At 41.0% G+C, this 72,089-nt stretch overlaps 1 protein-coding gene across 1 annotated transcript; it reads left to right on the top strand.

The window, feature by feature from the left end:
• The first annotated feature begins 45,021 nt into the window (after nt 1-45,021).
• LOC138888225 (uncharacterized mitochondrial protein AtMg00860-like) lies at nt 45,022-48,231 on the top strand. Its single transcript, XM_070170048.1, has 2 exons — nt 45,022-45,391; nt 48,095-48,231. Exons 1-2 carry the CDS (start codon nt 45,022-45,024, stop codon nt 48,229-48,231), a joined length of 507 nt encoding a protein of 168 aa, XP_070026149.1.
• The last annotated feature ends 23,858 nt before the right edge of the window (nt 48,232-72,089 follow it).

Genomic DNA, 72,089 nt, shown 5'->3' with positions numbered 1-72,089 from the left:
GTGTACACGTATGCGTGACACGATTTTTTACAAAGGGAATCTAATACGAATATACGTACGCGTGACTCGTTTACATAATTATAAACAATCTAAACAAAAGCGGTAATAAAATTGGGCAACAAATAAAAAATGTATTTAACAAATCAAGATAATTAAGCCAAATATAAAAATGGTTAAGCGACCGTGCTAAAACCACGGAATTCGGGAATGCCTAACACCTTCTCCCGAATTAACAGAATTCCTTACTCAGGATTTCTGGTTCGCAGAATAACAAACAGAGTCATATTCTCCTCAATTCAGGGATTAAAACCGGTGACTTGGGACGCCTTAAAATTCCCAGGTGGCGACTCTGAAACAAATAAACAAATCCCGTTTCGACTGTCCTTTAATTGGAGAAAACTCCCCACGCCCCCCCCCGGGCGCGGTAAAATGGAGGTGTGACAGCTCTGGCGACTCTGCTGGGGACTTAAGGTCAGAACCACTTGTTCAGGGTTCAAGAATTCGAGCTTAAAATAATTGTTATAGTTGGCTTTATTTATTATCTGATTTTTTTACATGATATATGCCCAATGTGCTAAATGACACTTTTACCGCTTTAATATTATTTGAATTATGAATATATACAACTGCTACGAAACCCCCTTCTTTCTGAGTCTTCTAAATTTATGGTGCACACGTGCGCGTGGCCCACCTTTCTGTTAAAGTCATACCAAATAAGACGAAGTTGGGACAAGTAACTAGGCCGGGTAGACTTTCGTGCTCCCGGTACGTTGCCCCCACTTCGGCTCAAACTGTCCGTTTGGGTAAGCCAGGTTTAGAACAATCAGCCTCAGGTTTTTCACTTAGAATAACTAAGCCATGTATCGGATCCCTAGTAGGAACGTATATTTGCATCATGTGCATTTGGCCTTGGAGACTCAACACAGGGGTTGGGTCTGTCTAGGACAGGTGAACCCGAAATGAAAAGGCTATCCTGATGCATCCTACTTGCTACATGTGCATTCATTTGCCTCGGATTTGCTTGTTGACCAACTTAATTGAAATCATTGTGAGAGCCGAGGAATAAAATGGGTTGTTTTAGAAAATTCCCAAAATAGTTTTAAATCTTGAAAAAAAGAAGTGTTAAATAAATAAAAAAATGATCTTTTTATTTATGAGTGTCATTTTTCAAAATGCGTCCTGATTATGTCTTTTGTTTGATTTGGGTTTGTGTCGAGTTTTAAACCATTTTTATAATGTTTTTCAAATGTAATGACTGTTCCATCTTTGTAAAATAAATAAAAGTATTGACAATTGCCTTATGTCCGAACTACGCAAGGTCTGATTCATGCGGGGGCATGATACGTAGGCAATCTCTATAAGATTCGACCACAATAAAAAAAATATATATAAGAAAATAAAATAAAATAAGAGTGAACAACAATAAAAGACCAAGAAAAGCTGGGATGACACAAGCAGCCAAGCAAATGCATAATAGAAATGGGTTATTTGTCTAGGAGCATTGCATCTCAACGTGTAATTATATATGTGTTAAACTCTCAAAACTAACAAGTTTGCTCATTTCCAGAATTCAAGCAGTTAGTTTCTCTAAAGAGTATACTGGCATATTATCATTATCACACGAGATCAAAAGGACCAATACCCGAAAGTATGTCTATCCCAGATGTTGACACAGGTATTGAGCTAGAGGAGATGGATGTCGGGAAAATGAAAGAAGAGATGTTTAAACTCAAGCAGCAAATGGCTGAGATGTACCAAGCCTGGTCTACAGGACAGTTACCCCCATCTTACCCAACTAACCCTGCTCCATCAATGACCCAAACTCAGGATAATATTACCACTGAATTATCCCCAAATTTCCCCATCTACCAACACTACCGAGGCACCACCTCTCATACACCGCAGTCTCCCCCTCCTAAACCAGTTCCATACTTTCCTCCACCGGTAACTCCTGTCTTTGTGACACCTCCCATAGCTACCCTCCACAAATCTCCTAGTGAGCCTATATTCCAGGCCCAGGACAACCAATATTAACCCCCGGAGCCCACCCTCAAAGCCTCCGAAATCCATTCAACTACTCCTCGTTTTGACCTCCCAACCGAAATTGACAGGCCAACCAAAAATGCTGAACAAGAAGAGATGTTCAGGAAGGTCAAAAGCCTAGAACAATCGTTCCGAGACATGCGAGGGTTAGGTGGGCAAGTCAGTGTAGCATACAAGGATTTGTGCTTGTTCCCAAATGTACAATTACCAGTTGGCTTCAAGATGCCTAAATTTGACCTATACAATGGGCACGGCGACCCAGTAGCCCACTTAAGGGGTTTCTGCAGCAAGATGCGAGGAGCTGGGGGAAAGGACGAATTATTGATGGCTTACTTCAGTCAAAGTTTAAGCGGATCAGCTTTGGAGTGGTATACACGCCAGGACCATGGGAGATGGTACACCTGGGATGACCTGGCACATGCATTTGCATACCATTTCCAATACAATCTGGAAATCATCCCAGATCGACTATCTTTGACAAAACTGGAGAAAAAACACAATGAAAGTTTCAGAGAGTATGGCTTCCGGTGGAGAGAACAGGCAGCAAGAGTGGATCCTCCTATGAAGGAGAGTGAAATGGTAGACTACTTCCTTCAAGCCTTGGAACCAACTTACTATGCCCATTTGGTTTCAGCGGTAGGAAAATCATTCAACGAAGTAGTGAAGATGGGAGGTATGGTGGAAGAAGGCCTCAAGACAAATAAAATCATGAGTTATTCGGCTATTAAGGCGACTACTCAAGCTATTTAAGGCGGGGTAGGAGGAATCGGAAGAAAGAAGAGGAAGGAAGCAGTGGTAATTGATTCAGGAACTTGGCCGGGATCCAGAGGTTCACCTCCTTACTATAATCAACATCGACCTCACCAATCAACTCAACACTACTATCACCCTTCGGAACCTCATTTTTCCATCAACCATGCACAAGCATACAATCATCCACCTACTCACGCTAATTGGCGTGCTCCTGTCATACCAAGTACCTACCCTTATCCGCGAGCCCACTCCGGACCAGGTATCAGACCTAGTCCAGTATTCAGGGGTGAAAGGGGGCAGAAAAAGAAAACCTACACTCCATTGGGAGAATCCTACACTAGTCTGTTCCATAGGCTGAGACAGCTGGACATGCTAAGACCAATACAATCTAAGCTACCCAATCCTCCTCCAAAGAATCTGGACTACACCATTAGCTGTGAGTATTGTTCCGGTACACCAGGCCATGATACGGAAAAAAGCTGGCATTTAAAAAATGCAATACAAGAGCTGATTGATACTAATAAAATCGAGGTTCAAACCCCCGAAGCTCCCAATATCAACAGAAATGCAATGCCAGCCCATCAAGAGGCTAATATGATAGAAATAGTACAGGTTGATGGGGAGATAAAGAAGCCGTCACAAACCGTCATGATGATTAGGTCTCATGAAGCCAAGCCGGATAAGCAGTTAACAGAGGAGAAGTCCGTACCTAAGCAGAACAGAAATGGTGATGAACTATCTGTGGTAGTTGAGAAGGGATCTTCGAGCAAAGTAGCCACAAAGCAAGAAAGGTCGAAAGTGATAGTACCAGGGGTTGCCAACAAACCCATTGTATTCATGGAAGGAGCCCGTATAGATCGGGTTATTATCAAACATGTAACCCAGCTACCAGTGATCAACAACAAGGCCATTCCATGGAACTATGAACGGGTGACTGTAATGTACAAGGGAAAAGAAGTCAAGGAAGAAGTCTGTGAGGTGCAAGGCTTGACTCGTTCGGGAAGATGTTTTACTCCCGAAGAGTTAAGAAAAACTAAAAATAATCCAACACCAATAAAGAGAGCTGTGACGGAAGAAGAAGCGGAAGAGTTTTTAAGAAAAATGAAGCTCCATGACTATTCTGTTGTGGATCAACTGAAGAAGACGCCCGCTCAAATCTCATTATTGTCATTACTGATCCATTCAGAGGAGCACCGTCTGGCTTTGATGAAAATCCTGAATGAGGCTCACGTTCCCGATAAAATCTTTGTAAATCATTTGGGAAGAATAGCCAACAGAATCTTTGAGGCGAACAGAATTACATTTTCTGATGATGAATTGCCTGTGGAAGGGACTGAGCACAACAGAGCTCTTTACCTCACCGTGAAATGTGAAAACTCCGTAGTAACCCGGGTATTGGTTGACAACGGGTCAAGTGCAAACATCTGCGCTCTCTCCACTTTAAGGAAATTGAAAATCAAAGAGGAGAGGATCCAGAAGAATAGCATTTGCATACGGGGGTTTGACGGTGGAAGCAGAGATTCATTTGGTGACATAGTGTTGGAACTGACAATAGGGCCAGTTGAATTCACGATGGAGTTTCAAGTACTGGACATAACTGTTTCTTATAATCTGTTGTTGGGTCGACCATGGATTCATACTGCTAAAGCAGTCCCGTCAACACTACACCAGGCGGTCAAGTTTGAATGGGATCATCAAGAAATAGTTGTGCATGGGGAAGAAAGTTTAAATGCTCACAGCAGTGCCATTGTACCGGTCGAGGGAATAGAAAATGACCAGGGACCATGGGTTTACCAGGTGTCCGACACAGTGTCGGTAGAGAAAATTCCAGAGGGGAAGTACATTCCGAATCCAAAGATAACCTCTGCATCAGTCATGGTAGCCTATGAAATGTTAAAAAATGGTTTTATACCCGGCAAAGGTCTAGGCTCATCATTGCAAGGAATTATACAACCAGTATCTCTCCCCGAGAACTGGGGAACATTTGGTTTGGGATTCATACCCACTGTCACCGACGTGAGAAAGGCCAGAAAGCTAAAACAAAAGGCATGGGTTCTTCCAAAACCAGTCCCACATCTATCAAAGTCTTTTGTCAAGACCGGTGCTAAAAATCACCCGATAACAACAATTCCTAAATCCCTGGTCAATCCTGAGGAGGAATTAATTGAAAGATTCGAGAAATTGTTTAACGATGTGAATATGGTGGAAAGCGGGGAAGGTTGTAGCAACGCAGAAGTTCAATTCGTTGGGCCAGAAACAAAGCTTAATAATTGGAAAGCCACTCCTCTCCTGAGTGATACCGAAGACATCAACATAGGGGACACGAGTAATATCCGGGAAACTAAAATAAGTGTCCATCTCGAACCAAAGATCCGAGAAGAGTTAATTAAAGCACTCATAGAATTCAAAGATGTTTTTGCATGGTCATATGACGACATGCCGGGCCTGAGCACTGATTTAGTGGTTCACAAATTGCCCACCGATCCAACGGTGCCTCCTGTCAAGCAGAGGCTGAGAAAATTCAAGCCTGATATGAGTGTGAGAATTAAGGAAGAAATCACCAAACAGTTGGAAGCAAAGGTCATTCGAGTCACTCGATATCCTGTTTGGTTAGCTAATATCGTTCCTGTACCAAAGAAAGACGGCAAAATTAGAGTATGCGTCGACTACCGCAATCTCAACAAAGCAAGTCCAAAGGATAATTTCCCATTACCCAATATCCATATTTTGATCGATAATTGCGCCAAGCATGAGATAGGATCTTTCGTGGATTGTTATGCCGGGTATCATCAAATTCTAATGGATGAAGAAGATGCAGAAAAGACGGCATTCATCACACCATGGGGAACTTATTGCTACCGGGTAATGCCATTCGGTTTGAAGAACGTCGGGGCAACTTACATGAGAGCAATGACCACGGTGTTTCATGATATGATACACAAGGAGATTGAGGTATACGTGGACGATGTGATCATAAAATCAAAGCATCAGGCCGACCACGTTGGGGATTTGAGGAAATTCTTCTTAAGACTTCGCAGGTACAACCTCAAGCTTAACCCTGCCAAATGCGCATTTGGAGTTCCATCTGGAAAGTTGCTGGGATTCATAGTCAGTCGGAGAGGCATCGAGCTAGACCCATCAAAAATCAAAGCCATCCAAGAATTGCCACCTCCAAGGAACAAAATTGAAGTAATGAGTTTGTTGGGAAGGTTGAATTACATCAACAGGTTTATTGCTCAGCTTACGACAACCTGTGAGCCTATTTTCAAATTTTTTAAAAAGGATGCTGCGGTCAAATAGACCGATGAGTGTCAAGAGGCGTTTGATAATATAAAAGGATACCTGTCGAACCCACCTGTGCTGGTCCCGCCGGAGCCAGGAAGACCTCTGATTCTTTACTTAACGGTCTTGGAAAATTCATTTGGTTGTGTATTGGGGTAACATGACCTCACCGGTAGAAAAGAACAGGCCATCTATTACCTTAGCAAGAAATTCACAGCTTATGAGGTTAAGTATACTCATCTGGAGAAGACATGTTGCGTCCTAACGTGGGTAGCTCAGAAGTTGAAACACTATTTGTCGTCCTACACTACTTACCTCATTTCGTGTTTGGATCCGTTGAAATATATTTTTCAAAAGCCTATGCCAACGGGAAGACTTGCAAGGTGGCAGATATTACTCACAGAATTTGACATCATCTATGTGACTCGGACTACAATAAAAGCCCAAGCACTGGCCGATCATTTAGCCGAAAACCCGGTCGATGAGGAGTACGAGCCATTGAAAACCTATTTTCCCGATGAAGAAATAATGCATATCGATGAGATGGAGCAAATTGAAAAATCTGGCTGGAAACTTTTCTTTGATGGGGCCGCTAACATGAAAGGAGTCGGGATGGGAGCTGTAATCATTTTTGAAACAGGGTATCACTATCCTGTTACGGCTCAACTATGATTTTATTGCACCAATAATATGGCTGAATATGAAGCTTGTATTTTGGGGTTAAGGCTAGCCGCAGACATGGGTATCCAAGAAATCTTAGTCATGGGAGATTCGGATCTTCTGGTACATCAAATTCAAGGAGAATGGGTAACCCGAGACTTGAAGCTCATACCATACCGACAATGTCTACATGATCTTTCTCAGTGGTTTCAATCAGTGGAGTTTCGACATATTCCAAGGATCCACAATGAGGTTGCCGATGCATTGGCTACCCTGGCATCAATGTTACACCATCCATACAAAGCTTATGTGGATCCAGTGCATATTTAAGTCCACGATCAGCATGCCTACTGCAATATGGTTGAGGAGGAATTTGACGGTGAACCATGGTTCCAAGACATCAAGGAATATATCAGAATGGGGATATATCCAGCACAAGCCACAGGGGATCAAAAGAGAACCATTAGGCGATTGGCAAATGGATTCTTCTTGAGCGGAGGAGTTTTGTATAAAAGAACACCGAACCTTGGATTGTTAAGATGCATAGATGCCAGACAAGCTACGGCCGTCATGTCTGAAGTGCATGCGGGAGTTTGCAGACCCCACATGAGTGGATATGTATTGGCAAAGAAAATTCTCCGAGCTGGTTACTATTGTCTTACCATGGAGCGAGATTGTATCAGTTTTGTGCGCAAGTGTCATCAATGCCAGATACACGGGGATTTAATTCATTCTCCACCATCCGAGTTACACACAATGTCAGCACCATGGCCCTTCGTCGCTTGGGGCATGGATGTGATTGGACCAATTGAGCCGGCAGCATCCAATGGGCACAGGTTCATTCTGGTAGCCATTGATTATTTTACCAAATGGGTTGAGGCCAAAACATTCAAATCAGTGACCAAGAAAGCTGTGGTCGATTTTGTCCACTCAAATATCATATGTCGATTCGGAATCCCAAAGGTGATCATCACAGATAACGGTGCTAATCTTAACAGTAACTTAATGAAGGAAGTATGTCAACAGTTTAAGATTACACATCGCAACTCTACTCCATATCGGCCCAAGGCGAATGGAGCAGTCGAGGCAGCCAACAAAAACATAAAGAAGATACTTCGGAAAATGGTAGAAGGTTCAAGACAATGGCACGAAAAACTACCATTTGCGTTATTGGGATATCGCACTACTGTTCGCACTTCAGTAGGAGCAACTCCTTATTTGTTGGTATATGGCACTGAGGCAGTAATTCCTGCAGAAGTTGAAATTCCTTCCCTTCGGATCATCGCCGAAGCTAAGATTGATGATGATGAATGGGTCAAAACCCGTCTGGAACAGTTAAACTTGATTGATGAAAAACGATTGGCCGCAGTATGTCATGGCCAATTGTATCAACGAAGAATAGCAAGAGCATACAACAAAAAGGTGCGTCCCCGGAAGTTTGAAGTGGGTCAACATGTGCTGAAACGTATTCTTCCACATCAGGTTGAGGCAAAAGGCAAATTTGCCCCGAATTGGCAAGGACCATTCATCGTGACCAGAGTATTATCCAATGGTGCATTATGTTTAACAGATATTGAAGGCAAATGCATAGACATGGCTATCAATTCTGATGCGGTAAAGAGATATTATGCATGATTTTTGGTATAATTATTAAATGTTTGTATTCGGCATTATTTCGAAGATTGGGATGACAAAGGCAATTTATTCTGCTATCGAAACACTGTACCCTTTGTTTTCCCCTTTGAACCACATTCGTTTCTTTCTTGCCCTCTCTTGGAATCGATGAAAGAACAATAAAAATATATATATAAATATATATATATAAAAAAATAAAAATAAAAAAAAATAAAAAAAAATAGAAAATCACTATTATAGTAGTGAACTACGTTTGACCTGATTCCTCAAAGAGGATACGTAGGCGCCTCACGGTTCGGTCATAGGGTGCACAATATGCATAATATGCATAATGTGCACAAAAAGGGAACATCGAGAGACCCCAAGTCAAGAAAACTGGGGCAGAGATTATACGTGCAATAAGGAAAAGATTCCAAGAGCTGTAATTTTAAACCCATATCAAAATTTTTTGATACCCTTTCATCCCAACCACATACCAAAAGACCTTTTGACCAATCTTAGAAAAATGTTGAGTCAAGAAAATGGAGATGGTTCACAACACTCTGGTACAAACAAAAAGAGGTAATAAAAATGAGAGAGTTTCATAGGTGAAAACCCTCACGGGCACCATGAGGCGACGAAAGCTGAGAGAAGGAAAATGAGAGAGTCTTATTGGCGAAAACCTTCGCAGGCACCATAAGGCGAAAAGGAAGTAAGAAATGAACAAATGAGGAAGGTTTGTCGGTGGAAAAACTCTTTAAGATATTGCAAGTCGAACAAGGTCTGTAAATTGGCAAAAGTAAAAGTGGGTTTTGGAAATGCTGAGAAAAGCAAAATGAAACAATTAGAAAGAAGAGATTGATTAAAAAGACTGGGTTGATTAATCCGAAATGCATACCTTGATCATTGGTGGCAGTGACTCCAATCAGATAAGTCCTTTATTCTTTCTCCAACAGTCATCCAAATTTGGATTTTTCTTTTCATTTTAGATTGTCGAAATCGTCATGTTTTCGTCACTAATAATCTTACTCTTCTAAAGCTTTTGAGATGAGCTTTTGTTCCAAACAAATAAGGAGGAATGTCAAGGTATACTACCAAGATTCAAGATTGCATAGGACAAAATACGGCCATGATGGACAGGAGGTAATAGGATAAAAAAATAAGATACGGGTGTAAGAAAAGTGGAATCAAATGTGGTTCAGCAATGTCAGGAGAAACATATGATTACAGTTGAAATGGTTTGAAGTGAAAACAACAGTTGGTGATCCTATAGTTAAGGATCAATTACAAGGACAAAACAGTCTTTTCAACCATTCCAAGGCCGCACCCGAGGGGCGCAGGGGGAGTTTTTTTCCAATTAAAGGACAATCGAAACGGGATTTGTTTGTTTATTTCAGAGTCGCCACTTGGGAGATTTAGGGTGTCCCAAGTCACCAATTTTAATCCCGAATCGAGGAAAATAATGACTCTATATTATAGTCTGCGTACCAGAAATCCGGATAAGGAATTCTGTTAACCCGGGAGAAGGTGTTAGGCATTCCCGAGTTCCGTGGTTCTAGCACGGTCGCTCAATTGTTATATTCGGCTTGATTATCTGATTTTATACAAGTATGAACTTATGTGCAAATTTTAACTTTTAACCGCTTTATTATTATTGTTTTTACAAGAATGTGAACATCGCTTAAAACACGTCTTTGGACTGCGTCACATGAAATGCACCCACAATCCGGAACGCATTTTATTTGATGTTTTGAGATTTGGATTTGGGTCGCATGAAATGCACACCCGAGCTTAAGAAAGTAAATTATTAAACACGCGCCTAAAGAGACTATCGCGTTATTATTTTGCGGAGGCCGTGAAATTCGCTAAACGACCCTCCTGAATTCTAAGTAATTTTAAACAAGTATTTACTGAGGGCCCCGCAATTTGTGTTGTTATTCGGCGAGGCTCATCTCATTCTTATTTTTTAAAAGGAATTTGCAACGTCATGGAAATGCATCTCATACCACGTCACAGTCAATGTACCCGCGATTAGAGACACATTTCGATTTCGTTGAGATTTGGATTTGGGTCACATAAATGTGCACCCGAGTTTAGGGAGATAACATTATTAAAGGCGCACCTAAAGCAACTAGCGCGTTATTATTTTGGGGTAGGGCCGTGAAATTTACTAAACGGCCCGTCCCGGAATCTAAGTATTTAATACATATATTTTGCAAGGGCTCCGCAATTTGTACATTTTTTATGTGGCGAAACTCGTCTCGTTTTTATTATTTGAGGGCAAACTTAAGGCAACTACGATTTTCTACCAATGAAATCATCCGGGGTTAAACAAAAAAACAACGATTCTAACAGGTAATAATATCCATGGTAAACATGAAAAATAGAATAACCTTGTTCATATGCTCACATTTACTTTAAGCATGCAGTAACTAAACATAAAATATACATTTTTAACACAACAACAAAAATTACATTGTTGACATTCATAAATATCGAATATTCTCATTTATTGCCTTGAACCATAATATGCAAAAATGAATGAAATGAAACAAAGGACGAAGAACACCAACCTTCGAACCTCGACAATGCTAGAACGACAAACAGTGCTTCCTATGGAACTCGAACCGGACCTCACTCGACGAGGAATAATGATGAAACCTCGGACAAACACCTCGACGTACCGGACCTCGACGACCCAAAGTCAACCTCGACGGAAAACAGAAAACTCGGCAAGGCGGGATCGCGGCAACCCACAACTGCTCGCGAAAGACGGAACGACGTCGACAGCAGTAAGGTCGACGCGGGGGGGGGGCTACTGACGGACCTGTTTGGTGGTGGGATTACTGGTTGACGGGGGTGGTGTTTAGTGGTGTTGTTTGGACGATAGGGAGTAGGAGCTCGTAGGGTTTTGGGTGGTTTGTTGGGGGTGACGACGGGATGCGACGAGGCTGGGTTCAATGGAGGGAGCTGGTGGAGGCAGCCATGGTGGGTTCACGGAGGAAGATGGCGATGTCGTTCGGACGTAAGGTGAGTGTCACGACTGGTTTGGTGGGTTACGCCGGGAAGGTGAGGACAGTGGCGAGGAGGCAGTGAAGGTGACGACGCTGCTGCTACTCGTCGGGCTGGTAGTTTGGACGACGCAGGCGAGACGCTGTTGGTCGTGGTGCTGGGGGAAGGTGATGGTATGGCGGTTGACGGGTGGTTGTCGATGAGGGAGGTGGTGTTGGTCTGGTTGCGACGAGGGGAGGGTTGTAAATAGGTTTTTGGACAGTGGGTTGGGGACGATGGCGGAGGGTCAGTGATGTTGTTGATGGAGGAGGAGGGTGGTCGTTTAGCTGGTGGAGGGGGAGCCCCTGCTAGGGTTGGTGCTTCTTCTTTTCAAAGAAGAAGAAGATGAACAGTGTTTTTCTTTTTTGCCAAAATTTTCAAAGTCCTCCCATGCTTTTTCCTTTCTCCGTGTTTTGTAGTGTTTTGCCCAAAAAAATGAGCCCCACGCGTGGTGGGGTTCAAGGCATATGTCCCCCACGCGTGGTGGGGTTCCCCACGTGTCCTGGACACGGTTTATTATGGGCTAGGTCCGAAAATTAGGCCTAAAACCGGGTAGTTTGAACCCGAATATTATTCTTTTGCCCAGACCCGAGAAATAGGAACACGTTGCTTAACTAGTCCTATGTAAGCAAAATAACTACCAAAAATAAGACTAGTATTTAACAAAACTATATCTTTTTAAATATTTTTAAGGATTTAAAATAGCTACAAAATATTAATAAAACTATTTTTGTAATTTTCGTAAATATTAAGATAAAATATGAAGTAATATTTTTTGTATTTTTTCAAAGTTAAAATGACTATAAAATATTAATAAAACTATTTTTGTAATTTTCGTAAATATTAAGGTAAAATATGAAGTAATATTTTTTGTAATTTTTCAAAGTAAAAATGACTATAAAATATTAATAAAACTATTTTTTTGTAATTTTCGTTTATTAATAAAGACAAAATATAAAATAATATTTTTTGTATTAAAACGACTACAAAACATTAATAGAATTATATATTTTTTTTTTTGTAATTTTCGAATTTATATAAAGTACCAAAATAAAGTACAATTTTTGTATTTTTCAAAATTATAATGACTGCAAACATTAATAGAACTATATATTTTAGTAATTTTTGAATTTATATAAAGTACCAAAATAAAGTACAATTTTTTTGTATTTTTTCCACGTTTATGAAGAAATGCATAAACTAAAATTTATATATGTATTTTTTGTGATTTTTTCTTTTTGCAACGAAATAAAGTAAAAATAGTTAAAATGGCTATATTAGACCCAATTTCACATATTCACGCTAAAAATGTGAAAAATCTCGGGGAGGGTCAAAAATCACGTGCTTACAGCTGCCCCTCTTTGACTGGAAACACGAAGAGTTTTCCGACAAAGAACGACTAGACGTGTTTTTGACCCGACCATTACTTGGACGGACTACACTTAAGGAAAGGGAGGGAATGTGACCGAGCCCTGGTATCTGAGCTGCCTACATATCCTTGGTTATACAAGAATCAGGCCACGTGTAGTTCGAAATGAGAGAGATAGTGAAGTGTACCGAGGTGAAGAGCCGATCGAGGTGCCGTTCCGTTGAGGTTCCGGTCCGCGGTCCTGTCGTTACAACAAAAACGAAGACTGAAAAAAGACTAACTAAGCCTATCAGCTACTAGTTACAGGGATTCCTATATGTAAGTCTTCTGAAACTTGGTCTTGAGTCTTGAATGGTGCTTCATACAGACTTCAGGTTTGAACCTTGATACAGCTAGTTGTAGGTGCTAGTTCTTTGAGCGGACCACATCTGTTCTCTACTTTCCGTACCTTGGGTTCTTTTCCCCTCTTGTTTTCTTGTTGTCTTTTCTTGACCAGCCTCTTGTGAATGCTGGGGATTTTATTGCTTCCTGCTGGAGATTCCTGTTGTATTCCTCTGCTTCATTGATTCTAAGTGTGCTCCTTTCTCATATGAGCGGGCTTTTGACTTCAATACTTCAATTGTATTCCCTTATTCTCCAGGTGGGTGCCTGATTTCTATTTTCTTTGTCCTTGTTCTCCAGGTGGACGCCTGATTTCTATTTTTCTTTGTCCTTGTTCTCCAGGTGGATGCCTGATTTCTTCCTTCTTTGTCCTTGTTCTCCAGGTGGACGCCTGATTTCTATTTTTCTTTGTCCTTGTTCTCCAGGTGGACGCCTGATTTATATTTTTCTTTGTCCTTGTTCTCCAGGTGGACGCCTGATTTCTATTTTTCTTTGTCCTTGTTCTCCAGGTGGGCGCCTGATTTCTATTTTTCTTTGTCCTTGTTCTCCAGGCGGACGCCTGATTTCTTCCTTCTTTGTCCTTGTTCTCCAGGTGGACGCCTGATTTCTATTTTTCTTCGACATACAACAAACTCCGTTCTACAGGAGGGTCCCCTATTGGTAAGATTAAACTTAGGAAGTGCGTCTCCTATGGTGAAACTAAACTGAGGAAGTGCGCCTCCTATTGGTAACGACATGCCTGCATTTATACTTGTGGGCGACCTAGAATATGGAATGAACAGACAAAATGTATTCCCGCATTATACTGGTGGGCGACCTAGAACTTAAATGTATTCCCGCATTATACTGGTGGGCGACCTAGAACTTAAATGTATTCCCGCATTATACTGGTGGGCGACCTAGAACTTAAATGTATTCCCGCATTATACTGGTGGGCGACCTAGAACTTAAATGTATTCCCGCATTATACTGGTGGGCGACCTAGAATATAAATGTATTCCCGCATTATACTGGTGGGCGACCTAGAACTTAAATGTATTCCCGCATTATACTGGTGGGCGACCTAGAACTTAAATGTATTCCCGCATTATACTGGTGGGCGACCTAGAACTTAAATGTATTCCCGCATTATACTGGTGGGCGACCTAGAACTTAAATGTATTCCCGCATTATACTGGTGGGCGACCTAGAACTTAAATGTATTCCCGCATTATACTGGTGGGCGACCTAGAACCTAAATGTATTCCCGCATTATACTGGTGGGCGACCTAGAACTTAAATGTATTCCCGCATTATACTGGTGGGCGACCTAGAACTTAAATGTATTCCCGCATTATACTGGTGGGCGACCTAGAACTTAAATGTATTCCCGCATTATACTGGTGGGCGACCTAGAACTTAAATGTATTCCCGCATTATACTGGTGGGCGACCTAGAACTTAAATGTATTCCCGCATTATACTGGTGGGCGACCTAGAACTTAAATGTATTCCCGCATTATACTGGTGGGCGACCTAGAACTTAAATGTATTCCCGCATTATACTGGTGGGCGACCTAGAACCTAAATGTATTCCCGCATTATACTGGTGGGCGACCTAGAACTTAAATGTATTCCCGCATTATACTGGTGGGCGACCTAGAACTTAAATGTATTCCCGCATTATACTGGTGGGCGACCTAGAACTTAAATATATTCGAAATTGTTTCCCCGTTCTTCCGAGAAAATTTCGACAATCGGTAGAAAGTTTCCTGCCCCGGTTTTTGGTGACTTCCCTGGCGTTGCATCTTGCCGCCATCATCAATCCTTTGTTTTCCTGCAGCAGACAAAAGGATTTAATTAGTTTTCATCGTGGTGGTAGAGGGTGCCCTTCGGGCGGATGATTTTTCCTTTCTTCTCTTTTTCTTGCTCTATGTCACCATAATTGATTAGTGGGCAGAGTTGCCTGCTGGGGGTCTCTAGCCTGCTGGGGATTGGCTTTCAATTAATCCCCTTTTCTGCTTTCTCTTTAAGCACATGCTGTGGGAGTCTGCTTTTAACTCCCGACACCACTCCCTTTAGGAGCTTACTTCCTCCAAAATTGCCGGGCACGATCACTGCATTGCCTGGGATCGGCTTTTAAGATTGTTTGTACTATCCTGCATTGGGTGAATTCCCCTTCGGTTTCTGGTAGTAAGCTTTGAAAAATCCTTTCAAGACAATTTTTAGGAAAAGAAATAAAAGATAGAAAAAGGAGAAAGTCTTTCTGAACCAATATTTGGCGGGAGAAGAAACTCAAAAGAACTTATCTGGAGGACCTGACTGGTCCCCGTGATCATGACGTGCATCACAGATTCCCGACCCAGTCTATTTGTACCAATGGGTTTTCCCGATGGTCTGATTTGCTGGGGATGATAAAGGAGTGTCCATTTCGTTTCGAATGTGGTAGCTTTTGTGGATCTGTCTTGTCGCCTCATAGTGCCCTTCGAGGGGTTTTCACTAATGAGACTCTCTCTTTTCTCTCATCTCCCGGCGCCTTATGGTGCCTGTGAAGGTTTTCACCAATAAGACTCTCTCATTTCATATCCCTCATCTTACATCGCCTCTCGGTGCCTGTGAAGGTTTTCACCGATAAAACTCTCTCATTTTATTTCTTTCGAGGAATCGGGGCGTTGTAGATACGATCCTCTCTTCTGGGGATTCCTTTGACCATCAATTCATTCCCAGTCTTGCGATCCTCTTCTTTGCTGGGGATCGGTGTATTATTCTCGGCCGTATTTGCCTGACTCGGCATCTCTTGAACATTGATCGGGAGGTCTTTTGGACGTTGATGTTGGCACTGGTATGGGGTTAAAGAAAGGCTATAAAAATGAAAATAATTTGATGGGTGATGTGCTACAACTTTTGGAATCAAACCTTTGTTGGAACTTAAAACATAACCTCTGCCCCAGTTTTCTTGCTTGGGGAATTTATTTTTTACACTTATGTTGCGCTATGTGCGTTACGCACACTGTGCCTATTATGCACACTATGTACACTATGCATCCTATATTCACTATGATGCACACTATGACCGAGCCGTGAGGCGCCTACGTATCCTCTTCGAGGAATCAGGTCAAACGTAGTTCCCACTGTTTTGTATTTCTTGTGATTTTATCTTCTTCTTTTTTTTCTTTTCATTTTCTTTTTCTTTTCTTTTTATTTCTTTTTTTCTTTTTTTTTCATGTCTTTTCCATTAGTGATTCCAAAAGAGGGGTATGAAAGAATTACATAGGCTCAAAGGGGGAAGCAAGGGTTAAAAGTGTTTGGATAGAAGAAAGAATTGCCTCCGTCATCTCATTATCCAATAAATGCCAAATACAAACAAATAAACCAACAATTGCCATAATTAAAGAAATTATGCATAATATCTCTTGACTGCATCTGAATTGATAGCCATGTCGACACATTTCCCCTCGACATCTGTCAAACACAAAGCACCGTTGGACAATACTCTGGTCACGATATAAGGCCCTTGCCAATTTGGGGCGAATTTGCCTTTTGCCTCGACCTGATGTGGGAGGATCTTCTTCAATACCTGCTGCCCTACTTCAAACTTCCTGGGGCGCACCTTCTTATTATATGTTCTTGCCATTCTCTTCTGGTACAGCTGACCATGGCACACTGCTGCCAATCTTTTCTCATCTATCAGGCTCAACTGTTCCAATCGAGCTTTGACCCATTCATCATCATTAATCCCGGCTTCAGCGACAATTCGGAGGGACGGAATTTCGACCTCCGCTGGTATTACGGCCTCAGTTCCATACACCAACAAATAAGGAGTTGTGCCTATGGAAGTTCGGACGGTAGTGCGGTAACCCAACAAAGCAAAGGGTAATCTCTCGTGCCATTGTCTGGACCCTTCCACCATTTTTCGCAGTATCTTCTTGATATTCTTATTGGCTGCTTCGACTGCTCCATTCGCCTTAGGACGATATGGGGTGGAATTGCGGTGTGTAATCTTGAATTGTTGGCATACCTCTCTCATCAAGCTGCTATTAAGATTCACACCGTTATCCGTGATGATCACTTTTGGGATCCCAAATCTGCAGATGATATGGGAGTGAACAAAGTCCACCACTGCCTTCTTGGTTACTGATTTGAAGGTTTTAGCCTCAACCCATTTGGTGAAGTAATCAATGGTCACGAGAATGAAACTATGATCGTTGGATGCTGCCGGCTCGATGGGCCCAATGACATCCATGCCCCATGCCACAAACGGCCAGGGTGCTGACATCGTATGTAACTCTGTTGGCGGAGAATGAATCAAATCTCCATGTATCTGGCACTGATGGCATTTCCTCACAAAAGTGATACAGTCGTGTTCCATGGTGAGCCAATAACACCCTGTTCGAAGGATCTTTCTTGCCAATATATATCCGCTCATGTGTGGCCCACAAACTCCAGCATGTACCTCTGCCATAACCGTCGTTGCTTGACTGGCATCTATGCATCTCAACAATCCCAAATCCGGGGTTCTTTTGTACAATACTCCTCCACTGAGGAAGAAACCATTCGACAAACGCCGAAGGGCTCTTTTTTGGTCTCTAGAGGCATGTTCTGGATATATCCCCATTCTGAGGTATTCCTTGATATCATGAAACCAGGGTTCGCCATCTGCTTCTTCTTCTATGGCATTGCAGTAGGCGTGCTGATCACGGACCTGGATGTGTAGAGGATCAACATACATTTTGTCAGGGTGGTGCAGCATTGATGCTAAGGTGGCCAAGGCATCCGCAACCTCATTGTGAACTCTCGGGATGTGTTTGAACTTCACCGATCGAAATTGCTTGCTCAGATCATGCAAGCATTGTCGGTATGGTATGAGCTTTAGATCTCGTGTTTCCCATTCACCCTGAATTTGATGTACCAAGAGGTCCGAGTCTCCCAAGACCAAGACGTCTTGGACATCCATGTCAGCAGCCAAGCGCAGACCCAGAATGCAAGCCTCATACTCGGCCATATTGTTGGTGCAATAGAAGCGTAGTTGAGCCGTAACAGGATAATGCCGTCCTGTTTCAGAAATGAGTACTGCTCCTATTCCAACCCCTTTTGCGTTTGCAGCTCCATCGAAGAAAAGCTTCCAACCCGGTTCCTCAGGTAATTCCAACTCATTTGTATGCATTACCTCTTCGTCAGGAAAATACGTTCTTAAGGGCTCGTATTTTTCATCAACGGGATTCTCTGCCAAATGGTCTGCCAGCGCCTGGGCTTTCATGGCCGTCCTCGTCACATAGATGATATCAAACTCTGTGAGCAGAATTTGCCATTTTGCCAACCTTCCCGTGGGCATAGGTTTCTGAAAGATATACTTCAATGGGTCCAAACGGGATATGAGATAAGTAGTATACGAAGACAGGTAGTGCTTCAACTTCTGAGCTACCCAAGTTAGGGCGCAACATGTTTTCTCGAGTTGAGTGTACTTGACCTCATGTACTGTGAATTTCTTGCTAAGATAGTAGATGGCTTGCTCCTTCCTTCCTGTGTCATCATGTTGCCCCAATACACAACCAAATGAATTTTCCAAGACCGTCAGGTAAAGAATTAGGGGCTTCCCGGGCTTAGGCGGGACCAATACGGGTGGATTAGACAGATACCCTTTGATTTGGTCGAAAGCCTCCTGACACTCTGCCGTCCAACCTACTGCAGCATCCTTTCTCAGCAGCCGAAATATGGGCTCACAAGTTGCTGTGAGTTGAGCGATGAACCTGCTGATGTAATTGAGTCTACCCAGCAAACTCATTACCTCTGTTTTGTTCCTTGGCGGTGGCAAATCTCGGATGGATTCAATTTTGGATGGGTCTAACTCAATCCCCCGTCGACTGACGATGAATCCTAGCAACTTTCCTGATGGAACCCCGAATGCGCATTTGGCCGGGTTAAGCTTGATATCATACCTCCGGAGTCTTTGGAAAAATCTCCTTAGGTCTGCTACATGGTCCTCCTGACGCCAAGATTTGATGATCACATCATCGACGTACACCTCTATTTCTTTGTGTATCATGTCATGAAACACAGCAGTCATTGCTCGCATGTACGTTGCCCCGGCGTTCTTTAACCCGAACGGCATTACCCGATAGCAGTAGGTTCCCCATGGCGTAATAAACGCTGTCTTCTCAGCATCCTCTTCGTCCATTAGGATCTGATGATAACCCGCATAGCAATCCACAAAGGATCCGATCTCGCGCCCAGCGCAATTATCGATCAGGATATGAATGTTGGGTAACGGAAAATTGTCCTTGGGACTTGCTTTGTTGAGGTTGCGGTAGTCGACGCACACCCTGATTTTTCCATCCTTCTTTGGGACTGGTACCACATTGGCCAACCACTCGGGATATCGAGTGACCCGAATGACCTTTGCCTGCAACTGCTTAATCACCTCTTCTTTGATTTTTACACTCATTTCTGTTTTAAATTTCCTTAGTTTTTGCTTGACCGGAGGGTATGCCGGGTCAGTGGGCAATTTGTGAACCACTAAATTGGTGCTTAATCCAGGCATATCGTCATATGACCATGCAAAAACATCTTTGAATTCCATGAGGGTTTTGATCAATTCTTCTCTGACATTCGGCTCAATGTGGATACTAATTTTGGTCTCTTGGACGTTATCAGCGTCTCCTAGATTCACAGCCTCGGTGTCATTTAGGTTAGGCTTGGGTTTCTCTTCAAATTGGCACAGTTCTCGGTTTATCTCTTCGAAGGCTTCCCCTTCGTCACATTCAGATTCATCGTCACAAACGACCTCTTGCATCATTGAGTCGGTTTCAGATTGATTTATTAGACTAGGTCGAAGATCCGCTGTGCATGCCATGTCATTAGAACCAGTAAAAAGAGAACTGTTCAGAAAGAAAAAGAACAAAACAAAATTAAAATGGGACAAAAGAAAAGAACTTCATTAAACTTGCGGGATAAAAGGGTTCACACTTTTACAAAAACGAAAGTAAAATTTGGATTACACCCTTGAATAATCCGAACAAACAAACAAACAAAACATAAATCAAAGCCTACTACCAAGACTCCCCTCGGACAGGAAGAGGAGTAACCGTCCAATTGTTGGTCTTGGCCTCAGGCCCCACAAACTGTATCTCTGCTCTGCTGGACCCTTCTCCAGCCTCCACCACACTGACATCCGCGAATAGCCTCTCAAAACTCTGATTCAGGTCTTCATTTATACCGATCAAAGGTCCTAGAATCTTTGGGACCGGTGACACCTTGGCACTTGCTTTGACAAAAGACCTTGAGAGACGTGGCACTGGTTTAGGCAGAAACCAAACCCTCTTCTTCATTTTTCGCGCTTGCTTCCTATCTGCTGCGGTTGGTTTGAACCCCAATCCGAAAGTTTCCAGATTTTTAGGAAGGGAGACAGGTTGGACAATCCCTTGAAGCTCGACTCCCAGGCCTTTTCCTGGCACAAATCCATTACCCAGCATTTCTGAGACCATCATGACTGTTGCGGCAGCTACCCTAGGGTGCGGGATGATTTCTCCTTCAGAAATTTTGTTGGCCGACCCTGTATCGAAAATCTGGTAGACCCAAGGACCTTTGTCATCAGCGGTCTCTATGAAAGGTACAATGGTTCCGCCCATGGTGCACGTTGTATCCTCGCCGTGTAACACGACCTCTTGTCTTTCCCACTCGAACTTCACCATCTGATGTAGGGTGGAAGGCACTGCTTTGGCTGCATGAATCCAGGGTCGTCCTAACAGCAGGTTGTAAGATACTGTGGCGTCCAACACCTGGAATTCCATGGTAAACAGGACCGGACCAATGGTCAGTTCAAGTACAACATCCCCCACAGTGGCCGTTCCGTTTCCGTCAAACCCTCGGACACAGATACTGTTCTTGTGGATCCTTCCATGGTCGATCTTTAACTGGTTTAAGGTAGATAGTGGGCAAATATTGGCGCTTGAGTCGTTATACACCAATACTCGAGTTACCACCGAGTCTTCATATTTGACAGCTAGGTATAGGGCTTTGTTATGCTCCGTGCCTTCCACCGGCAGGTCATCATCTGAGAATGTTACCCTGTTCACCTCGAAAATCTTGCTGGCAATGGTTTCCAGGTGGTTTACAGAAATCTCATTGGGTACATGAGCTTCGTTCAATATCTTCAACAGGGCCCGACGATGCTCCTCAGAATGGATCAGTAACGACAACAGTGAGATCTGGGCCGGTGTTTTTCTCAGCTGTTCGACCACAGAATAGTCCTGTACTTTCATCTTCCTCAGGAACTCTTCAGCCTCTTCTTCGGACACAGGTTTCTTGGTTGCAACTGGGTTGGTTCTTCTTAGCTCCACCGGAGCAAAACATCGACCTGATCGAGTCAGCCCTTGCGCTTCACAACTGACTTCTTCCACCTGTTTTCCTTTGTACATCACCACCGCCTTTTCATATTTCCAAGGCACAGCCCTGCTGTCAATCATCGGCAGCTGGACCACAGGCTTTATGGTCACCCGTTCTCTACATACCCCTTTCAACACGACCGCCGGTGTGGGCGGGATCCCTGGTATTACCAACTTGCTTGGCTCGGGTTTGCTTGTTATGGCGGACGGGCTCTTTCCCAATATCACTACCGGCTTGACGCCTTCTCCCTGCGACTGTACACTCGTTCCTCCACTGGTTGAGACTTCTTTCGGGGCGGCTTGGATCATCATCACTGTTTGTGAGGGTTTTCTCAATTCTCCTCCCTCACACACCAACTCAATCATGTGAGTTTCGTGGTGCGCTGGCAGTGGGTTTTGGTTGATGTTAGGAGCCTCCGGTGTCTGGACCTCGATCTTATTGGTGTCAATAAGATCCTGTATGGCATGCCTTAATTTCCATCACTTCTCGGTATCATGCCCGAGCATCCCTGAACAGTATTCACAACGGATTGATCGATCCAAGTTCTGAGGTGGGGGATTTGGTTCTCGAGTCTGGACAGGACTAACCAAACCCAATTGCCTCAACTTGTGGAACAAAGCGGTGTAGGTTTCTCCCAACTCCGTGAAAGTTCTCTGCTTCCGCAACCTGTCATTCCTAGCATCTGGATTTCCCCGAAAGCCTACCCCTGAAGGGTTTCTATATGCCCTTGGTGGAGGGTAGGTGTTTTGTGGTGGTGTATATATGTTCTGGGGAGCCGGTGCGTGCCATTGTGGGCGAACCGGAGGCTGAGTGTATGTCTGGGCTTGGTGTATGGAACAATGTGGTTCTCGAGGTGGATAGAAATTTTGTGGTGGGCTGTATGGGTATTCTGACCTGTGAGGTCTGGGTTGGTTGTAGTGTGGCCTGCCAGCTCTAGACCAACTGCCTGCCTCGACCGTGGCAACCTCTTCTTTCTTTCTTCTCAACGCACCTCCCGTGCCGTTTTGAATAGCCTGGGTTGTGGCCTTGAGTGCCGAATAGTTCAAGATCTTGTCAGACCTTAAACCCTCTTCTATCATGACCCCTATCTTGACCACCTCGTTGAAAGATTTTCCAACTGTTGTCACCAAGTGACCAAAGTAGGTTGGATCCAATGTCTGCAAGAAATAGTCCACCATCTCTCCCTCTCTCATGGGAGGATCGACTCTAGCTGCTTGTTCTCTCCAACGGAACCTGAACTCGCGAAAACTTTCCCCGGGTTTCTTCCCAGTTCTCAATAATGTGAGACGGTCGGGGACTATCTCAAGATTGTACTGGAAATGACCCGCAAAAGCCTGCGCCAGATCATCCCACGTGTACCACCTGCTGGAATCCTGCCTGGTATACCATTCTAGTGCAGATCCGCTCAGACTTTGGCCGAAATAAGCTATCAACAGTTCATCCTTGCCGCCTGCCCCTCTCATTTTGCTACAGAATCCCCGCAAATGTGCCATGGGATCACCGTGCCCTTCATATAAATCAAACTTAGGCATCTTAAAACCAGCCGGGAGTTGGACGTCTGGGAAAGGACACAGATCTTTGTATGCTACGCTGATTTGATTGCCCAATCCGTGCAAGTTCCTGAAGGACTGCTCCAGGCTTTTGAACTTTCTCAACACTTCATCCTGTTCAGGAGCCTTAACTGGCTTCTCAACCTCTGCCGGCACTTCTAAATGTGGATTGTAAGCTTGAGGCTCGGGTGCATGGAATGTAGGCTCAGGGGGATAGTATTGTGTATCGTGAGCCTGAAACAATGGCTCACTGGTCGTTCTCTGCAAAGGGGCTGATGTAGGTCCCACAAAAATGGGAATATTGGGTGTTGGGAGAGGTTGGTGGGGTGGTGGAGCTTGGTAATCATGAGGGCTTCTTTCTTGATGATAAGGGGGATTTGGGCGGCTTGTGGAAGAGCCAGAGTGAGGGTATTCTGGCATGTGCCCCAGTGTTTCAGGGCTCTTTTGTGTTTTGGCTATGGCTAGCTGCATTGCATTCATCTCTAGTCCCATCCTTTCAATCTTTTCTATCGCTTCTTTTAGCAACTGGCTCATCAGCCTCTCTTCCTCATTACTATTCTCTGAAGTAGTCATGCTGGTTGCTATCGGTCCTTTGGATCTGGTTTGATAAGGGTGTGTTGACAGAATTCTTTAACAACTAACTGTCTTCGATCAGACAACAACAAACTTTGTTAGCGTTAGAGTTTAACGGATTTAATCTCAACACATAGAGGATGCAATGCTCCTAGGTAGTTAACCGTTTCTACATGCTTTGCTTTAAACAACACGCGTCATCCCGGTTTGCTCATTTATCCCCTTTTCTTGTTTTTTTTTATTTTTATTTATTTATTATTCTTCTTTTTTATTTTTATACTTCCTTTTCTTTCTTTATTAAAAGCGGTCGAATCTTATGGGGATTGCCTACGTATCACGTCCCCGCGCGAATCAGACCAGGCGTAGTTCTGCCTTAAAGTAAAGAAACACAAAATTCTTGTGAAATCGTTAAATTCATTCTCAAAATTTTGCTATTACAAATTACTTCAAGCAAGGAATAGCAATAGTACAGACTCCACAGTTCTTAACCCGTTTTGACTAAAAGAAAAGAAAACAACATATGGAAAAGCAACAAAGCCAAATAAACAAGACTCAACCAAAGATTAATTTTCCAACTTAGGGGCCCGCGAGGCATCATTCGGCCTTTCCGCGGCCCTTGGTGTGAGGTCCCTCTGCAGGCTTTTCAACTCATTCATGATTCGGTGGACGCAACCCATGATGGAAACAAGGAGGGTCTTCCGAGGCATTTGCTCGCATGCCAGGCATCTCATGTAGATGTAATGCCCAATCTCGTCGATCCTTCCTCGAATGTTGTCCCTTTCTGCGAACAAATGCCTTATCTGTCGGTTCTTCAATCCTAGTGTTTGCACATTGTTGGCAAGCTGATCCTGGAACATCTCCATTTGTCTTTCCATTCTGGTCATTGCATCGTAACATCGCCTTCTGTCGGCTTGGGCATCCCGTGTTTGCTTGAAGATCCTCTCTTGAAGAGAGGCATTCGTTTCCCTTAATGTCCCGATGCTCAGTTCATAATCCCTTATGACTTGTTGCAGGCGCTGCCTCCGGGCCATTGTACCCTTTGCCCACTTGGTCCGCAATCTTGCTGTGCTAGCCTTGGCTCTTTCCAAATCTTCCTGGCATTCCGCAACCTGATCCTTTAACCCCGCTATCAATCTTTTATCCGCCCGGCTTCTCAGCTGGTTATCAGCCTCCTTTTTCATCCTCCGGATCTGAGCTTTGAGGATCTCGCCTTCTCTGATTAATCTGTTCTTTTCTCCCTTGTGGGCAGCAGACTGTAATTGGCATTCAAACCTCATATCCTGAACTTGTTGCTTCAGTTTGCCTGTTTCGGCAAGATATTCCCGCTCTTTGGCCAACCAGCCCCACTGCTCTTGTGAAGATTTGGCAAATTCTTGCAGGTGAGGTCTTTTGGTCGGTCTTCCAGATGATGTCTCCCCTTTGTACCAGGCCTGATACCCGGGCGAAACTTCCCCTTTTGCCCGATTCATTACACAAGTATTTGCTTCTAAGTATTGACATTGGCTCCAAATTTGACGAACCCTTGCTTCAGGAAACTGGCCGTCGGGACTGATCTCGATTACCTGGATGCTTAGATCCTCGTCTTTCGGCACTATCTGATACCTCCCAAGTTGCCTTAAAACCCGATGCGGCGCGTATGGTTGAATGCTCTTAAGTCCCATTAAGAGAAAATGGGGCCTGGCTGCTGGCATGTATATGACTTCGTCGATCGGTAACCATCCTAGCGCCCACTGTATTTGACTGGCGTTGAGGGTATGGAAATATGAGGTCCATGCTGTGACTCCTTCCGGTAGGTAGGTCTCATTAACTCTGGTATAGAACTCCTCTATGCAGGTCTTTTCAGCGGATCCATGGCTCAGAAACTGGGCTCGGTGACATAGGTGTTCGGTCATCCACATTTGCAACAACAAATTGCAACCCTCGAAAAAGCTTCCTCCGGCTTTGCAAGACGTGAGAGCCCGGAACATATCAGATACTATCATGGGCGCCAACGTACTATCTCTCTGTGTGAGCAACGTACTGACGACCCCTGCTATCTTTATGTCAATATTCCCGTCTTTTCTTGGGAATACTAGTAGTCCTAAGAAAGTTATCATGAAAGCAATCCGTCTATGTTCTTCCCACTTTTGACGATTACTTTTGCTGCACAACTGGTTTTCTGGCTTGTCGAATCCTCCTATGTGACCATATCTTTGATATATGAAACTCATGCTGCAAAAACCTTTTGCCAAGTCAGGGTTATGAATTGTTCTGACTATCTTTAAGGAGTCCAGAAACCGGTGTATTGCTACAGCTCTTGGAGCAATCAGATATTTGTGCCTCAAAGGAGTCTCAGCGCTGCCGATATACCCTGCTATTTCTTCTAAAGTTGGGGTAAGTTCAAAATCTGAGAAACGGAAGACATTGTGCGCAGGATCCCAGTGGGGGACTAGTGCCCTTATGATATCTCCTCGTGGCCTGATATCCAACAAACTCGTGAGGCCTTTCAGATACTTCTTGATTTCGTCATGCCCTTCTTTGCCTAAATCATTCCACCAGAGCCGCAATTGGAGGGGGATTTTACTCATGATTGAAAAGGGTTCGTTTGGAGTCGTGCTCATTCTGCACATTTATTAATAAGATTTTAACAAACGAAACTTATTCTGATAAAAAACAAAAATATATACGATTTTTCTCAAAAGGATTTCTGAACACGACCTCTCAGCACTTCATGAACGAAGATTTTTAAGGTTGTGTGAGGAAAAAAACGAGGTGGCCGTCTGTACCAAGGCACCCTTCCGGAGTTCCTTTCGGGAACATTTGGCCATTTTTGACATAAGCGGCATCACCCGGACTTGTTTATGACTCTTTTATCATTTTTCAAAAATAGAAAATTCAACATTGCAAACACGGCCTTTCGATGCCTTGGGGACGAAGAATTTTAAGGCTATGTGGGTCGACTGGACCAAAAAAAAAAAATGACCCAAGGGTGGCTGTTTATGCAAAGTCAGCCTTTCGGCGTCCCATTCGGGAACATTCGGCTATTTATGACAAAACAACATCACCAGCATTTAAAATTTGACATATACTTTTTGTTATTTATTTATTTTTGGTTTTTTTAGCAAAAGGTGGGGTTGGACCCGATGAGGGTTGCCTACGTATCTCACATCCGGTGAGAATCAAACCCGCGTAGTTCGGGCAATCAGGAATAAATAGATGAACTAACTTCTTTTTTTTTTTGAATGTGCGAAGGAATTACTTTAAAAGAAGAAAGGAAGTATTATTTTTTTTGATTGATTTTCTTTTTTAAAGAAAAGACTTCTAAGATATATATTTTTTGAATTTTCGTTTTTTTTTATTATTCTAAAGAAAATATTTTTCGTAATTTTACCTTTAATATAAGAAATGCTTCTAAAAATGTTTTTTTTTGAATTTTGAATTTTCTTTTCAATATTTAAAGAAGAGGGAAAATATTTTCGGATTCTTTTTATTATATATATATATATATATATATATATATATATATATATATATATATATATATATATAATATATATATACGATTTTAGGAAATAATGAAAAACCTTTGGATTTATATATATATATATATATATATATATATATATATATATATATTTGCAACTAATAACAAACTAATTTTTTTTAAAAAACAAACTATTTTATTATTTTTTATTTTCATTTTGGAATTTTCATAAACAAATAAATAAATAAAAACCTATTTCAAAACAAGACTCTTTTTTTTTATTTTCATTTTTATGGCAAGACAAACTATTTTTTTCTAATTTGTTTTTTTTTTTTGAAAAACAAGACAAAGCCACTACTCTTTTTTTCTATTTTTCCCTTGCTTTTAATAAAACAAATTAATAAGACACTTTTTCCATTTTCTCAAAATTTCGGCAGAGTTTTGACAGTATTTGTGTATTAGGTTTTTTTTCAAAAATAAACAATCAATTCCCTAACCGCTATTTCTTTTTTTCAATTTCACAATATTCATAATATTCAAACACCGGTCAGCGAGACAAAATAAATGCACGGAAAACAAATAGGATGCCTCAGGATGGTCTATTATTTTCAGGTTGCTTGTCCTAGACGGACCCAACCCCTGTGTTGAGTCCCCTAATTCAAATGCACATGATGCAAACAAACGCTCCTACTAGGGATCCGGCATGAAGTCACGTTATTCTATGTTCAAAACCTGGGTCGGTGTTCTAGACAGTGCACCCGAGCGGACAACTCGAGCTGAGGAAGGAGCTCCTTTCCGGGAACCAAAAGGTCAGCCGGCTTAGAAACTTTCCGAGCCTCTTTTATTTAGGGTATGACACTAACAGAATAGGGAGTCTCAGCCAGTAAGCACATCCCCGGAGGTAAGAAGAGAAAGGTTTCGGCACAGTTTATATACAGTTCAAATAATATCAAAGCGGTAAAAGTAGCATTTAGCACATTAGGCTCAAACATGTAAAAATCAGATAAAACCAAATATAACAATTTATCTAAGCTCGAATTTCTAACCCTGAACCAGTGGTTCTGGGTCAGATGATCCCCAGCAGAGTCGCCAGAGCTGTCACACCTCCTTTTTCCGCACCCGAGGGGCGCAGGGGGAGTTTTTTTTTTCAATTAAAGGACAATCGAAACGGGATTTGTTTGTTTATTTCAGAGTCGCCACTTGGGAGATTTAGGGTGTCCCAAGTCACCAATTTTAATCCCGAATCGAGGAAAATAATGACTCTATATTATAGTCTGCGTACCAGAAATCCGGATAAGGAATTCTGTTAACCCGGGAGAAGGTGTTAGGCATTCCCGAGTTCCGTGGTTCTAGCACGGTCGCTCAATTGTTATATTCGGCTTGATTATCTGATTTTATACAAGTATGAACTTATGTGCAAATTTTAACTTTTAACCGCTTTATTATTATTGTTTTTACAAGAATGTGAACATCGCTTAAAACACGTCTTTGGACTGCGTCACATGAAATGCACCCACAATCCGGAACGCATTTTATTTGATGTTTTGAGATTTGGATTTGGGTCGCATGAAATGCACACCCGAGCTTAAGAAAGTAAATTATTAAACACGCGCCTAAAGAGACTATCGCGTTATTATTTTGCGGAGGCCGTGAAATTCGCTAAACGACCCTCCTGAATTCTAAGTAATTTTAAACAAGTATTTACTGAGGGCCCCGCAATTTGTGTTGTTATTCGGCGAGGCTCATCTCATTCTTATTTTTTAAAAGGAATTTGCAACGTCATGGAAATGCATCTCATACCACGTCACAGTCAATGTACCCGCGATTAGAGACACATTTCGATTTCGTTGAGATTTGGATTTGGGTCACATAAATGTGCACCCGAGTTTAGGGAGATAACATTATTAAAGGCGCACCTAAAGCAACTAGCGCGTTATTATTTTGGGGTAGGGCCGTGAAATTTACTAAACGGCCCGTCCCGGAATCTAAGTATTTAATACATATATTTTGCGAGGGCTCCGCAATTTGTACATTTTTTATGTGGCGAAACTCGTCTCGTTTTTATTATTTGAGGGCAAACTTAAGGCAACTACGATTTTCTACCAATGAAATCATCCGGGGTTAAACAAAAATACAACGATTCTAACAGGTAATAATATCCATGGTAAACATGAAAAATAGAATAACCTTGTTCATATGCTCACATTTACTTTAAGCATGCAGTAACTAAACATTGAATAAACATTTTTAACACAACAACAAAAATTACATTGTTGACATTCATAAATATCGAATATTCTCATTTATTGCCTTGAACCATAATATGCAAAAATGAATGAAATGAAACAAAGGACGAAGAACACCAACCTTCGAACCTCGACAATCCTAGAACGACAAACAGTGCTTCCTACGGAACTCGAACCGGACCTCACTCGACGAGGAATAATGATGAAACCTCGGACAAACACCTCGACGTACCGGACCTCGACGACCCAAAGTCAACCTCGACGGAAAACAGAAAACTCGGCAAGGCGGGATCGCGGCAACCCACAACTGCTCGCGAAAGACGGAACGACGTCGACAGCAGTAAGGTCGACGCGGGGGGGGGGGCTACTGACGGACATGTTTGGTGGTGGGATTACTGGTTGACGGGGGTGGTGTTTAGTGGTATTGTTTGGACGATAGGGAGTAGGAGCTCGTAGGGTTTTGGGTGGTTTGTTGGGGGTGACAACGGGATGCGACGAGGCTGGGTTCAATGGAGGGAGCTGGTGGAGGCAGCCATGGTGGGTTCACGGAGGAAGATGGCGATGTCGTTCGGACGTAAGGTGAGTGTCACGATTGGTTTGGTGGGTTACGCCGGGAAGGTGAGGACAGTGGCGAGGAGGCAATGAAGGTGACGACGCTGCTGCTACTCGTCGGGCTGGTAGTTTGGACGACGCAGGCGAGACGCTGTTGGTCGTGGTGCTAGGGGAAGGTGATGGTATGGCGGTTGACGGGTGGTTGTCGATGAGGGAGGTGGTGTTGGTCTGGTTGCGACGAGGGGAGGGTTGTAAATAGGTTTTTGGACAGTGGGTTGGGGACGATGGCGGAGGGTCAGTGATGGTGTTGATGGAGGAGGAGGGTGGTCGTTTAGCTGGTGGAGGGGGAGCCCCTGCTAGGGTTGGTGCTTCTTCTTCTCAAAGAAGAAGAAGATGAACAGTGTTTTTCTTTTTTGCCAAAATTTTCAAAGTCCTCCCATGCTTTTGCCTTTGTCCGTGTTTTGTAGTGTTTTGCCCAGAAAAATGAGCCCCACGCGTGGTGGGGTTCAAGGCATATGTCCCCCACGCGTGGTGGGGTACCCCACGTGCAAACATTAATAGAACTATATATTTTAGTAATTTTTGAATTTATATAAAGTACCAAAATAAAGTACAATTTTTTTGTATTTTTTTCCACGTTTATGAGAAATGCATAAACTAAAATTTATATATGTATTTTTTGTGATTTTTTCTTTTTGCAACGAAATAAAGTAAAAATAGTTAAAATGGCTATATTAGACCCAATTTCACATATTCACGCTAAAAATGTGAAAAATCTCGGGGAGGGTCAAAAATCACGTGCTTACATCAACCATTCCAAGGCAATAAAACAAGACGAAGAGAAGCTCTACCGTCGGCAAGAATGCCCCAGTTAACCACTCTGCTTTAAACTAACGAAGTTTTCTTTGATTTGAAACAGGGGCAAAAACAACATTTGTGTCAGGAAACACCCGGTGAAAAAATTTAAAAAGGAGTCAGGCGTCCACCTGGAGAATGAGGATGAAAAAATTAAAGAAGAAATCAGGCGTCCACCTGGAGAATGAGGATGAAGAATTAAAGAAGAAATCAGGCGTCCACCTGGAGAATGAGGATGAAAAATTTAAGAAGAAGAAATCAGGCGTCCACCTGGAGAATGAGGATGAAGAATTCAAGAAGAAGTCAGGCGTCCACCTGGAGAACAAGGGTGAAGAATTGAAGAAGAAATCAGGCATCCACCTGGAGAATGAGGATGAAGAATTAAAGAAGAAATCAGGCGTCCACCTGGAGAATGAGGATGAAGAATTAAAGAAGAAATCAGGCGTCCACTTGGAGAATAAGGATGAAGAATTAAAGAAGAAATCAGGCGTCCACCTGGAGAATGAGGATGAAGAATTAAAGAAGAAATCAGGCGTCCACCTGGATAATGAGGATGAAGAATTAAAGAAGAAATCAGGCGTCCACCTGGAGAATGAGGATGAAGAATTAAAGAAGAAATCAGGCGTCCACCTGGAGAATGAGGATGAAGAATTAAAGAAGAAATCAGGCGTCCACCTAGAGAATGAGGATGAAGAATTAAAGAAGAAATCAGGCGTCCACCTGGAGAATGAGGATGAAGAATTAAAGAAGAAATCAGGCGTCCACCTGGAGAATGAGGATGAAAATTTTAAGAAGAAGTCAGGCGTCCACCTGGAGAATGAGGATGAAGAATTGAAGAAGAAATCAGGCGTCCACCTGGAGAATGAGGATGAAGAATTAAAGAAGAAATCAGGCGTCCACCTGGAGAATGAGGATGAAGAATTAAAGAAGAAATCAGGCGTCCACCTGGAGAATGAGGATGAAGAATTGAAGAAATCAAGCGCCCACCTGGAGAACAAGGGAATACAATTGAAATATTGAAGCCAAAGGCCCGCTCATATAAGAAAGGAGCACACGTAAAGTCAATAAAGCAGAGGAGTCCAACCAAATCCCCAGCAAGAAACAACAAGAGTCCCAAACAAATAAAGGAAATACGAGGCACAATGAAAGGAAATGCGGAACAAGTCAGAAGCAAAAGATGCCCAAAAGTCACCAAAGACATCAAGACAACAAGAAACGCAAGGGCATGATCTAGATAAGATTCTGTAATTCATATACCATAGTCTAGTTTAGCTTTTGTTTTACCTTTGAAGCAAGGTGTAATAAGGAGGTCAGCAAGCAGTAAAAGCAGCACAAAACAGCAGTAACATCACAGTCCCACGGTAGTCCCAGCTACCCAAAACTTCCCGAACTACATTGACCTGATTCCTTTATAGCCAAGGATATGTAGGAAACCTTTGAAGCAGAGGTTCGGTCAAATCTTTCAAAAAATGCTTCCCACGGAGTATTTGAACGGGCAAAAATCGCTCGTATCCGCTCACTTTATCTTTGCACGAAAACTCTTCGAGTTTCCGCACAAAGAGGGGCAGCTGTGAGCACGTGATTTTTGCCTTACGAAAACTACTCCAAAATAAATCAAAAAAAATAATAAAACAATTTTTGCTTAGTGTGCAATTTTTAGAATTTGTGTGGCGTTTATTAAATATTTGTGTTATGTCCGTAAATGTCTACTTTTTTTGTTAAAATGAAAAATAAAATAAAAACACATGTTGCATGCATAATTAGGATTTAATTATGCATTTAAGAGTTAATTAAAAGAAAATCACAAAAAATATGCATTTACCTTATTTTGGTCATTAATTATGTCATTGTGTAATTAATGTTTTGTCTATGTGTTAACATTTGTTAAAAAGTAATTAATATTTTGTAAGAGTAATTTTGTTTTTATAATTTTAATTAGGATTTTAATAATTAAGGAATAAAATTGGAAATTGAGAACAGTTAATTAAATGGGCAAAACGGATTTGGGCCAAAATCTTAAACAAAATCAGGCCCAAACAAATCAAACCCCTCAGCCCAATCCAAACCCCCCTGTCCGGTCCAATTTAATCGAACCAAACGACGGCGTTTTGTCGCGTTTCATCAAGGATCGTTGGATCAAATCCATCCAACGGCTGAGATCTCACACCCCTTACCAATAATCCCCTACCCGACCCACTGCCCCGATCCAGCCTGACCCCAATCTTTAACCAAACGACAACGTTTGGTTAAATGAATTAATCTCAACTGTGCATCTTAATTGATCCAACGGATGAGATCAATCCACCCACTCGTATATAACTCCAATCCACACCACAGCTCCCCCAAACCAAATACCCCACCCCCGTGTCCTGTTCATCACCTCTTTCAAGAGGTATGATGAACTCCGCCATTTACCACCGTACACCGCCTACCGGAAATTGTCTCACGGCGGTTCCGGTAGTCCAAACAACCCCACGTTAACACCCTCGACTCCCCACAACCCCCTCTTTACGGATCCGGGGTTAGTTTCCCTCGAATCAGACCATATAGTCTTGAATCTTCGATTGAAGGTTGGTTTGAAAACCCAACCTTCTCCGATGACTTCCTAATTAACACTATAGCACCTCCTAACCTGCCTCGTTATGGATCTGGTGTTTGTTTGGCTCGAATCACCTCAGAGTTCTTCGAATCTTCTTTTGAAGGTTCGAGCCAAAAATGAACTCACCCAGTTTCGTTCCAAACTGACACCAAATGACCCCTAGGCCTCCCTCACCCTTGTGTCATCTTTGGTTCCCCTCAAATCAGACCAGAAATGGTTGAGACCCAAATCGAACCTTTAAGAACCCTAGAAACACCAAATTTTTGGATTCTGCCCAAATTAAATAGGAGATTGGGGTCTAATCGACCTTAGTCAAAGTATTTTCAGTTGAAAATACTTCGACTAAGGTCTGTTTGATCTCAAAAAGGTCCGAATTCAAAGTCAAGCTTGGGTCCGTATAATTTAAAGATTCCGAGGTATTTTTCCTATTTTTCTTTTTGTTTACTACATATATTGTTGCCTATTTGTCTGTGTAATTTTTTCATATTTGTTTAGATTAATTCTGTGATTCTGCCTCATACCCGATTAGTTGATCAGAATTATATCATTGTTTCTGTTGGTTATGATTGTTTATAATGTGTATAATCGACTCGATTAAGTTCGTCGATTAGTTGCTTTGTAAATTCTTATTTCCATTAATACTGATTGAAACAATCTGTTTACCTATTGTTTGTTGACAATTGTTATAGATAGTCAGTTGACTAATACTCGTTAATTAAATCATCCTTGTTTATAATTCAATAAGTTCATCAAAAGGATGCTGTGTGTGTGTGTTGATTTCTGAGCATTAAGTTTCAGGGCATTGTCAGTATATTGACAATGCTCCTGTATTTGTTTGGATCTTAGTTCAATGTTGAAATTCAGTTTAAATTGTTATGCTGAATTTAGTGTAATGTTATTAAGATGTTGGGTTTGAATTCAAATTTACAAGGGTTGGTTAGATACAACTGTGTTAGGAGGTTGATAGGATTGGTTATAGCTGTTTAATTCAGAAAGATAATCGAGTTTGAACAGATTTTAAAATTTGTTTTGTATCAGATTCTGATTTCTTTGAGGGCAGTAATAACAGTAGGCTTTCAGGGTACTATTGGGAATGAAACAGTGAGGATATTAGTGTGCTGATAGTGGAGTGTTAATGGCTCTTATTTAATGTAATAATGGGAAACAAAGGGTAATGGGAGTACTGAAAATCAGGAAAAAGATTTGCAATGGGATTTAAAGTAGTTAAAAGCAGATTTTGGATATGATTTTCTGGTTTTTAAAAGAAGAAAGGGGTCCAGGCAGCACTAAAAAAAAAGGGGCAGACCTGTATAAGATAGAAGGGATTGGGACTGATTGAAGGCAGATTTTAATACACACAGATATAGACATTAAGAGATACACAGAGAGAGGCATTGAGAAAAATCAGAAATAGAAATCTGAAAAAACTGAGAAAAAACAGAAAAAGAAACACACACAGAATCAGATAGAGAACAGAAGGAAAGAAAGAAAAAATCAGAAACAGTAAAAAGAATTCTACATCAGACACTAGTATTGAGGCTGATTTTCTGAAATTAAGAGCTTTTCAGTTTTCCTTTTCTAAAGTCTAAAAATCAGAAATACTGTTTTTCCTGCAATCTGTCCGGATTTATTTGATCCTATTTGTTCAGTTTAAAAAATCTGAAACTTTTAAAAGAAGTCTTGTTACTGTGCATCTGGGTTCCTCGGGTCTTGCTTTGTTGATCAAATCTATTGAACACTGGTATATTCTGCTGATTTTGTTGCTGCTGTCACTGCTGAAATTTACTCCTTCTACCTTCATTTCCAGGTACATATCTGTAAACTCCTGTCATGAAAAGCTTCAACATGACAAATAAATGAAGTTCGGGAATTATAATTCTGTTTTCCATTCGTCCAAGTTCATTAGTTTAAATTTCAGCTTTGTTTTAGTTATTTAACATGGTAGTATGCTTGACATAACGACTATAGTTAATCATTCCCATTGGAAGTTCGCATAAGTGTTGTAATAATGTTATATATTTCAGAATTTCATTATGTATAGTTGTGATTGAATTATCAAGAAATAGGAAATATGGTATAAAATTGGCTATTAATTAAGTCTTGTGGCATTGTTAGTTAAGTAAAGAATAGTATGGAAATGGCAAAAACTATATCGCTAGCCTATTTTGTCAACCGTCCGATTTAGTTGTAGATCAAATGATGTTAGTTTTATTCTGTTCATATATGGCACAATGATGGTTATGTTTATAATCAATAGTTGAAAGATGCATGAGTACAATCCGCCGTTATGTTCATAATGTTGAAATATGGTGAATAATGTTATATGTAATATCATTAAGTCAACATGTAGATTTGTTCTCTTTCTTAATAACAAATGGCCTAGGAATTTATACAATGCGAAAGTTAGTGTTTAGCAATAGTTCACATAGATTGAGAATCAAATTGGTTTGATTATATATATATATCCCAAACTCAATCATAAGCAGAATTAATCAAAATAATTTCGCCAATTAGATTAAGAACAAACGATGTAGAAGTAGATTAGATTTATAATGTGTAACAATCTTAAGAGTGCAAAAAAAAACAGCATTCGTTACAAATAGAATAAAGAAAATTCTTCAAAAAATAGCATTCCCTGTCATGAGTCAGATTTTTTTAGTTTCATATACATTCGCATTTGAGCATACATATATTGTATTTACGAGAAAAAGGGTAGTATTAATCACACGTTGTTTATTTTATTTTTAAATTAGAATGGCTCGGAGGAATATAATTTATACGCGGAAAAAATATAATTTGCGATCAACGAGGAGTTTAGAGACTAGAAAAATATTGATTTCTCATGACTTTCACATAAAATTGCATGGACATAATAAACAATTTATGGAAAATCTATACTACTATTAAAAATATTTTGTGTGATTAGGGATGCGTTCGCGTAACCTGATTATATTTCTAAAAGCAAAATCGGATTATGAGTTCGCGCAACTTCGAGCGAAAATTTAATAAAAAGGGGGTTCTTCAGAGAATATCAATATTAATTTCACATAACCCGAGATATGCAGTCCACTATTTAATCATACAAGAGCGACGAACGTTCTTAATTTTAAGCACAATTTCGAACATAAGTTTATTTTTTTATAATAAAAATAAACAAGAAATAATATTATTAACCTTTCTGTGTACACGTATGCGTGGCACGATTTTTTACAAAGGGAATCTAATACGAATATACGTACGCGTGATTCGTTTACATAATTATAAACAATCTAAACAAAAGCGGTAATAAAATTGGGCAACAAATAAAAAATGTATTTAACAAATCAAGATAATTAAGCCAAATATAAAAATGGTTAAGCGACCGTGCTAAAACCACGGAATTCGGGAATGCCTAACACCTTCTCCCGAATTAACAGAATTCCTTACTCAGGATTTCTGGTTCGCAGAATAACAAACAGAGTCATATTCTCCTCGCTTCAGGGATTAAAACCGGTGACTTGGGACGCCTTAAAATTCCCAGGTGGCGACTCTGAAACAAATAAACAAATCCCGTTTCGACTGTCCTTTAATTGGAGAAAACTCCCCGCGCGCCCCCCCGCGGGCGCGATAAAATGGAGGTGTGACAGACACCGCTACTATTTCTATAAATAGAGTAATTTATGAAAACTGTGTGTTTGCTCGTTTCTTCAATATCATATGGACCATGCCAAAAGAAAGAAGGGAGAGCCTTAACATACCTATTCCTTGAATTATTTGAATGAAATGAAGCTTTCTGCTTCTGCAAAATATGAACGAAACCTATGCTTGGATTGAAACGAAATTGTTTCTGCTTCAAAACGTTTTTGTGTACTATGAAATTTAGCTTATGATCTCTAAAATGTTTTCTTGCTTTTGTATGCTTTGGGTCAGAATCTCCATAGCCTGCAATAATCCACTGGGTTTTGATGCTCAATGTTAACCTACTGACAGTTAGGACACTGAGCAAAAAATTCTGCTACATCCTTTTTCATTTTGTTCCACCGATATACTTCCTTGATGTCATGATACATCTTTGTCGCTCCTGGATGGATAGAATAACAAGAATAGTGAGTTTCTCCCATAACCTGCCGGTGCAGCCCTACAACATTAGGCACACATAATCGCCCTTAATATTTGAGGACCCCATCTTTTGTAATTTCAAACAGTGTCTTCTCCTTTTGAAGAGTGGTATCCCTATAAAGAATTAGCACAGGATCCTTGTACTGCCGTTCCTTTACTTCAGTTACTAAAGAGGATGTTGTCGTACCTTGAAGAGTAATTCCAATATCACCTGAGTCCAGTATCCGAACTCCAAGACTAACTAGATGATGAACCTCATGGGCTATTCCCCTCTTTTCTGGCCTTATACGACATGATACCCATAGATCTACGGCTAAGGGTGTCAGCTACTACGTTCGCCTTCTCTGGATGGTACAAAAAATCAACGTCATAGTCTTTAAGTAGCTCCAACCATCTACTTTGATGTAGATTCAATTCCTTTTGCTTGAAGATGTACTGGAGGATCTTATGATCCATATAAATATCAACATGAATGCTATACAAGTAGTGCCTCCACATCTTTAGTGCATGAATCGCCACATCTAACTCTAAATCGTGGGTCGGGTAGTTATTCTCGTGTTTTTTTAGTTGTCTAGAAGCATAAGCCAGAACATTACCATGCTTCATCAAAACACAACCCAATCCAATGCCTAAAGCGTCATAATATATCACATAACCATCGGTCCTTTCTGAAAGCGTTAGAACCGGTGCTAACATTAATATGTCCTTTAATGCCTGGAAACTCCGTTCACAAGCATCAGTCCATTGAAACTTTTCTCCCTTCTGAGTCAACTTTGTCAATGGTGCTGAAAAGGAAGAAAATCCTTCTACAAATCTCCTATAATAACCTGCCAAACCGAGAAAGCTACGAACCTCCATCGGTGTTGTGGGTCTAGGCCAAGTCTTTACTGCCTCAATATTTTATGTATCCACCCGGATACCTTCACCCGAAATAACATGCCCAAGGAAAGCTACAGAGTTCAACCAGAATTCACATTTAGAAAATTTAGCATACAACTTCCTTTCTTGTAGAACTTTGAGCACAGTACGCAGATGATCAGTATGCTCAGCCTCTGAACAAGAATACACCAATATATCATCGATAAATACAATTACGAATAGATTTAAAAAAAGCCTGAACACACGGTTCATCAAATCCATGAATACTACTGGGGCATTGGTCAGACCGAACGACATAACCCGAAACTCAAAGTGCCCATATCTAGTCCTGAATGTTGTCTTCAGAATATCTTCATTCTTAACCCTTACCTGATGGTACCCGAACCTCAAGTCTATCTTTGAAAAATACTTGGCACCTTGCAACTGATCAAATAAATCATCAATTCTCGGGAGCGGGTATTTATTCATGATCGTCACTTTATTCAGCTGTCTATAATCAATACACATTCGTAAGGAACCATCTTTATTTCTTACAAACAAAACAGATGCTCCCTACTGTGACATACTAGGTCTGATAAAACCTTTTTCAAGTAAGTCCTTTAGTTGTTTTTCAAATCTTTCAGCTCTGAGGGGGCCATTCTATAGGGAGGAATAGATATTGGGTGAGTATCTGGTAGTAGGTCAATAGAAAACTCAATTTCTCGCTTTGGCGGGTGACCCGAAAGCTTATCGGGAAACTCATTAACCACATGGATGGACTGAATGGTTGGTGACTCTACTTCCACATCCTGAACCTGAACTAAGTGATAAATACAACCCTTTCTGATCATTTTCCTTGCCTTGAGATAGGAAAAAAATCTACCTCTCGGTGATGCCGTGTTACCTTTCCACTCCAAAACAGGCTCCCCCGAAAATTGAAATCGGACTATCTTTGATCTACAATCAATGTTAGCATGACAAGAATCCAACCAACCCATACCCATTATAACATCAAATTCTACCATATCTAACTCGATTAAATCTGCTATGGTAATTCGACCATGAACTACTATTATACAACCCCTATATACTTGCTTAGCTATCACCGAGTCCCCAACAGGTAGATACCTCAAAAGGCTTAACCAATTCAGGTTTTATTCCAAACTTATCAGCAACTAGCGGAGTTACATATGATAAGATGGAACCTGGGTCAATCAGTGCATATACATCATATGAGGAGACTGATAATATACATGTAACAAGATCAGGCGATGACTCCTGGTCCTATCGTCCTGCCAACGCATAAATGCTGTTCTGAGGGCTACTCGTGCTAGATGCTCTGCCTCTGCCTCTACCACGACTCATTGGTGCTTGGGAACCTTGCCCAAGGGGGTGTAATGATGATGACGAACCAGCTGCAGATCCCGGCGGCTGAGCTATGCTTACATCACCTCTCATCAGACAATCCCTAATAACGTGGCCCGGATAACCACAAGTATAACAAACACCTAACCCCATATGGCACTGCCCAGTATGCTGCTTACCACATTGAGTACATCATGGAAAGGGTGGCCTCATCTGAATTTATTCACCCCTATACTGAGAAGCTGAGGCCCTAAAATTCTAACCAGACCCTGAATATGTGGAACTATCGATTCTCTTACCACGAAACTGGGGGGCATGCTAGCCGAGGGTTGGGATGGATATCTCGGGTACTGCTACCTCTGACCACCTCAAAACTCACCAGAAGGACCCGAAGACCTCGCTCTCTTATTCTGGGACCTATCATGCTCACGATCGGCCCTCTATTTCTGTTTACGCTCCTCTACACCCTGAGCATATACCTGAATACGAGAAATATCCATGTTTGGCTAAAGTGAGACTGACATACAATTGTTAAGCAAGTGAGGCTCTAATTCTACCACAAATCGATGAACCCGATCCTCCATCTTAGATATAATAGTGGGAGCATACCTGGATAACAAATCAAACTGAAGACTATACTCCCAAACACTCATGTTACCCTATCGAAGGATCAAGAACCTATCAAATATGGCTCGTCTAAGCTCTGGTGGCAGTTAATGACGAAGAAAAACTTCTGTAAACTCCTACCATATTGCTGGAGAGGCATCCTCACCTTTGGACAACTCCCAAGACTCATACCAATTAACTTCAACATCTCGAAGTCTATAGGAAGCTAGTTCAACTGACTCAGTCGTAGTGGCCTTCATTACTCGTAACGTCATCTGCACTCTATCAATAAATACCTGAGGGTCCTCGTTTGGATCTGCTCCAGTGAATACCGGAGGGTCTAAATTAATAAAGTCACGAACCCTCGCACTAATGGACCTATCTGCGGGATCAATAATAGTTCTTGACGCCGAGCCTGTGCCGATACTAATCGGGTCAATAACTGAATAACATCTCTCATCTCCTGACCCAGTGCATCCGGCTGAGGTGCTGAACGTACAGGGGCAAGCATTGGAGCTGGTGCCCCTCGAAGCTCTTCTGGAAAGGGCGGGGTATGTGAAGTTTGAGATGGAACCTCACCATAAGACTTTACTCGAGCCCTGATAACTTGTGGCGCTCGACTAGTAGTCTCAGCGGCCACGGACTTTCGCTTTTGGGCGGCCGTACTATTTGGAGGTATTACTGAAAATATAACATATCGTTAGGAACATGAATTCTTGTATCATACGATCTGAGATAAAAAGAGAGGATAACATCCGATATGTCCTGTAGCCTCATGTTTATAAGTGTGGTGCACGACACACCCATAAACAAGACTCTACTAGACAAGGTCTCTAGACAAACCTAGGACAAAACTACTCTAATACTACTTTTGTCACGACCCAAACTGATGGGCCGCGATGGGTGCCTGAGTCCTACCTGTCAAACACCCCTAAGCATGTATCTAAGATATGAACTTGAGTAACATCTGCTGAATTATGAAAATAACATACAAGAAGGAAACCTGCCTTCAAGGCGTATATACGTATACATGCAGAATACAGTGGGCGAGCTGGCAAGGCTGCTATAGACAACTATAAATCCAAAAATAAAAGTCGACAAGGTCTCATACAACTCAACTAGACATACTGTCTACAGACCTCTAATAGAAACATAACTGTACAAAGATGGGACTGAGCCACGTCATAACCATATATATATATATATATATATATAAGTATCGTGCCAAAATCAAAGCAGCTCTGGATCAAGTGGAGCACGCCAATTCTCGCTGATCAGGGTCCTAAGAAGGGGGACCGTCAGCTTACCTACTTGCACATGCGGGCATGAAACGCAGGCCCCGTGAAATAGGGCGTCATTACGAAAAATATACTGAGTATGTAAGGCATGAAAATTAGTACATAAAAGACATAGATGAAACATGGAATAAGGAAACACATCTTTAAATTTGAATAACTTTGTAAATTCTGAAATGTTTATAATGTCATGCACATGCGTATAAATGTCATGTCATGCATAGGTACGAGTGTACATAATATCATCAAGCCACTGAGGGCATCTCATCATATCATCTCGGCCACTATGGGCAACATCATCAACATATACCAGCTGATCAGGTGGTGGTGCATATATAACGCCATAACCTTTTCTCATATCCCATATACATATATTTACATATATACGCGTATATAACGCCATCTGGTCATGGGTCAATGCACATGTATAAATGAGTGAAATGCATGGAAAATACGTAATAATCTCAATATTCCTTCCGAATAAACTTTTCCAACTGCGTATTATTCTGAGACCCATGAACAGAAGATAATAATAATTCTCATGGGGAATCAAGAATATAGGCACCCCTACTATTTCTATGAATAGAGTAATTTATGGAAACTGTGTGTTTGCTCGTTTCTTCAATATCATATGGACCAGCTAAAATAAAGAAGGGAGTGCCTTAACATACTTGTTCCTTGAATTATTTGAACGAAATGAAGTTTTATGCTTCTGCAAAATATGAACGAAACCTATGCTTGGATTGAAACGAAATTGTTTCTGCTTCAAAACGTTTTTGTGTACTATGAAATTTAGCTTATGATCTCTAAAATGTTTTCTTGCTTTTGTATGCTTTGGGATGTTATTTTCCAAGTTCTTGATTTCAGGCTAAAGACACAAATTGAAGCTATGGTCAGATTGTCTACATGGATAAGACTTTACAAGTCTTACTATGTCTTTAAGCTTAAGTCATATTTGGTTAAGTTTCTTTAATTGTTAGGTATACACTTATACTTATGTGTAGTGAGTCATTCTTCCTGATTAGTGGCCTTGTGCCACGTTTCTTTAGGCATAATTAGTTAAGTTTTGTCCAATTATTAGTTAATTGGGTAATGTTCTGTTACCCGGTAATTAATTAATTACTATAATTTTAAAAAATTCATAAATTACTTAAAATTCTATTTATTTTTAAAATACTTCATATATACATTATATATTATACTACCATGGTCATATGGTACCTTTCATAGTACTATTTCATATTTATCGGGTATTATCGCTCGAACCATATTTTATTCCAAATTGGCCACTTTTAACGAAACTCGTTTTCTTTAATCCGTGTACCCCTTTATCCTTCATAACACTTATTTATCGCTTGTTATAAATAGTGTAAGTACGTTAACATCAAGATGATCTCATCTCCGAGTCCACGTCGGTTAACTGAAAATGAAATTTTAACGTACTAAAACGCGAGATGTAACACGCAGTCTCACAGAGAGGAGCTGCACAGAAAGTTTAAGCAGCTACCTCAAGATGGCATGTCTGTGACGCAGTATGAGATGAGGTTTTTTGAGTTAGCTCGGCATGCCGTTAGGTTGGTTCCCACTAATAGGGAAAGTATTAGGAGGTTCATTGATGGCCTCACATATCAGCTACGGTTGCTCATGACTAGGGAGAGGGTATTTGGTGCTACTTTCGACAAGGTGGTCAATATTGCTCGACAAATAGAGATTGTCCGCAGTTAGGAGTGGGGTGAAAGGGAGTCCAAGAGGCCTCGTGGATCGGGTGGTTTAAGTTGTATTCCTTTTGGGGTCAGTTTTACCATATTAGGGGACATCCTTATATGCACGCCCAGACGGCTCATCTAGTTCACCGTGATGCGTTATCCAGCCATAGTTCCGGCAATGCTCATAAGGGTCACTTATCTCTTAGTGCCCTTCCAGCTCAGAGTTCGTCTCGTGCACCATCAGCTCAGGGTTCATCTGTGCCGTGTCCTTTCGATAGTTATTCTAGTTCTCGGGGTCCGTCTCAGTACTTACCGCCATTCACAGGGAGGGGTTGTTTTGAGTGTAGAGATTTGGGTCACATCAAGAGGCGTTGTCCCCATCTTTCAGGAGTCCAACTCATGAGAGGAGTCACACTACAACTTCAACACCGGCTACTTCACCACCCACCCACCTAGCTCGGGGTGGAGCTCAGGCAGCTAGGGGTTACCCTAGATGGGGAGGTTGATCAGGTGGCAGCCAGGCCTGATTCTATGTTCTTCTTGAGAGACCAAATGACATTTCTTCAGACACAGTGACCACAAGCATTGTCTCAGTATGCCACAGGGATGCTTCTATATTATTTGACCTAGGTTCCACTTATTCATATGTATCCTCGTATTTTGCTCATTATGTGGACATACCGCATGAGTCCTTAGTTTAATCTATTCATGTATCTATGCCGGTGGGCGAAACTATTATTGTGGATCATGTATACTAGTCGTGTGTTGTGACCACATGGGTATTAGAGACTAGATTTGATCTCTTGCTGCTTAGTATGGTCGATTTTGACGTGATCTTGGGTATGGATTGGTTGTCTCCATGTCATGCTATTTTGGATTGTCACACTAAGACCGTGACGTTGGAGATACCGAGGTTGCCAAGGATTGAGTGGAGAGGTTCTCTAGATTATGTTCCCAGCAGAGTGATTACATATTTGAAGGCCCAACGGATGATTGGGAAGGGTTGTTTATCTTATTTGGCCTTTGTGAGGGATATTTGTGCTGATGCCCATACTATATTCTATTTTGATGGTGCGAGATTTTCCAGATGTTTTTCCTGCAGACCTTCCGAGTATACCACCCGACAGGAATATTGACTTTGGTATTCACTTGGTACCGGGCACTAAGCCCATTTCTATTCCTCCGTATCGTATGGCACCAGCTGAGTTGAAGGAGCAGCTTCAAGAACTTCTTGATAAGCGGTTTATTAGGCCTAGTGATCGCCTTGCCGCACACCGATTCTGTTTGTGAAGAAGAAGGATGGTACCATGCACATGTGCATCGATTATAGGCAGTTGAACAAAGTTACAATCAAGAACATATATCCTTTACCGCATATTAATGATCTTTTTTACCAGCTTCAGGGAGCGAGAGTGTTCTCCATAATTGTTTTAAGGTCTGGGTATCACCAGTTAAAGATTTGGGACTCGGATACTCTAAGGACAGCTTTCAAGACATGTTACGTTCATTATGAGTTCCTTGTGATCTCTTTTGGGTTACCAATACCCCGACAACATTCATGCATCTGATGAACAGTGTTTCAACCTTATCTTGACTCGTTTGTCATAGTATTCATTGATGATATCCTTTTGTACTCTCGTAGCTAGGAAGATCATGCCCAACATTTGAGTTTTGTGTTGCAGCGATTGAAGGAGGAGAAGCTTTATGCCAAGTTCTCCAAATATGAGTTTTGGCTTAGTTCAATGGAGTTCTTTGGGCACGTGATGTCCAGTGAGGGGATTCAGGTGGATCCGAAGAAGATAGAAGAGGTTCAGAGTTGGCCTAGACCGTCCTCAATTATGGAGATTCAGAGCTTTCTTGGTTTGGCCAGTTATTATCTTCACTTTGTAGAGGGTTTCTCATCTATTGAATTGCCCTTGACCAAATTAATCCAAAAGGGTGCTCCTTTCAGGTGGCCGGATGAGTGTGAGGAGAGCTTTCAGAAGCTCAAGACTGCCTTGACCACAATTCTAGTTCTAACTCTAGTTCTAGTTTTGCCTTCAGCTTCAGGCTCTTATACAATATATTGTGATGCTTCTCGGACTCGTATTGGGTTTGTCTTGATGCAGGAGGGTAGAGTGATTTCTTATGCTTCGCGCCAGTTGAAGCCTTATGAGAAGAACTTCATAATTTGGAGTTGGCTACTACTGTTCATGCATTGAAGATTTGGAGGCACTATCTCTATGGTGTGTCTTGTGAGGTATTTACAGATCATCAGTCTCCAACACTGGTTCAAAAAGAAGGATCTAAATTTGAGGCAGCGGAGATGGTTGGAGCTGCTAACAGACTATGATATTACTATTTTGTATCATCTAGGGAAGGCCAATATAGTGGCCGATGTCTTTTGATGGACTTGGAATGCATATTCTATGAACTTTGCTCCTGGTCCAGCCTTTACGGCTGCAAAATTCATGTGCAGCCGCACTTTGCACCAAACTTTGCTGGCCTTTCCTTCATCATCTGTGGCCACATATGATATTCTACGGTCCGCACTTTTGGGCTTCTATGACTTTTATGTCCTTGAGTTCAGATTACTCCTTTTTGAGTTAGATTTCATCTCGGGAGTCCATCTTCCAGGATTTCTGCATTTAAGCACATTTAATCAGTTTTCGGGAGCACAATTAATTGCTTTTAGACTAAAACAAAAATTAAAAGGTGCTAATAAGTAATTAAAATCCTCACTTATCAGCTCCCCCAAACTTAAGTCTTTGCTTGTCCTCAAGAAAATAAAATAGTTCCCACCTCCAAAAGTTAAAGGACATTATAGCCAACCACAGGTGAATCATTCACACCTTAGTTGGGACCAACAGCTACCCACACCACTCGTGCATTATTGACAAGGAACAAGTTAAACATTTATGCACATATAGCTCTAATGTGACATTCGAACATCAATGGTTGAATTTGCTCATCAAGAACTTTCGCTATCTTGTAGGTCATGGTGGATCCCAAACTCCTCCTCTCCTACTCTCCATTTGCCAAGCTCACTCAAGAATTTAGCACTTAATTCAAAAATTTACGAAAGGTCTACTCATCCCTCTCAAGAGAATGCCACAAGTACGGCTTCTGATACTATAAGATTGCCCCTCATGTAAATCACCACTAATTGTAGCTCACTCGACTCAAAATCAAGTATGCCTTCTTTAAAGATGTAATGAAGGCTTGGATTAGGGATTGATACAATATGGATAAGTGGTTACACCTTTCTTAAGCACTCCATCTTTCAATTCTCGGCTCATACTTTGCCGATTCTTTAAGGGACTTTATTTTCCTTATGGATATAGAGAGACTTAAAATCACTCTTTATTGACCATTTCATTCATATTTCTCCATGTTTGGGATCATTGCCTTTCTTTGGAATACCTTCAACTCTTCTATTTATTCATTTTTTGCATTCTTCTTTTTGTTCTTTTCTTTTCTTTGCCTTTCCTTCTCGTCATTTCTTTTTCTCTTTTTTGCCTTAATACCTTTTTTCAATTTCCTTATCTCTCCCCCAAACTTATGTGTTTAACCAATATTTTCACATGAAGGAAAGCTTGGGTGCCAAGAGAGGGTCACTATAGAATGAGTAAAGGCTTGTAACATGGTTTTCAAATGAGAAAAGCTAAAGGCTCGAAGGGGTTGACTAGGGATGACATCATTGGTAGACAATAGAAAACTCAAACGGTCCAATGAAAGCCTACAATCACTTCTCAAGCCAAGCAAAACTTACGACTTCGCCTCAAAACACAATCGGGGCAAGTTCTAGACCTTCCGCACAAGTACTCGGACTAGGAACAAAACATCTCATCCCTCATGCAACTAGATTGTTAAAAAGGATAGAGTCAAGGGCCCACAATGACCACATTCAAGATTGAAATCACTATGGTCTTGGACCACTCGATGGTATCAAAGTCAATATAAGAGTCACAAAGTCACTAACTAGAGCTATTTCCTTTTTAAAAAAATCCTTGTCTCTAACCATAAGCACATAGTTAAATGTGTTGGTGCCAAACGAAGCATGTTTGACTATTCGATTTTGACATAATCATGTCTTTTTATTCATTATTACTATTATTATTACCTAAACACAAAACAGACTCATTCCCTTAATAAGATTATCACGCCATCCATCATTGGGACGAGTCACCCGTTTCACACACAAAACTACCTTTGGAAAGAACCGTGACATTAAGAAAACCAAAAGCTTATTGTCTACTAAAACATAAAAGGAAGCTACTAAATCGAAAAGAAACTACTAAATTAAACACTAACTAATAAGAAAACAAACATAAAGAAGCTACAAAACAAAAACTATTGAAAGTAGAACGAATATACATAATGAGAGAAGATAAAGAATATATACATCATGAGAGAAAGGAGAGAATATATACCGAATAAGGAGAAATAAGAAAATATTGTCAGTTATTACAAACCAATTGTTTGCTCCTGGCCTCGTCCCTCAGCCGACCGATTTGCTGCCTTAACTTTAGAAAGGTCACTTTTGTTCAACATTAGAATCATCAAAATAGATCAAATAAACTCCAGCACCCCCCCCCCCAATAAAAATAAGCATTGTCCCCAATGCTTAATAAAATAAGAGTAAAGGAAGGGTAAGAGTGAAGAAAACTCCCTATGGCTCCTTGGCCATATCTGTATCCACAGCAGTGTCACCGCCCTCAGTCTCCTCTAACTAGATCTCATCATCCTCAACTCTGATAGTGGCTGGGTTGGTTAACATCTAGCGTATCGCCTCAGAAGTGTCAGTAACCAGATATGGCTCCTGAGACTGGCCAGCTGGTGCCACTGGAGCTGATGGTGCTACTGGTGCTGATAGAACTAGATCCATCAACATGCCAAATGGAAGATCTCCAACTGTTGCAATCTTGGTCACCTCTCTCCGCAACCTGTCAACTGATATCTTGGACACCTAGGATTTTCTCATTTTCTTTACTTGCTTTCCCACCCCTTCAATCACTAATCCATTCTCTACCAAAGTGTTCATTAAGGTGGTCTAGTTCTCCAAGAGCTTCTTTAAAGTCTCCTCCACAGTTGGAGGAATATGGGGTGCCAGAATGGATGACTATGCTGCAACAGTACTGGATATGTCAGACAGCTTTGTAGTGGCTATCTGCATCCTGTTATTGAGGCTCGCCAGTGTTTGGGAGACTTGCAATGCAGATAGTAGAGTAGTAGGCATAGGCACCGACTTCAAAGACGAGATGGAAGGCACTAAGGCTAAATGTGAGGGCATAGCAACTACACTGGCTGAAGGCTCTGCTGTAGTGGATGGCATATTGGCTGTCTCTACAGGTACCACTGATGGTTCATCAGATGGGCCAATGGTGGTAGTCGACTGACCCTTTATCTTAGGGTTGCGTGCATCCATTAGAGAATACCATGAGAGGGATTTCTTAGCCCGAACTTTCGTGTCAAAATATCTTGTCTCCACCCGTGCATCTGTAAGGTACTCAATAATGGTGTTGGGATACGGGTAGGAGGTATCAACTTTCTTGGCGACCATAGACATGTTGGTCGACATCACGACACCCATATTGATCGATACTCAGCCATAATGGCGGCGACTAGAACTGCCTACAGGATAAGAAGGTTTGTTTCATTCTAGAATAGGTCTAGCTTGTTGCATACAAAAGTCTACCATCCCTTCGCCTCGAAGTTCAGGGTGTTACGCTGAATAGGAATCCCTGTTGTGATCCATAGTGGTGGTGGCCCCGGGGCTGCAACAATCTAAGCTAGCCATGGGCGAGCTACATCTCCCATTGCCAGTTTTTCCAAGTACTATGTAGGATAAACATCCACAAACTCCAAGTAGGTGTTCAAGGTATTCTAGTCCAATCTCACCTTCAGATTCCTCACCTTTGGTCACTTTCTTTATGTGCATCACATTGGCGTAGAATTCTTGGACCCGATACTCCTTTGCGTCCACTACACTTTGGGTGAACCACATCCACCCCTTCCACTCTTAGAACTGTCTCAAGACTGCCGGATTGTACTTGTCAAGGTCTTTCAATTGGAATTATCGCTCAAGAGTGAGAGATCTCACTGGACACCACTCACAGAAGCTAGTGAAGACAGCTAGACTGACGAACCTGTCCTCCTAGACCTTTTCCTTCTTCGACCTCTCAAGGCTGGAAACTTTAGTATCTCCCCCTCAGCGATCATCCAGAATATCATCAACTGTAGTCGTTGGTGCCTCAAGGATAAGTGAAGAGGATGGATCTGAAGCCTGACTAGCACTCTCCAACCCCTCGGAGGTGTTATGTTATGTTCAAGGCTCGTCTCAGAGTTGATACCTCCCCGATGACTTTGATTGGACAGCCGACTACTCTTGAACCTAGTTGCCCTCCGAAGCCTCCCTAGACGAGACATAAGAACTAGATTTAGTGAGCTCTGCATTTCTTCCTCAGCCAGCTGTAGCCTACTTGGTTATAATCTTTTGGAAAGCAAGGGGTAAAGTACATTTGCCTCGGCCCCTGGAAGGTTTACCCCTCCACTTTGAAGTATCTCCACGGCCTCGAGATCTAACCATTATCTGTACCAAGTAGAAGAAGGAGTCAGTTGTAATTCAAGTACAAACATACAGTGAACACATAATGTAGAAAATGCTTGCAGGGTGAGGGAGTGCAGTCCGCACAATTATAGGTGCGATTGCAGGTAGAACATTGCAGATCGCACAATTTTATCTTGCGGCCACAGAACTGGATCTGTGGTCCGCACATTTATTAGTGCAACCACAGACTGGAGTGTGGTCTGCACATTTTCTATCATGGTCGCACATCAGATTCAGAAAATTCTAACTCTTTGAAGACAAAGATTGGGCTATTTTTGGCTGCACTCACTTTTCTGCGGCCTTGATGGGATTTTTGCAGTCCGCACAATTTCAAGTGCGACTGCAGAATCATACGTGAGAAATGTACCCTAAGCTCAACTTCTGTGGACCGCACAATTTTTTTTGCGGCCGCAAAATTCAAAACATTACGCATAGAGTTCTAGGGTTAACAATATTTTTGCACAATTTTAACATGGTATTAACATTGAAGCATGAAAATCAAGTTACTCATTCCCCATAGAGAAATTACCAGTCTACCCACAACATATTCACCCCACAACATTGTTCAAATAGATTCAAAGACAAATGGTTCAAATTTACTAAAAATCTAAAAATTTAAAGAAGTTAATCAAGATGAGATGCATACCAGAGATGAATGAATGCAAGAGATGAGTGCTCAACTGTTGTTAGGCTTATGAGCATCTACTTTAACAAGAATTTTCAATTTTAGAACTTTGAGATATTAGAGAGGAAAAAAGGGGAACAATAATCCTAAGTCTACTATTTATACTTGGACGGTCTGACTAAGGGCTGAGTGCGGCCCCAGAATTCATTCTGCGGTCCGCTCTCTGTCACATGGGGCTCTAAAGCCCTTGTTGATTTGCGGTTCGCAGATTGTGTTGTACGGCCACAAATTTTTGTTGTGGACCGTAGATTTTGGTGTGCGGACACACTTTGGCTATTTCTTTGACAAACCAAACTTCAGAGAGTTTGCATTTTCCCTTTTCAATTTGTGCGATCCGCACTACAATTGTGTGGTCGCAGTTCCCTTTTATTGTATCAATCACAATTGTGTGGTCTGCACAATATACATGCGGTCCACACTACTTTCCATACTTAGCCAATTTTTCTAAGCACAGTTCCAGTAAAGCACACTCATCCCTGCAACACACTTCAAATCAAGTTAGAACAAAAATAACACCTATCTACCAAAGAAGAAAAGAAAAAGAAAACAAAACATAGGTTGCCTCCCAAGAAGTGCCTGATTTAATGCCACGGCACGACGCAAATTACCATCACGTGAAATGAATCACCGCTACAACGTGGCCATCATCAACTTTTCCCAAATAATTTCCAGTGACCATTGACTCGAAATACTTCATCATTTTTTTTCCTCATGTCCAATGCACCAAAGGGTGTCACACCCAAAACTTCGAACGTGCCACTCCATTTAGACTTTAACTTCCCATGAAACATCCTCAACTGTGAATTGAATAACTACACAAGATCATTCTCTTTGAACTCATTGTTCCAAATGTATTTGTCATGAAGGTCTTTCATTTTATCTTTGTATAAGGACGAACTTCTGTATGCATGGTACCCGAACTTATCCAACTCATTCAAATGTGCCACCCTCAAGTTAGCGGTGACATCCTACTCAAGATTCAGCTTCTTTAAAGCACACATGGCCTTGTGCTTAAGTTCTATCAGAAGATGACATGCTTTTCCGAACAACAATTGATATGGAGACATTCTAATGGGTGTTATTTAAGTTGTCCTAAGCCCATAAAGCATCATCAAGTTTCTGGGACCAATCCGTCCGGTTAGCATTCACTGTTTTGGACACAATACTCTTTATCTCCCGGTTGGAGACTTCCACTTGACCACCTACTTGTGGATGATAGGGAGTCGTGACTTTATGAGTTACACCATACTTGGTGAGTAAGGTGTCATAGGCTTTGTTGCAAAATGTGACCCCAATCACATATGATAGCCCACGGAGTACCAAACCTTGTGAAAATATTCTTCTTCAAGAACGCCATCACACTTCTCGCCTCATTGTTGGGTAGAGCAACGACTTCAACCCATTAGGACACATAATCAACCGCAACCAAAATGTAGGTGTTTCCACAAGAAATCACAAAAGGACCCATGAAGTCAATACCTCACACATCAAAAATATCAATCTCCAAAATGGTGGTGATGGGCTTTTCATTTTTCTTTGAGATTCCACCAGCCCTTTGACATTCATCACATCACTTGACTAGATCACTTGCATCATTATAAAGAGTGGGCCAATAGAAATCACAACTTAGCACTTTGGCCACCGTTCTTTCTCCACCATGGTGACCACCGTATGGTGAAGAATGACAAGCCCCAAGAATTTCATATTCTCCTCCTCCGATACACATTTTCTAATCACCCCATTCGTACAAATCCAGAAAAAGTATGGTTCATCCCAATAATAATCTTGGCAATCCCGTTTGAGCTTCTTCCTTTGGTTTGAAGAGAACTCATCTGGGATGATACCACTTACAAGGAAATTTGCTAGATTCACGAACCATGGCACCTCTTTCATTGAAATAGCCAAAAGTTGTTCATCGGGGAAGGAGTCATTGATTTCAAGGCCATCATATGGCCTCCCCTCCTCCTCCAAATGAGACAAGTGGTCCGCCACTTGATTTTCACTTTCTTTACGATCTTGAATGTCAATATAAAACCCTTGTAACAAAAGCACCCATCTCATCAACCAGGCTTTAGAACCTTTCTTGCTTATAAGATAACAAAGTGTCGCATGATATGTATGGACAATCACTTTTGCACCTATCAAGTACGGACTGAAATTCTCAATAGCAAACACAATGGCAAGGAGCTCTTTCTCAGTAACGGTATAGTTGACTTGGGCACTGATAAGTGGAGATTTTAACTACATTTTAGTACCTTTTAGCTTTTGTTTTAGTCCAAAAGCGCTTAATTATGTTCCTGAAAGTTGACAAAATATACTTAATTGCAGGAGTATTGGAAAATGAGCCACTAAGATGAAATCCAACTCAAGAAGGAGTGACCTGAACTCAAGGACAAAAACAGGAATATAAGCCCAAAGTGTGAACCGCAGAATATCATCTGCGGCCACCGATAGTGAAGACAAGCTTATCAGAGACAAGTGCAAAGTGCAATCCACACATGAAATGTGCGGCCGCAGAAGCTAAGAAAGAGCAAAAGTTCAGAGAGTTTGCATGTCTAGTGTTACATCTCGCGTTTTCGTACGTTAAAATTTCGTTATCAGTTAACTGACGTAGACTCAGGGATGAGATCATCTTGACATTAACGTACTTACACTATTTATACAAGCGATAAATAAGTGTTATGAAGGATAAAGGGGTACACGGATTAAAGAAAACGATTTCGTTGAACGTGGACAATTTGGAATAAAATACGGGTCGAGCGATAATACGCGATAATTATGAACTGGTACCATGCAAGGTACCATATGACCACGGTAGTATAACATATAAAGTATATATGAAGTATTTTAAAAATAATAGAATTTTAAATAATTTATGGTCATTTTTAAATTATACGGATAATTGATTAATTATCGGATAACACGATATTACCCAGTTAACTAATAAGTGGATAAAAAAATTAACATCCCACCCCCACCCCACATAGCAAGAAGCCACGAAATTGGAAGTGACTAAGTAGTCACTTTTGCCAAATGGCTAAATTATGACAATGACTAAGATTTGAGTCTTATCAAATAAGACTTGTGAACATTAATTTTGAAGACATTATATTAAAAGCCTGAAGAACAAGAACGCTGCTTTTGCTTCAAAAATTCAAGATTCCATTTCATTCCTTTTTAAAAAGCTTAGAACATTGCTTCTGACCTTGAAAGCAAAGTCCCATTTCTTGCCAAAATTAGCTTGAAATCAAAAACTTGGAAATGAGAAAAAGTTTTTGTTCAAACAAATTCAACTACTTAACCAAAGAATTTCGAATGAAATTTCAAAAGAAGCCACCACAAATTTTGTTTCAAAATTTCAAAGGACTCAGGCGAATTTCGTTCAACATATTTCACGGAAGCAGAAGCTTCATTCCATTCAGATAATTCCAAGAACAGGTATGTTAAGGCCCTCCCTTCTTTCTTTTGGCATGGTCCAATTATACTGAAGAAACGAGCAAACGCACAGTTTCCATAAATTACTCTATTCATAGAAATAGTAGGGGTGTCTATACTCTTGATTCCCCATGAAAAATATTATTATCTTCTGTTCATGGGCCTCAGAATAATACATAGTTGAAAAGTTTTATCCGGAAGGAATATTGAAATTATTATGTATTTTTCATGCATTTCACTCATTTATACATGTTCATTGATCCATGACCAGATGGCATTATATACGCATATATATGTAAATATATGTATATGGGATATGGGAAAAGGTTACGGTGTTATATATGCACCGCCACCTGATCAGCTGGTATATGATCATGATGTTGCCCACAGTGGCTGAAATATGGCTCAGACGGCGTTATATACGCGTATATATATATATATATATATATATATATGTATATGTATATGGGATATGGGATATGGGATATGGGAAGATATTATGGCGTTATATACGCACCACCACCTGATCAGCTGGTATATGTTGATGATGTGCCCACATTGGCCGAGACGATATGATGGGATGCCCTCAGTGGCTTGATGATATTATGTGCACCCATACCTATGTATGGCATGACATTTATACGCATGTGCATGATATAATAAATGTTTCATAATTTACAGAGTTATTCATATTTAAAGGTATTTATGTATTCCATGTTTCATCTATGTCTTTTACGTACTAATTTTTATGCCTTATATACTCAGTACATTTTTCGTACTGACGCCTTATTTCACGGGGCCTGCATTTCATGCCTGCAGGTGTAGGTAGGCAAGCTGACGGTCCCTTTCTTAGGATCCCTGATCAGCTAGAGTTGGCGTGCTCCACTTGATCCGGAGCTACTTTTGAGTTTGGTACGATACATTTTTGTATGTGTATATATATATATATATATATATATATATGGGTATGACATGACTCAGTCCCATCTTTGTACAGTCATGTTTCCAATAGAGGTTTGTAGACAGTATGTCTAGTTGGGTTGTATGTGGCCGTGTCGGCTTTAAGATTTGATATATAGTTGTCTATAGTAGCCTTGCCGGCTCGCCCACTGTATTCTTCATGTATACGTACATATGCCTTGATGGCGGATTTACTTCATGTATGTCAATTTCGTAATGCAGTAGAGGTTATACAGGTTCATATCCTAGATGCATGTTAGGGGTGTTTGATAGGTAGGACTCAGGCACTCGTCGCGGCCCATCGGTTTGGGACGTTACAAAAGTGGTATCAGAGCAATTCTGTCCTAGGGTTGTCTACAGACCGTGTCTAGTAGAGTCTTGTTTATGGGTATGTTGTGCACCACGCTTATAGACATGAGGCTACAGGACATATAGGATGTTATCCTCTCTTCTTATCTTAGATCGTGCGATATAAGCATTAATGTTCCTAATGATGTGTTACTTTTTTAGCGATGCCTCCAAAGAGTACAACTGCTAGAACGAGTCAGCAGGCTATGAAGGTTTTAGAAAGAGAGATAAGTTATACTATGGATTCAGACCCATCGAAGATCATGGGTTCTATTGAGGATGATCCATCCGAGGATCCATATGAGTCATCCATTCGAGCTATTTCGACCACTCCGGCAGCAGATGGGGTGAGAGGAGTTCCGACCTTGCCAAGGCCCTTAGTATCATAGCCCGTTGATCAGGGTATTAGGGGAGAAGTACATGGATTCGCATAACCGGGTTTCCCTCAGGCTCAAAACTATGTCAAGGCATTTGCGGACACTAGCTCTTCTGAGGTTCCAGATAGTCCACAGTCTTAGGATTCCGTCAATCAAGGTTTGTCGATGTATGTTATGGGATATGCATAAGAAGAAGATAGTAGTCATGCCAAGAGGAGGAAGGTAACTAATAAGGACATGAAGATTCCGCTTCAAATTATGTCTGATCTAGGTTCCTATATAGGACGAGGCAAGGACCCTCTACTATAGACTTCCTCCAAGTGTTAGTTTTGGTTGATGAGTTCCATATCTTCTTGGAATACTACCAAATCGGGGTTCTAAGTATGTTAGGTTGTTTTATGAGGATGTAGGGAGCCCCCTCTCGACTTCTATATATTATAAGGTGCCAAGTGTTTTTCAAAGATAGACCTGAGGTCCGGGAACCATCAGGTAAGGGTTAAGGATGAAGATATTCCGAAGACAATATTCAGGACTAGATATTGGCACTTTTAATTTCGTGTTATGTCATTTGGTTTGACCAATGCCCCATAAGTATTCATGGATTTAATGAACCGTGTGTTCAGGTTTTTTTAGATCTGTTCGTTATTGTTTTTATTGACGATACATTGGTATATTCTCGTTCAGAGGCTGAGCATGGAGATCATCTGCGTACTATGCTCAAAGTTCTACAAGAAGGGAAGTTGTATGCAAAATCTTCTAAATGTGAATTTTGGTTGAACTCTGTAGCTTTCCTTGGGCATATTATTTCGGGTGAAGGCATCCGGGTGGATACATAAAAGAGTGAGGCATTGAAGACTTGGCCTAGACCCACAACATAGACGGGGGTTCGTAGCTTCTCCATTTGGCAGGTTATTACAGGAAACTTGTAATTGTCTTGCTTAATGTTCTCGAATAACATAAGGAAATATATGATGCAAGTAAGTTGAAGAAAGATTACGAATAAGTATAAATAGATATATGTAGGTCGCAAGCTAAAGTATAGTAGAGAGACAAGGTTTTAGAAAGACACAAGGAAGGATAAGAAAGGATGAGTGAAAAGGTGACGAGAATGGATAAGTCCTTGGGGTTAAGCTCATAAGAGAGCTGATGGCTTCTCTAAGTTATAGAAGGCTCAGTATAGCCTGAATGAACTCAAAATGAGCCTAATACTAGTAACATTTGGAATAAATGAAATGTTTCCCTCAGAGTGGAATAAGGGCGTAATTGTGATAAATAGAGGATGAAGTTTGGGCCTTCGAAAAGGGGAAGTTCACTAATAGTAAAAGATAATAATACCCATGTAAGTTAACTCAGAAGGGAGCTAAGTTTCAATGAACCGATGCTTATAAATGGAGTTTCCAGGCATTGAAGGACAAATTAACTTCAGCACCAGTTCTAATACTCCCAGAATGGACCAATGGATAGGTTATCTACTGTGACACTTAAGGCGTTGGATTGGGTTGTGTATTAATGCAGCATGGTAAGGTTGTAGCTTATAGACAACTAAGAAAGCATGAGAAGAATTACCTGACCCACGATCTAGAGTTAGCTGCAGTGATTCATGCACTAAAGATGTGGAGGCACTACTTGTAGGATATTCATATTGATATCTATAGGGATCATAAGAGCCTCCAGAAATTCTTCAAGCAAAAGGAATTAAATATATGTCAAAGGAAATGGTTGAAGGTACTTAAAGACTATGACATTTATATTTTATACCATCCGGGAAAGGTTAACGTAGTAGCCGACGCCCTCAGCCGTAGATCTATGGGTAGCCTGTTGTATTTACAGCCAGAAAAGCGGGGAATAGCCCATGAGGTTCATCAGCTAGCTAGTTTATTGGACTCAAGTGACGTTAGAATTACTCTTCAGGATACGACAACATCCTCTTTAGTAAATGAAGTAAAGGAACGCCAGTACGAGGATCCTGTGTTATTTCATTATAGGGATACCACCCTTTAGAAGGAGAAGACGCCGTTTGAAATTACAGAAGATGGAGTCCTCAGATATCAAGGGCGATTATGTGTGCCTAATATTGCAGGGCTGCGTCGGTAGGTTATGGGAAAAACTCACTATTCTCATTATTCTATCCATCCAGGAGCAACAAAGATGTATCATAATGTCAGGGAAGTATATTGGTGGGACGGAATAAAAAAGGATATAGCAGAATTTGTTGCCTAGTGTCCTAACTGTCAGCAGGTTAAGATTGAGCATCAAAAACCCGGAGGGTTATTGCAAGCTATGGATATTCGAACTTGGAAATGGGAAGTAATCATATAGACTTCATCGTAGGTTTACCTCGTACCCAGCATAAGTTTGACTCGATATGGGTAATTGTTGATAGGTTTACAAAGTCAGCCTATTTTCTGCTTGTTAGGACTACATATTCCTTAGAGGATTATGCAAGACTTTATATTAAGGAAAAAATACGACTGCATGGTGTCCCTGTATCTATTATCTCGGATAGATGAGTTCAATTTACAGCTAACTTCTGGAGGTCCTTCCAAAAAGGATTGGGGACTCAAGTAAGTTTTAGTACAACATTTCATCCCCAGACAGACGGACAGGCTGAGCGTACTATTCAAACACTGGAGGATATGTTACGAGCTTGTGTAATAGACTTTAACGGTAACTGGGACGATCATCTGCCTCTTATTGAGTTCGTATATAATAATAGTTACCATACCAGTATTCAGATGGCTACATACGAAGCTCTTTATGGACGGAAGTGTAGGTCGCCTATAGGGTGGTTCGATGTTAGGGAAACTACGTTAGTAGGACCATAATTGGTACAGTAGGCAATCGAAAGAATTAAGCTTATACAAGAAAGGCTATTGGCAGCTCAAAGCCGTTATAAGACTTATACGTATAATCGACGATAAGACTCAGAATTTCAGGTGGACGACTGGGTATTCCAAAAAGGTATCACTGATGAAAGTTGTCATGAGGTTCAGAAAGAAAGGAAAACTTAGCCCTCGGTACATGGTACCATAGAGGATCATAAGTAAAGTAAGTCAGGTAGCATATAAGTTAGACTTGTCTTCGGACTTGGAGTCTGTACGTCCAGTCTTTCATGTGTCTATGCTCCGTAAATGTATCGGAGATCCTTCCAAAATTGTGTTAGTTGACGACATTCAGGACACAGAGCATCCATCGTATGAAGAAACGCCCATTGCTATATTAGACGGACAGATTCGGAGATCAAAAACTAAAGACGTAGCTTCGGTGAAAGTACTTTGAAGAAACAATAATGTGGAAGATGTGACTTAGGAGGCCGAGGAAGACATGAAGTCTAGATATTCCTACTTATTTCCTCCTCAAGAGAAGGATCCGACTGAGACGTCATAATCATAAGGTACGTGTATAAATTCTTATGTTGGGTTATTAAGCTTCTACGAGGAGAGTTGGTAGTGGTGTTGTTACAGAGACGACCTTGCCGAAGTTATATAGATCACGGGAAGTTGAAAATTCGAGGACGAATGTTTCTAATAGGGGAGTGATGTTACATCTCGCGTTTTCGTACGTTAAAATTTCATTTTCAGTTAACCGACGTAGACTCGGGGATGAGATCATCTTGACATTAACGTACTTACGCTATTTATACAAGCGATAAATAAGTGTTATCAAGGATAAAGGGGTACACGGATTAAAGAAAACAAGTTTCGCTGAAAGTGAACAATTTGGAATAAAATACGGGTCGAGCAATAATACCCGATAATTATGAACTAGTACCATGCAAGGTACCATGTGACCATGGTAGTATAATATGTAAAGTATATATGAAGTATTTTAAAAATAAATAGAATTTGAAGTAATTTGTGGTAATTTTTAAATTATGCGGGTAATTAATTAATTACCGGGTAACAGGGCATTACCCAGTTAACTAATAAGTGGATAAAAAAATTAACATTCCACCCCCACGCCACATGGCAAGAACCCACAAAATTGGAAGTGACTAAGTAGTCACTTTTGCCAAATGGCTAAATTATGACAATGACTAAGATTTGAGTCTTAGCAAATAAGACATGTGAACATTAATTTGGAAGACTTTATATTTAAAGACTGAAGAACAAGAACGTTGCTTTTGCTTCAAAAATTCAAGATTCCATTTCATTCCTTTTTAAAAGGCTTAGAGCATTGCTTCTAACCTTGAAAACAAAGTCCCATTTCTTTCCAAAATTAGCTTGAAATCAAGAACTTGGAAATCAGAAAACATTTTTGTCCAAACAAATTCAACTACTTAGCCAAAGAATTTCGACTGAAATTTCAAAAGAAGCCACCACAAATTTCGTTTCAAAATTTCAAAGGACTCGGGCAGAATTTTGTTCAACATATTTCACGGAAGCAGAAGCTTCATTCCATTCAGATAGTTCCAAGAACAAGTATGTTAAGGTCATCCATTCTTTCTTTTGGCATGGTTCAATTATACTGAAGAAACGAGCAAACGCACAGTTTCCATAAATTACTCTATTCATAAAAATAGTAGGGATGTCTATACTCTTGATTCCCCATGAAAAATATTATTATCTTCTGTTCATGGGTCTCACAATAATACATAGTTGAAAAGGTTTATCCAGAAGGAATATTGAAATTATTACGTATTTTTCATACATTTCACTCATTTATACATGTGCATTGACCCATGACCAGATGGCATTATATACGCATATATATGTAAATATATGTATATGGGATATGGGAAAAGGTTACGGTGTTATATATGCACCGCCACCTAATCAGCTGGTATATGATGATGATGTTGCCCACAGTGGCTGAAATATGACTCAGACGGCGTTATATACATGTATATATGTATGTATATGTATATGGTATATGGGAAGAGATTATGGCATTATATACGCACCACCACCTGATCTGCTGGTATATGTTGATGATGTGCCCACAGTGGCCGAGGTGATATGATGGGATGCCCTCAGTGGCTTGATGATATTATGTACAACCATACCTATACATGGCACGACATTTATACGCATGTGCATGATATAATAAACGTTTCAGAATTTACAGAGTTATTCAGATTTAAAGGTATTTATGTATTCCATGTTTCATCTATGTCTTTTACATACTAATTTTCATGCCTTACATACTCAGTACATTTTTCGTACTGACGCCCTATTTCACGGGGCCTGCATTTCATGCCCGCAGGTGCAGGTAGGCAAGATGATGGTCCCAAAATTCTAGCTTTGTATAAATAGAATTGTTTCACCTTTTTTAAGTTAAGTTTTGAATATTAAAAGTGTTGTAGCCATTTCTCTTTGCTCTTTAGGCAACTTTATTTTATTTTGGTGATTTAACATTGGATTTCTATATTTTAATCTTTCAATATGAGTTTTATTATCTCTTCTTCTTTATTTTCTTCTACATTCACTATGAGTAGCTAGATTTTACTAGAGTTGTGACCCAAACCTAGTGTATAAATCTTATGTGTGATTAATTTTATACTGTTTATGGATGTGTGTTTGTTATTTAGCTAGGTTCATGCTTCAATTGTGGAATTAATGATTGTAAACATTAATTCATGCCTATTTGACTTAGTCTCTTCTTGAGAAAGGGACCTAGTCTAGGATAACTTAGCTAACAAGGAATTGGGTCAATTGAGAGATTGATTAATCCAATTAAAGGGTCCAACCTAGAGATAGTAATAATCCGACTTGAGCTCTTACCAACCATTTTGGTAGATACCCATTTGGACTTGAGAAAACCAAATTGGACAAAACTACTCTCTGACTGAGAGGTATTGAGTGGGCAACATAGTGTTGTGAGCTATAACACACCCCAATCAATAAAATAGCATAAAAGTCTTTATACCATTAGGCAAACACCTAGGTCATGGTCATAACTTATATCTTTGAAAAAATACTTAAAACAATCTTCTTTAGTCTTATATATCTGGAATTGCAATTCTTAGCTTAATTTTAGAAGTAAAAACAAAACCCTATTTGTGGAAGTGAAATCTAGATACTTCACGTACTCACTCCGAATATATACTACTAACTCTCATCTTAGCTCCCTGTGGATTGAATCCCAATTCCTTGTTGGGTTATATTCATGCAAATGACCGTGTCATACCTCGTTAGAGGCGTGCATTTGGAAGTGATCAAGAATTATTCACGGTCTTACTATCATAGTAGATCAGATGAAAAATTTTGTTGATGCGTTGCCCCAATACAGCCCCCACCACTACATCACATGCATCGCACATGAGCTCAAAAGGAACACTCCAATTTGGAGCGATGATAATAGGAGCAGTAGTCAACTTGAACTTTAACAATTCAAAGGCTCTCATTCAATTATCATTGAAGTGGAACTTAGCATCTTTCTCCAAAAACTTGCACAACGGGTTTACCACTTTAGAGAAATCCTTGATGAAACACCGGTAAAATCCTGTGTGGCCTAAGAAACTCTGCACGCCCTTCACCGAAGTTGGAGGTGGAAGTTTAGAAGTCACCTCAATCTTTGCCTTATCGACTTCAATGAAATTCTTTAAAATCTTATGGCCAAGGACAATGCCTTCCTCAACCATGAAATGATGTTTCTCCCAATTGAGCACCAAATTTGTTTTCTTCAAATATTTCCAACACTTTATCCAAGTTTGTGAGACAATAATCAAAAGAGTTCCCGACCACCGTGAAGTCATCCATGAAGACTTAAAGTTAATCCTCCACCATGTCCGTGAAGATTGCCATCATACACCTTTGAAAAGTCATCGGTGCATTTCACAACCCAAATGGCATCCGCTTGAAAGTGAAAGTACCATAAGGACATGTAAAGGTAGTTTTCTCTTGATCCTCCAGAGCAATAAGAATTTGGTGTAGCTGGAATACCCATCAAGGAAACAATAGAAAGCACGACCAGCCAATCTATCAAGCATTTGATCTAGGAAGTGAAGTGGAAATTGGTCCTTCCTTGTGACTTTGTTGAGCTTACGATAGTCCATATACACTCTCCACCCAGTCACCGTTCTTGTAGGAATCAACTCATTCTTGTCATTGGTGACCACTATCATGACCACATTAAACCGAAGAAGTCCATGAACTATCGGAAATAGGGTAGATAACCCCGGCATCCAACCACTTGATGATCTCCTTTTTGACAACCTCTTGCATGGCTTTATTGAGTCTCCTTTGATGTTTAATATATTGTTTGGAACCTTCCTCCAAGATAGGAGACTCTTCAATTGAAGGCTTTGTAGGAGGAGTTGTCCTATTTTCAAGATCCAAGGACAATTTGCGGGGTTCATATGTGCACGGCCCCATTCCTTGCAAAGAGTTCACACATTCCATGAAGCCATCCATCTCGTCATCATCAAAGTTGAGCAAGACAGCTTCCAACATATCACCAACATTTATCGCATCACTTGTTTCATCCACAATCACATCGATCACCAAGTCCACGAAAGAGCACACCTCGTTGCTATTGGGTTGCCTCGTGGACCTACACACATGGAAAGCCACTTTTTCATCACCAACCCAAAAGGTAAGTTTTCTGTCTTCAACATTACAAAGAGCCTTCCCTGTATCAAGGAACGGTCTACCGAGAATAATCGACACCTCATAATCAACCTCACAATCAATAATGACAAAATCTGTTGGGAGAATGAATTTATCAACACAAACCAAAACATCTTCAATCACTCCCAAGAGTCCTTTGATAGTGCGATCGGCCATTTGCAATCACATAGAAGTGGGTCTTAGTTGCCCAGTTCCCAATGTCTTGAAGACTGAATATGGCATCAAATTTATACTTGCCCCAAGATCACAAAGAGCTTTTGCAAACTCTACACTTCCAATTGTACAAGGAATCATGAAAGCATCGGGATCCTCCAACTTGGGAGCCATTGAATGCACAATTGCACTAACTTGATGAGTCATTTTTATAGTTTTAAAATTCATTGACTGCTTCTTTGTCACAAGATCTTTCATGAACTTTGCATAATCGGGCATTTGCTCCAAGGGTTCAACTAATGGCACATTGATTGAGAGACTCTTCATCATTTGTATAAACTTCTTGAATTGGTTTTCACCATTTTGCTTTGCAAGTCTTTGAGGGTAAGGAGGTGGAGGCTTAGGCAATGGTGCCTTAGCCTTTTGCACTAATGGTTTTGGCATGTCAATAATGTGATCCATAGATAGGTTCACCTCCTCTTGAGTCTCTTCCACACTATCATCAATATTAATTTGAACGTCATCATTGGATTGCTCAATATTGTTCGAGATCTCCTCTTCTTGCACTACTTGATCTTCATCCACAAGTTGTCTTTTGCTTGAGGTAGGTGCATTCCCACCTTTTCCACTCCTTGTAGTATTGGCCATGGCATGTCTTGTATTGTTCCCACCCTTTAGGTTCACCACCGTGTTACTTGGTAGTGCCCTCTTAGGACAAATATTTAGAGCTTGAGAGATTTTCCCCATTTGAACTTCCAAGTTACAAATTAATGTATTGTGGGAGGCAAGTTGGGCATCGGAATCGGCATTCTTCTCCATTATTTTCTTGAACATATTATCAATACGCCCTATTTCATTATTGGAAGAACTTGGACCATGGGAAGGATAAGGAGGCGGGTTGCGCGGTTGTTGATACATCGGGGGCCTTTGAAAACCCGAACCCCAATTGCCTTGATTATTGTTCCATCCTCCTTGATTTTTACCTCCCCAATATCCTTGATTTTTTCCACTCCAATTACCTTGGTTATTTTTACCACTCTAGTTTCCTTTATTGTTGTGATTATGCCAATTTCCTTGATTGTTACCACCACTAATTACCTTGGTTGCTAGAATTCCAATTACCTTGATTACCTTGAAGTCTCCATTGTTGTTGATTCAGGCTTTGAGAGTTGTTTCTTTTCCCTTGAAAGTTGTTCACATATTACACTTCCTTGTCTTGTTCATTGTAATATTCATCTTGATCAAACCCACTATCTTTTGCACATAATTCTCCATTCGATTTTGCACTTGTGGACCCTTGGTCCTTCTTTTGTTCACCATCATGCTTACTCCCTCCATGGAATTGACTTGCTTAGGACTTTGCACTTGTTGATGTTGAGCCTTTGCTAATTGATTTATTATGGTGGTCAATTTGGCAATAGCTTGCCCATGGTCATGCAACTCTTTATGGAGGTGAATAACGTTCAGATCACCTTGAGGAACATTAGCCCGTACAGCGCTATCATTTCATCCAAAAACTCACAAGCTTCCGTATATGGCGTTGTCATGAAATGTCCACCTGCAAGTTGATTTACCATGCACTGATTAGTCGTATTAATCCCCCGATAGAAAGTTTGTTGAATCATAGCTTTCTTCATGTCATTATTGAGGCTCTCTTTAACCATTGACCTACACCGCTCCCATATCTCATGTAATGGCTCATTGGGCTCTTGTTTTAACACTAGAATCTCGTCTCTAAGAGTAGCCATGTGCCCGGGAGAAAAGAACTTGGTAATAAATTTCTTCGCCAACTAATCCCAAGTATGGATGGAATGGTTTGGCAGTCTTTCCAACCAATCTAAGGTTTTTCCCCATAGAGAGAAGGGAAATAGCCTTAACCTTAAAGCTTTCTCGGAGATGTTTGTCTATTTACTCCCCCAACAAGTGTCCACAAACCCCTTCAAGTGTTTGTATGCATTTTGACTTGGAGCTCCGGTAAAGAATCCTCGTTGCTCTAGCAATGTGAGCATTACATTTGTGATTTGAACGTTGCCCACCCTAATACGGGGTGGCACTATAACACTTGCATACCCTTCATTAGGCAACACCCGGTGTGGAGCCGCTCTTCGTTGAGGTAGGGGGGAACTGGGACGTTATCTTGAGGCGCTCAACCTCTTCTATTTGCTTGAGGTTCAAGAGGAACCTCTTCAATTGGTCATCCTCAACGTCCACATCCCCCAAAGGCATGTTTCCGAATTGATCATTGTTGTTTGCCATTGTTGCACCTATAATTATTTCACAAAAATTAGTAACACGGAAGGAGAAGAAGATAATCCACATACAAAACCAAATATATAGCTAAATCCATTTTTAACTACCGACAACGGTGCCAAATATTGATCTCGTCCTATTCAAACCTCAAATCAAGGATATTAAATAGCCAATTGCAATAGTAATACCCAACATGAGTCGGGGTCTATTTCCACAATGAGCTATATATGTGAGTTAGGAGTATATATTTTAGTACTTGAGTTTGAACTATCTAAATTTACACTTCCACAAATTGGGGTTGTTGCTATGTCTATTTTAAACTAAGATTGCAAAGTTAAGAAATGAAACTAAGAAATTATTTTGGTTGTTTTTCAAGTTTTGTAAAAAGCCTAGGGATATAACCATCACCTAGGTGTTTACCTAATGAGATATAAACCTTAATGCTTATTTTGTTGAGTGGGGTGTATTATAGCTATCAACACTCAATTATCCACTCAAAACCTCTCGGTTAGAGAGTGATTTTTTCTAATTTGGCTTTCTCAAGTCCAAATGAGTATTGTACAAAATGGTTGATAAAAGCTCAAGTCGGGTTATTACTATCTCTAGGTTGAACCCTTTAATTGGGAATATCAATCTCTCAATTGACCTAATTTCTTGTTAACCAAGTTTTGTCCTAGACTAAGTCTCTCTTAGAGACTAAGTCAAATAGGCATGAACTAATATTTGCAATCATTAATTCCACAAATTAAAGCATTAACAAGGCTAAATAATAAACACCCAACCATAATCAAGCATTAAATGAAACACCCATAAGGTTTACACACTAGGGTTGGGTCACAACCCTAGTAAAAATCTAGCTAGTCATGCTTGAAATTGAAGAAATATAAGAAGAGATGCTAATTAAACTCATATTGTAAAATCAGAATGATAAAATCTATGTTAAAATATCCTAAAATATGAAAAACTACTAAAAGAAGCAAAGAAAAATGGTTTATATAGCTGTTGATGTAGAAAGTTAACCTAAAATTGTGAAACTTATTTATTTATACTGGGCTAAAAATTTTGGACAAAAATGCCCTTCGGGAGGTTTTGCGGCCACACAATTCCATGTGCGGTCCGCACTTTTCTTCAACTTGACAGGACTGGAAGTCTGCGACTGCATAGTTCTAATTTGCGTCTGTAATGCACTCTTTTTGTGGTTCATGCTTTCACTTCTACGGCTGCAAGGTGCTTCTTCCACGTCCGCACAATTCCTTTACGGTCCGCACAATACCTGTGTGGTCCGCAATTTTGATGGACTTGGAATTCATATTCTCTGAACTTTTCTCCTGGGCCAGCTTTTGCAGCCGAACAATTCATACGTGGACCGCACTTTGCACTAAACTCTACTGGCCTTTCCTTTATTATTTACAGCCGTAGAAGATATTCTGCGGTCCGCACTCTTGGGATTTTGTGCCTTTTATGGCCTTGAGTTCAGATTACTCCTTTTTGAGTTGGATTTCATCTTGGGAGTCCATCTTCTAGGATTTCTGCAATTAAGCATATTTCATCAGTTTTTGGGAGCACAATTAAATGCTTTTAGACTATAAAAAAAGAAGCTAAATGGCGCTAATAAGTAGTTAAAATCCCCACTTATCAAGCGCCAGTATGATGATCCTCATTTTCTTGAACTCAAGGACAAAGTTCAGCATGGTGATGCTAGAGATATCACTATCAGGGATGATGGAGTATTGAGGATGCAGGGTCGGATATGCGTGCCCAATGTAGATGGGCTACGTGAGTTGATTCTTGATGAGGCCCACGGTTCGCCGTATTCCATTCATCCGGGTGCCGCGAAGATGTACCAGCACTTGAGGTGGCTCTATTGGTGGAGAATAATGAAGAAGGATATAGTGGGGTTTGTAGCCTGGTGCCTTAACTGTCAGCAGGTAAAGTATGAGCATCAGAGACCGGGTGAATTGCTTCAGAGGCTAGAGATTCCAGAGTGGAAATGAGAGCAGATTACCATAGATTTTGTAGTTGGGCTCCCGCGTACTTTGAGAAAGTTTGATGCTATTTGGGTGATTGTGGATTGGTTGACCAAGTTCGCGCACTTCATTCTGGTTGGGACTACTTATTCTTCAGAGTGGTTGGCTGAGATTTACATCCACGAGATTGTTTGCCTTCTCGATATGCCAGTGTCCATCATTTTAGATTGGGCACGCAATTCACATCACAGTTTTGGAGAGCTGTGCAGCGAGAGTTGGGCACACAGGCCGAATTAAGTACAACATTTCACCCTTAGATAAATGGACAATACGAGAACACTATTCAGATACTGGAGGACATGCTACGCGCTTGTGTCATTGATTTCGGTGGTTCATGGGATCAGTTTCTACCGCTCACGAAGTTCGCCTACAAAAATAGCTACCAGTCGAGCATTCAAATGGCTCTGTATGAGGCTTTGCATGGGAGACAGTGTTGATCTCCGGTGGGTTGATTTGAACCGGGTGAAGCTAAGCTATTAGGTACTAACTTGGTTCAGGATGCTTTAGACTAGGTCAAATTGATTCAAGATTAGCTTCGCACGACACATTCTAGGTAGAAGAGTTACGTAGATCGGAAGGTTCGTGATATTTCTTACATGGTTGGGAAGAAGGTACTACTCAATGTCTCACCCATGAAAGGTGTTATGAGGTTCAGAAAGAAGGGCAAGTTGAACCCTCGGTTTATTGGGCCGTTTGAGGTACTTTAGAAGATTGGAGAGGTGGATTACAAGCTTGACTTGCCACCTAGTTTGCCGAGTCTGGATCCAGTATTTCATGTTTCTATGCTCTGGAAGTATGTCGGTGATCCGTCTCATGTTTTGGATTTCTGCATGGTTCAGTTAGATGGTGATTTGACTTATGATGTGGAGCCGGTGGCCATTTTTGGTCGACATGTTTGAAAGTTTAGGTCAAAGGATATAGCTTCTGTGAAGATGCGGTTGAGATGTCAGCCAGTTGAGGAGGCTACTTAGGAGACCAAGTGGGAGATGCAGAGCAGATATCCACACATATTTGAGACTCTAGGTACATTTCTAGACTCATTCGAGGACGAACGTTTATTTAAGAGGGGGAGGATGTAACAACCTGATCGATCATTTTGAGAGTTGTAGCCTCATTCCCCATTCACTGCTCATTTTGTACTTTATAGTTGTTATGTGACTTGCCAAGATAGTTGTTTTGGGTCAGGAGTGAGTTCAGAACAAATTGAGACACTTAGTCTCAAAGTTGGAAGCTTTAGTTTAAAAAATTGATCGGATGTTGACTTATGGGTAAATGACATCGGAATGGAGTTTTGATGGCTCTATTAGCTTTGTTGGGTGATTTTGGCCTTAAGAGCATGTCCGGATTGTGATTTAGAGGTCTATAGTTGAATTAGGCTTGAAATGGCGAAAGTTGGAAATTTGAAAAGCTTGACCAGGAGTGGACATTTTGATATCAGGGTCAGGTTGAGATTCCGGAAGTTGGAGTAGGTTCATGGTATCATTTGTGACTTGTTTTCAAAATTTGAGGTCATTCGGATGTGATTTGATAGGTTTTGGCATCGTTTGTAGAAGTTGAAATTCTTTAGTTCAATAGGTTTGAATTGGGGTACGATTCATGTTTTCGGTATTGTTTATGTGATTTGAAGACTCAACTAAGTTCGTATGATGTTTGGGACTTTTTGGTATGTTTGGTTGAGGTCCCGGGGGCCTCGGGTTGATTTCGGGTGGCTAACGGATCAATTTTTTGAGTTTGGAGGACTACTGAAGCTGAAGCCTTCTGGTGCAATCGCACCTGCAGAACACTGGTCGCATGTGCGAGCTGGAATGCTTAATAGTGGAGATTGGACTGGTGGATTGTGGAGCGAAGATGCGGAAGGAATTTCACAGGTGCAGACTCACACATGTGCGTGGAAGATTGCAGAAGCGAAATTGGCTTGGGAGCCACTAGTCCACAGAAGCGGAATGTTCACGCAGGTGCTCACCCGCAGAAGCGGGATTTGGACCGTAGAAGAGGTTGGTTGCATCAGGTGATTTTTGCAGATGTGGGTGACGGACCGCAAAAGCGGTGCCGCAGCAGTGGCTAAGTGTGTCCAGAAATGGAATGACTGGGTAGAACATATAAATTCAAGGGTTCATGATTTTTCTTCATTTTGGACATTTTAAGCTGGGTCTAAGGTGATTTTTTTTTTTGGCAGACCGCTAGGAAAATGCTTAGGGCTAGTTTTTTATATTAAAAACTTAAAAATCAAAATACAATGTCATGGTATCCTACCAAATGAAAGGAATAAAATTTGAACTTTAACAAATAGCGTTTTATCAAAATTATGCATTTGTATTCTTGATTTTGCCCAACTTTCTTGATGATGTATGCTTGTGCCAACCCTCCTGATCCACCAGATGTTTGCCCTATTGAGTGCACATTGAGCTTTACCTTCCAAAGTTTGATGTTAAATAAACTGTCCATCCCACCGAGATGTGGTCTTCTTCGAGCAAATTCTTCAGTAAACTTGCCCAAGAGTGTTGTTAGTTTAGCCTATTCTTCTTTGACGAACCGGCATCCTCTGATCTGCGATATCCCATAAACGCTGCATTCGTGCAAGTATGGCCACATTTCTTCACTATGATAATACATGCACGACCAAAATAGCAAATTCCAATTCCTTGTCCAGTATGCGTCTCATTTCCAGCTTTCAATTCCTTGTGAAAATAGGTTTGTATCCCTATTGTAATTTAAAACTGTCGTACCAATAAGGCACGCCCCAGCTGCTTCTGTTTTGAATGCTGCCATAAGCATTCCCAATAAAACATGTCCCAACTTTTTGTTGTCAAGACCCAATGCGCAAGCTTTCCTGCTTCTCGCCTCTTGCGCAGTCCATGGGTGCATCTTCAGCATCGAGAGGAACAATTCATTGTCCGCCCATGATGCAGCGTGCAATAAACAATGTCAAGAACCCCGTGCGCGTGCTTTCTTGCTGGACAGCTTTCCAACCCATGCGCATGCTTTCCTGCTGAATGTCTTTCTCGCCTCTTGCGCAAACCATGGGTGCATCTTCAGCATCGAGAGGAACAATTTATTGTTCGCCCATGATACAGCGTGCAATAAACAATGTCACCGTGCACGTTATTTCTTGCTGGACAGCTTTCCAACCCATGCGCATGCCATGCGTGCATCTCCAACTTCGATAGAATCAATTCCAGTGTGTATAATTTCATGGACACGCTCTACCATTTCTCGAATTTAGCTAAAGTATTGCATGCTCAAGTATCAAAAGCGTCCATGTCCAGCATGCTCTGCCTTCTAGCGTGCCCTTCTATGAGAGATCATGTTTTCCTCCCTTTTTGTAGTTTAATCCCAAATTCACGTCCCAGCTGCTCTATTTGTGGTATTTGCAACCCTCGACCTTTGTGCTTTGTTGTTCCCTTCCCAGACCAGTAGACATGCTTCACGTTTTTTCAGAAAAAACCATGTGCTTACATAAAAAAATATCTTGCATCCCTCTATGCCAATTCCCTAGCGTGCTTTTGCAGATTTCAATAAAATTATCTGTTACTGAGCATAATATCTCTTGCCCATCTTTTACTGAAGTGATTTTGTTCTTTAAAATAACGATGTTGTATCTGCGCGCTAAAGATACCCTCCTCCCTTAGGATTTGAAAATATTTGTCGTTGAAGTTGACAATCCTCCTGCTATTCCTTTTCTCTTTGCTTCTTATCTCCTGTCCACCTTCACCCTTAGACTTGGACATTGCATCTTATCTTCATTAACCAACCTCCTTCCCTTTTCATCTAGATGCCAGAAATGTTGACATTCTATTTCACCATAATCTAAAGCGTAATTAGCCAAATGATCATCCAACTTGTTGCCCTCCCTATGAATATGAGTAACTGTGTAATTGCCCCCATTCATTAGTTGCATCATTTCTTCTACCTGCTCAGATATGATCCATGGTGGTTTCCATATCCCATCCATTATCTTTTTTAATACCATTGAGTCAGTTTAAAGTCATACATGAGAGTATTGTTGAAATCTGCAGAACCTTAGTGCTTCTACCATGGCCTTCGCTTCAGCTACTGTGTTTGTTGTCTCCTCTATCTCTTTCCCTACTGACTTGACTATGTCACCATTTTCATTTCTTATACAAAAACCTATTGAGCTCCTGCCCGGATTTCCCCTCGATGCACCATCCGTATTAACTTTTAGCCATCCTGCACTTGGAAATTCCTACATGACCTTTGTAACCTTAAGTTTAGGAGTGAAATTTTCCATCCTAGCTATAGATCTTGCCATTTGTGAGGTACCATGTCCATCCCAGGCTTTCTCACTTTCACTAATGCCTGTAGATTTGATGAAACTTGATAAATCACCCTGCTAGTTGTCACCCCCTCCCCATACTTCATACTCTTTCTTCTTTTCCAAAGTTCCCAGACTACGC

This window comes from Nicotiana sylvestris, chromosome 3 (genome assembly GCF_000393655.2).
Source record: "Nicotiana sylvestris chromosome 3, ASM39365v2, whole genome shotgun sequence".
Classification (NCBI taxonomy): Eukaryota; Viridiplantae; Streptophyta; class Magnoliopsida; order Solanales; family Solanaceae; genus Nicotiana; species Nicotiana sylvestris.
Note: the sequence above shows the minus strand (reverse complement) of the source record. Positions and strands in the feature narration are given on the sequence as shown.

Bases quoted from the DNA above. Each gene is read 5' to 3' on its own strand.
- LOC138888225 (XM_070170048.1), top strand. From the start codon at position 45,022: ATGGAGTTCTTTGGGCACGTGATGTCCAGTGAGGGGATTCAGGTGGAT. The intron at 45,392-48,094 runs GTAGAGTGATTT...GAGACTGGCCAG, and splicing joins GTTTGTCTTGATGCAGGAGG to CTGGTGCCACTGGAGCTGAT.